Source organism: Dermacentor silvarum, unplaced genomic scaffold (assembly GCF_013339745.2).
Source record: "Dermacentor silvarum isolate Dsil-2018 unplaced genomic scaffold, BIME_Dsil_1.4 Seq7, whole genome shotgun sequence".
NCBI classification, from domain to species: domain Eukaryota; kingdom Metazoa; phylum Arthropoda; class Arachnida; order Ixodida; family Ixodidae; genus Dermacentor; species Dermacentor silvarum.
The window spans coordinates 1-72,089 of NW_023606647.1; the positions used below are offsets into that span (position 1 = coordinate 1).

The 72,089-nt window shown below is 49.3% G+C and overlaps 1 protein-coding gene and 1 non-coding gene across 2 annotated transcripts; both read left to right on the forward strand.

Annotated features, from left to right (window-relative positions):
• Positions 1-2,954: 2,954 nt before the first annotated feature.
• On the forward strand, positions 2,955-37,431 carry LOC119435429 (indolethylamine N-methyltransferase; the record flags this gene model as incomplete). The annotated part of the gene is made up of 5 exons (XM_049659833.1): positions 2,955-3,086; positions 22,656-22,859; positions 27,155-27,531; positions 33,454-33,645; positions 37,163-37,431. Coding segments are annotated over 5 exons (1,143 nt in total), but the record flags the coding sequence as incomplete, so codon positions are not given.
• LOC119435430 (U2 spliceosomal RNA) lies at positions 14,640-14,821 on the forward strand. Its single transcript, XR_005188840.1, has one exon. It is a non-coding gene; the product is annotated as a U2 spliceosomal RNA (small nuclear RNA).
• Positions 37,432-72,089: the final 34,658 nt, after the last annotated feature.

The following is a 72,089-nucleotide window of genomic DNA, read 5'->3' on the forward strand; positions in this document are numbered from 1 at the left end:
TCTAAATATAGTGGAAATTCGGTAGATACAGAAAATATTTTTCATTGATCATCTGCCTTTCCGCTTAGGATAGTACTGGCTCAATCGTCTAAGCTATTCGCACAAACACGTCATATACGACGTGTTTGTGCGAATAGCTTAGACGATTGAGCCAGTACTACCCTAAGCGGAAAGGATATATATATTAGACATACCCAGACGTGGGTTCGTGTCCCACCTGCGGCCAGTTTTTTCCTCCACCGACATTTTCATATATCTATAGTTTGCACATTTCAATTGAATAAACAATTCACCCTATGCTTTCCTTGTTTTGCTTGTCTGTGGCCCTCATGTGCTTGTGAATTACTAAACAAGCCGGGCCCCTCGGTTCCCCTTCTTCTCGTTCATTATATCATCATTATCATCAGGATCTTATTTTTTGTTTACTGTCCACTGCAAGACGAAAGCCTCTCTCAGCGACCCCCAATTACCCCTGTCTGGCGCCAGCTGATTATAAGCGTCTGCAAATGTCCTAATTTCATCACCTCACCTAATTTTCCGCCATCCTCGACTGCACGTCCCTTCCCTTGGTACCCATCCTACCCTACGCACAAAAGTCAATGGAACGCCTATGTATTTCGTCCCACACTTTGGTAAATATCTCGAAACTGATGTGATCCTGGAAATTCATTTCAAGTGGATGCGTCTTGCAAGCTCACCGGATACAATTCGTAAATTGCAATATGTCGTAATTAACTAAGGAGTTCAATTAGTCAATTTGTTAATTAGTGAATATGTGATTTCGATTTGTCGTGCCGTCATTTGTCGTGCCGTCATATGCCGTCATAATCTGGGATCACGTTACTAAAACTAACACTGCTAAATTAGAGAGAGTTCGAAAGAAAGCGGTACAGTTTATTTATAACTCATATGGCCGTTCATCTATCACTCATCAACTGAATCAAAGTGGTTCGCTTCCAGTCTCTCATAGAAACCGCATCTGTAGTTTAAAGTTCTTTTTTCAATTACTCAAATGGTCAATAGAATCTTAACACATCCAACATTATATCGTACTCCTCTATAAGACAAGACAACGGCACGATTTTACAGTCACACCATTAAACGCTTGAAATAACTCTATAAGTAGTCTTATTTCCCCAGAACGATTACAGATTGGAATATTCTTACTAATGATGCAGTATCACAAACGTCACTACAAATTTTTGGAAGCTATTTTTAATTTCTTAACATCGTTTGTACTACATTATATCCTTGTGTTGCATTTGTGTCTGATATTTTTTCATTTCTTTTCCTTGATCTTGACTTATGATTTATTTATGAATTTATTTGATTTCTTTTGGAATTATGTTTGCTGTTTCCAACGGCTCTTTACCTTTAAGGTCTTTTATAAGATCGCCGTATCAATAAATAAAATAAATAAAAAATAAGAATCCAAGAATTACCACAATACTTGTAACTCGTGTATTTGAATGAAGTAACTTACTTGTAGCACGCGCAAAGCAAAACCCCCAAAATGCACTGACATATATGTTTGCGCGCTGGAGTTTTGTACCGACAGGCAGACGACGCATTAATCACGCCGGACAAGATGCGGGACAAAACTCGCCAGCGCACCTCTAGTCGTACATGCATGCGTATTTTTTCTCGCAACAAGTTGCCGCATTTCTTGGTTATTTGGCAGTCGCAAATTAGCACCTCACCGCACGTCCGTCCGTTCGAGGATTCAAACGCGACACTCGGATCTCCTCACTTCTTGCGCCATCGGTGGGCGCTAGGCACACCGAGATAATGCATCGTAGTATGCGATGAAAGTGAGAACTTTTGTGACGCATTGTGGCCTGCACGTGGTCTCCCGGTGATCGCCGATGCAGCGCTTAGCGGTTGGCGCAAAAAAGCGCCGGTCGCTGCGATTGCCGCGTGTGAATCGCCGAGCACTGTACCAGAAGGAAGCCAACACTGCTCGCAATATTTGTTTTTGCACCGACACTACCGCTGTCAAACGTTATACTTCCAGCTGCATACGCAGTCGAAAGTTATATGGTTCCGGAATCACGGACGGCTTGTTTAGAAAGCCTTCCGCCGTTGCGGGCATTTACCGAAATCGTGAATAGGAACTGTGTGCATACGCAGCCTGAAGAGTTAGCCGCGAGCAAGAGCCCTTGACGTGCTGACTTCACAACTGTGTATGCCAAGATGCCGCATCAAAAGCAAAGTAATGATGAAAATTACGAAACCTAAAAGATGTTGCATACATCGTGAAACACGTACGATTGAACTTATTATGCAAGTTTGAATTATAGGCATAATTGGCTCAGTAAAACGAGTTGTAAAGTTGGTGGCTCGCTGTTTGCTCTCGGTGTCTGTACTCTGTATGTCGTTAGTGGGCTCACTTGTTTCATTGTTGTTGTTGTTTGTTTGCTTGTTTTTTGTTTTGTTTCTAATCTGGAATATTTCTTCAGGTGGCTTTCCAAGTATGCTGTACATAAAATAGAGTTGTTTTCGTATGTAACGTTCCTATTATTAAATGTTCCTGTAGATAGTACCGCATCGGGTTCACATTCTGCAAGCTTGGCCAGACTCACTGAATAAATTGAAATTCTTAATGCATTCTACAGCTGTACGCTTTTCGGATTCTGAAATGAAAGAAATGTAGTTACACTGATTTGGTAAGGGCTAGAAATGGCTAGAAACCCTCTTGTAAGGGCTAAAAACCACGACATCTGCGATTTTTTTTTCCGGTACAGCCGTGTGAATATTATCTAGCATTGTACTGGTCGAGCAGGCGCAAATAAGCTGCACAACTGAATCTCAGCTTTCATGCCTGCAGGCTGCGAAGAGTTTGTGTTTTTCGCAGTGCCTGTGGTGTCCAGACTTTTGCTCGTGAATGTACACTACGTGTTTAGCGCACAGATGTCGTCAGTGTGCACACGACACAGCGTCGCCCTCACCCGCAGGCCACGCCGCCACCCCTGACGCGCCCGCACGAGTCCGAGCCGAAGCTGGTCAAGACTCCCGACGCGCACATCTCGAACGGGGCCTCCAAGGAGGGCATCCCCGACTACGAGGACTCGCAGCACAGCGCACACGTGAGTCACAGCTGGCCTGCTGCTGTGTGCTTCGAGGATTTACGACGCCCGCGAGCCTTATATAATATCACTCGTTTAGGCTGACCACGCCGTAGGCTTCATCGGACTTGTACCGCCGATGCGCGCAAACAGAAGCGCTCGAACATTTGCTACCATCGCTGCGCCACATTCGCTGCAGTGCATCCAACGCTATTTGACGAGTGCCGCGCAGGCATTAGGCCTTTCTGTCGACAGCGCGGAAGGCCTCCTCTGGCCGCGTGGATCCACTCGCGTACCAAATAATGCACGTTGTAGCCTGGGCAACTTCGTTGGTCGCGAAGCTAGGATTGGCGGCGTGTCTAGTGTTCGCGAGGTATGAAGACCGCAAGGAAGCCGGCGAGGCGGTACTTGTTACTTTCCGCATTTCTACTCAGCGCGTCTAGTGTTCGCAGAGCAGCTTGTGCAAGCAGAGCTGTCAGCTCCGAGCAGCCTCTTTCTGCCTGTCTCCCTTCTCCTTCCCCACACTGCTGAGCGTTGTTAGGTGTCAGACATGCGCTATACAATTATACGGTGCGATCAGCAGGCTTTCCTCTTCTATGTCAACCAATCTCTCTCTCCGCAGAGGCTTTCCTAAAAGTATTACGAGGGTGTTGCGATCATTCAGCTGCTACGGGATTGAAGGATGGTGCATGGATTTGTCTAATCCGTGTGCTTGTTGCTCCAAACGTTGTTGTGGTGTTATTTATTTCAATTCACCTCTCAAGCTCGTTTTTCTGAATGCATGAAGTTTCTGTGCAAAATATGTACATTGCGAAGTGTTATCTTTGTACCGCAATGTTTGGCTGAAAATTATCAATTTGCAATGTCCCAAAGTCATTTGAAGCGAGAGTGACGAAGATTAGGCAAATCTATGTACTTTTCAAGACTTGGGACATTAATTGTGAACTAGCAAAAAAATTCGGCGGGTGAGAATCAAAAGCACGGAAAACACGACGCTAGCGCGAGTACACATCAAGATACGATACTAGTAGTATCGTGTTCTCTTGGCTTCTCGTCCTCGTCCTGGCAAGTGCAATACATCCAGTGCGCGCTAACGATTGTGTCTGTTATTACAACCCTACGCGCCGCAAAAAGAGTAACTTTCAAACCGAACGCCGTTTGCCCTTCTCCTCGCGGGCACCGCGCTCCCAGTCTGAGAGTCAACGCCAGACGCGCAAGAGTGCCTACGTACATGTCCGTGCTGTGACGTCACTCATAGTGACACGTGACTTGGAGAATTATTCCAGGCAACATCAGTTATTTGTTTAATCTGCCGCTTCTATAGTCGAATTAAAGCTTACAGAAATAATAAAACACACAAACTTAATGTCTGCGTGTTTTTCTTTTACATCGTACCGCAGCAAGAGAGGTGTACAGCCGTGGGCAAAATTATGCGGACCAGGGGTTGCGCGATAAAGCCAATTTTTGTGGTGATAGCTAATTTACGCCAGGTTTTCGCCTCTTCGCCGTCGCCGCACTTTGAGCCGTGGCCGCACTGTGACGTCACACCACGGGCCTCAATTCTCCGGCAACTCGCCTCGTCACGGCCACCGCTCCTGCCGTTGGGCGCTCGCTGCGCCCTCTGTATGACGTCACACCCCGCGCTCCGCAGCTGTTGTTTACCACATTCCACTCAAGTGTTGTAAAGCTTATATTGGACAGACCGGCAGGTGTCTCAATATTAGACTAAACGAACGTCAGCATTTGCTTAACAATCCCAATGCTTCTCATCTAGCCTCGCATTGTTTTACGTGCGACTGCAAACTATTGTTTGAGGACACAAAAGTCCTTTCTAGACACAAATGCCAAACTACACGAGAAATAATTCAGGCGTATTTCACATAAAGACTAGGAGAAACTTGTGTTAGCCAGGCATCAATATCATTGTTAGACAGTGAATTTCAATATTTGCTCTGCACGTGCGTCAGTGGGAAGTAGTGCTTTTTCTTGTTTGAATTTTTTCGGCTTCACCATTTTCTTATTTGTTTGATCTGGTAACTGTTATCCTTTAGACCATGTGATTTTCTATGCTATGGCATTTTCAATCACTCATATATGTTGTTCTTTCCAATAAAGATTTAGGTGTGAGCTGGCGCTTGTCCTGTCTTCTTCTGCCACTGTCCGTGTTCTTTCGTTCTTAAACCAAGAATATGTTACCGTACCAACTCGTTCATCCTTTTGAAAATTCCTTGCGGTAGCACACTTCTTAGACGGCACATAACTTCCAGCGTATATCCAAAATTTGCTTTGTGTCCTGGTGAGGGACCCTTTAACAATGTCTAAAATCTGGAAAATACACCAACTAGTCCAACTTCTCTAATTTTGTACTGTCCCTCATACAGCTTTTATCTACCGCTCCTCTGTTTGTTTGTTCAAATAGACGAAAATAAGTAAATTTATTGATTACTTGATTGATTTCCATGATTTCGGAACCGTTATACCTGCACCTCCCATACGCACTATAGACCTACACCAGGACGCTACGTCACAAAAATCTCTTTTCGTATAGACCTATGACACGGCGCTACGTCACGATGATGCGGTGGCGTTGTCGTCGGCAGTGACTTTCGCATGGTAGGCACTCCGCGGCCCAGCCGCCGTTTTACCTCTGCGGCCCAGCCGCTCCTCTGTTTGTTCAAATAGACGAAAATAAATAAAGTGACTGATTGCTAGATTGACTCCCATGATTTCGGAACCCATCATTTCCATGATTTCGGATTGCGGTATTTATTCTATTGTTTTGCAACGAACGAAACGCAGTATACCGACGAGCTGCGTTGCGTCGAAATACGCAAGAGGCTCAAGTTTTGATAGGTTCACTGTTGATGAAAACCATCGCAAGCATGGACTGGCGCGGTAAAAAGCGAAAGTTGGATTCTGATACTAGACCATCCATTATGCGCCAATCATTTCGTAACAGTTAAGATCCTTTGTTATTTCGCGAGGCGTGCATTAGCCAACGTATGATCTTAGGAGCGTTTATAGCGTGTCATTACAATTTCTTGCGCACTGTGGGAAAGCTAGATTAGGATTAGCCTTGAATTTAGCTCGATCGAGCACATGCACCTCAAGGCACGTCACATTCAAGTTTATTGTCATCTCAAAGAATTGAGCCACCTGCATTGTAGACATCCTATCACACGTTCACATACCCAGGCAGCACGATCACAACTGCGCTAATTTACCGTGTGTATGCCAGAAACGCGCCGAAACGTGTTAATAAAATTCTGCGCTCGAAATTAAATGTACAGAGTTGGTACAGAGTCGGAGCGATCGGACGGCCTCGGCCAACAGCTCAGATTGCTCGGGCCTACACAGTCGGCGTCGCAGTAGGGTCGGTACTTCGCTGCACCCATCACATAACCGAGGCGATCTTCTATCGGCGCTCACGCGACATTGAAGTCGGCTACAGTTTGCTTTTCACCTGACATGATACTTAATACAACAAAATTATGTCAAATGTGCGCGAGTTTCGTAAAGAAGCGTCCTGTACTAATCCACTGGCATGATCGCGAGCAAAGATCCGACGGCATTTCGTCTCGCAGAGGCAAAGCAAACACTGACCGGCTCAGCAAGGCGGCTCGGCTGTCTTGCATGTACTACGTTTCTTTTGTTGTTCTCACCGATGATGCCGATAAAACCAATTAATTTAAGCCCACGTTAATCGTGTTGTCAAAAAACTTCGAGTGCGCTTCTGCTTCGCCTTTAAGAGTAGAACGTGATAGCGTTATTGGACGCTGTTGACGCCGACACCGTATTTTCTGCGAGATGGGGCCTGATTAAAATTTTTAAAGGCTCGGTTTTCAACATTTTCATCATTGTTTCCTAGAACTAAAGTACAGCGAAACACCATCAGAATTGGAGGAGGCTTAAGCTTCGCCTTTAAGAGTGGAACGCGATAGCATTCAAAGATCCCTGGCTGCTTATCAGGCTTTTTTCTCGTGTATTCAAATTACACTCGGATGCTATCACGTCTGCAGGTTCTGGTTAAGTCGTACTTAACCGTTTTTCTGACTGATTTTACTTTGAGAAATTCAATTCTTGTTCACTAACACCTTGCACCACGTGAAGGACCCGCCAGGTCGGGGTGGTTCGGGACGATGTGGTTCGGCATGATTATTTCCGCCAGACGCCGGTGCTTAGGCCGACACCGACACCGACGCCGGATTTTCTGCGACACGGGGCCCTTAAGGCTGTCGCGTTCAAATGGCTCGCCCTACTGGCCCTGCGAAAGTGGATGTCCAGCGAAGCTGTTGAAAACCGCCTCTACAACTGCTGAGGGAATATTGTTTATGAATACGAGATCATATATTATATGGCCCAAAAGCGAAAAATTAGGCGTCAACATCCGATGGCACCAAAACACACGTGACCAAGTGGTGACGTCACGGTTGATAAGATGACGAAACGTGATTACGTCATCACCTCAAACATCGCTTGATGACGCCATCATCACACCAAAGGTCTAGGGTTGAAGTCACGTCAAACGTTACGTTACATGATAACGGCATCGTCACGTCACGATATCACATGATGACATCGTTGGATAGCGTCATTGTGCGAAACGTGACGTCAAGCGATGACGTATTCGTCAAGTGATGATTCCACGTGGTGACGTCATCTGATGCCTCTTGGAGAAGTCACTCACTGTGCGCTTCCCGCTTCCTTTGCACTGTCTCCAGGATCGGCCTACATTTTATTGCGATGGCAATTATATGGACACTTCAACCGGATTTCTGCCGTCGCCGTCGTCGTCGCCGTCACCGTGAGGTTCCCTATAGATAAAATCTTCGCCGCGCGCCGTATGCCCGAGCGGAAGCGTGCGGGGACGCGCGTTATCACGGAGAGCGAACGCACTCAATCACCCACGCGCAAGCAAGGAAGCGGGAAGCCAGGGCCGGAGGGAGCGCGGGGGGGCGGCGCACTTCTACGCTGCCAACAACCGCGCTCGTCGCTCGTCCGCACCGTCTCTTATCTCCACACGGCTCTGACCTTTATGCGCCGTGCATTCGCCGCTTAGTTTCCGTTGAAGCGATAGACCGCACGTACCTTCGCCCGCTGCACGGCGTATGCGCTAGCTGCCAGCGTTTTGACAGTCGTTGGCTGCAGTCATTCAGTGTGATCTATTCATGTTTGCTTGTGCGCGCTCACACCATGCTTGTTCATTCAGTTAGGAATAGTCGGGCCACATTTTCCAACGCACGCTACACATGCAACGCTGCCAAGATCGGCAGTGCAGCACTACAGGTGTGTCCCTTCGCACGCGCTGCCCACAGTAAGCGCTTCACATCAACACCACCGTTTCACACGCGCCTTCTCGTGGTCATCGAGTCTCTCTTCATGTCGGTCTACTTACGCCGCAGCACACCTGCTTAGTTAATCAGCTCATGTTTACTACAACTCATATTGCTACCAAAGCCGCTCACCTTACTTCGTATGACATTGCTGTGTTGCCATCGCATTCATTGCTTCGCCCTTAGGGCGAAACTGTGACATTTTTGTGTGTGTGTGTGAGCACCGCGCACGCGGTCACGAAAAATCCGGACCAACTAGAGGCTAACAGCTTCGCTGTATAAGAAAAGGAAAATCATGTGAATCATACGCACTGTGGGAATCTGTGTAAGCGACGCTTTGTATGCTGTCTGCTTTGATTGACGATCATTAGTGGTGATGTTGACGGCAAATGGTTAATTTTTTCAGGATTTAGTGCAATATACGATAGTGGTGAATTCATGTTAAACGTTACCTTGCGTGCACCAATGCTGTTTGTCTGCGTAATACACAGAACACACAGCGAGGCGTGTTTTGTTGACGTGTTGTTCTGCAGAATTATTCATAACCTCCGAGAAGGTTAGCATTGTCATTTCCTCAGACGGCACATCACATCGTGGTAGAAGTGGTAAACTTAATTGAATTATGGGGCTGTACGTGTCAAAACCACAGTCGGATTTAGGGGCACGCAGTAGTGGCGGACTCCGGATTAATTTTGACCCCCTAGGGTTCTTTAACATGCACCTAAAATGAAATGTTTATTAAATGCGAAGCATTTCTTGGCGAACATTTGCTACTTTGACAGTATCTATCTATCTATCTATCTATCTATCTATCTATCTATCTATCTAGCTGCCTACGTCTTAGTGCTCTCATGGTCATTTCGTTACCTTGGTATGTACCAAATTTGGTAGACTATGATAAGAGTATATGACGAACATAAATGACATGTCATGACATGAATGTCATGACATGCGTGTCGTGTAGGTCATGAAACAGTCACCTACGTCTTGGTGCTCTCATGGTCGTCTCGTTAACTTGGTAGGTACCAAAATTGCGCTAGTATGACAGGAGTGTATGGCGAACATAAGTGATGGGTCATGACTTAAATTGCATGACCTGCGTGTGATGTAGGTCATGATAATGACTCAGCGAAAAAAATTCAATGACTCAAAAGCCACTGGAGTGGGGTCGGACGTGGGCACTAAGTGAAGGACACACTAAAGGATGATGGTAGAAATTGTAGTCATGACCATGACTGAGCAAAAATGACAATGACTCAGCCAAAAAAGATTAACACTAAAAAACACGAATGAGTTCGGACATGGGCACTAAGTGAAGGAAACACTAAATGATGATGGTAGAAATCAGTCATGAGCTAGACTAAGCAGAAATGACAATGACTCAGCCAAAAAAGATTAACACTCAGAAACCACTGAAATGTGTGTGGACATAAATGATAGGTCATGGCATGAATGTCGTGACATGCGTGTCATGTAGGTGAAGAAACAGCGGCCTACGCCGCGGTGCTCCCCTGGTCGTTTTAACTTGGTAGGCTCCCCTCCCCGTACACTACTTCGCATAATTTCGATTCCCACAGGGCGTGGGATCTGCCGGCCTTTTTATTGCGATAGCAATTATATGGACACTCCAAAGAAGATTTCTGCCGTCGCCGTCGCCGTGAGGTTCCGTATGACGTCAATGGAGATGAAATCGTCGCCTCACACCGCCGAACGCTGTATGTGCGAGTGAAAGGGCGCGAGGGACGCGCGCTTTCACGGGGAGTGAACCCACGGCGGAGAACAAACGCGCGTCCTGCGCCGTGCTTCCTTAAGGGCTGCAGAAGTAGGTGTCTCTTTCCTCCTTTACAATCACCATATATGTAGAGCAAACGCGCCTTCTTCCGACGCGCGAAAGGCCGTGGGGGGGGGGGGAGAGGGAGGTGACGTTTAGCTGCGGCACCAAGTGCCTATTTCTATCAGAGGCTCCGGCAACAGTCAGCAACGCCGCACGCATTTTGTGCGAACGCGGGCAAAACGTCGACGGCGTCGACCTTAGTTCTGCGTGTTGCCGGTGCTGCTGCATGTCCAAGTTTATACAGCTGATAAAGCTACTATCATTACTACGCCTAGCTCTCTACAAATTTGCTATCGCAATTGATGCTTCGCCTTTCAGGTGAAACTGCGACCACTTTTTCCCCTTACAATTACGTAGTAGCCAGGGAGAGGGGCCGTAGGGCAGAAAGTTGCTTGATCCAGCTTGAATACCGCTCGGCGCCCGCTGATCACATGACAGCAGTTGGTGAACATGGCTGTCACAGTTATACGTTCTACTTCATTTCTAACGCATTTCAGACTACCACAAAATAGCAACGCCTACATAAAAGCGAGTAAACATTCATAACGATATAACAGTACATACATTATCGTTAAGTTATGAGAAAGAGTGCAAGCACTAACACATTTCCTGGCAGCGTTATTAGAAATCTATTTATTAATTGCAGAATAAAAAAGAAATGTCGCAGGAATTAGACAATTATTACTAGTAAAAAACAAATTGTACATATATTTATTATTATTCTAGCACTAAATGGGCTCAAGGAGGCGAAGAAAAAATGTTGCAGTGGCTTAGCTCGGCTATGCCAGGATATACGTAGCGTTAGCAAAGGTTCAGCTGATTATTCTTAGCTTTACTGGTTGTCTAGATTGTCAAGGATTAGCTTGATTGTCATGCTTACTGCTGCTCCAATGACACACACAAACGCCAGTCAGAAGCGCAGCGGCTCCAGCGCAGTGTCAGACGGCGACTGCACAGCGAGCGCGCGCCGGCGCCAGTGCATCTACCACGGCTACGACGTCACTCCTCTGGAATGCGCAGACCGGCGGCGGTGAGTCGCGCGCGGCGGCGGCGGAGTGCGCGAGAGGTGCCGGCTCCGGTAGCTCCGGTGCGCAAGCCGTGTGACATCACTGATCCTTGCGCATGCGCAGCACGGCTCTTGATGTGCCGCGCGAAACGGGCTTGGCTAGGCCAGTGTAGCTAACGCTACAAAAGAAGCAGATCTTTCTGTGATAATCCTTCAAGTAAAACATTATTCTCCTCAAGGATATTAAGACAGAGTGGCAAGGTGATACGTGGTGCGGCAAAAGGGTAAACCAGGAAACATGAGAACAATAAACAGCAGCCTTGTACATGCATAGTATTCTGAAAACGTATAGCGCAGTTATTTTAGGGCTTTAGACTTTGTGAAGTATTCTTCAGTATGTGTGTACCATGAAGAAAAACCCATAATTCTGAGTATTTTATTATTCTGTTTATTAGTTTTTCTCCATACTGACAAGCAGTAAGTGATGACTAGTAAAAAGAATGCATTGTAAATAAAATTTTTCCTTTGTGCTGGTAGCCCATGCCTGCGACGGCATAAATATTTCTTTCAGTTACTTTCTCGCACACATTTTTAATGTGTGCCTCCGAAGTAAGTGCCTCAGAAGAAACAACACCCGAGCACTTTATTGACGGTACAACTTCGATTATGTCGCTACGCATAACAAGTGCAAAATTACTGCGAATGCTTTTGTTTTAGAGCGCTTTCCTGCGTCGGCGTAACCGAGCGTAACCGAGACGCGAGGAGGAAAGCGGAGGAGGGGGTGCAGCGGAACCGTGAGGCGGACAGCGTGGGAAAGGGTATGGCTCAAGTGTGAGAAGAAAAGCGCGGCGATGGTGGCTAGGAGATGGCGCCAGAGTAGGGTGCGTCGTCTGGGAGGCCTGTCTGCGGCGGCTGCTCTGAATCGCGCCCACCCGTCACCCAATCGCTGCCTCTCGCGATCTCCAGATTAGCGAGGCCGTCGCGCCACACTTCGCTCCGCTTGCCACGTGCCGGACGAGACAGACTGTCCGCGCCAGCGGACAATGAAAACTTGTATAGAGCTGCACTCAAATTTCGCATTAGGAAGTATCGTAATCGTCGGTAAACTTTTTTACATTGCTTTTGTGTAAAGGGTTCACTTTTAAGCGATTTTGGTTGTCCACTGACGCTATTTCAGGAATTTATTGCCATGCATTCATAAGCATGACCAGTGCTGCCCGAAGCTAACATAGTTAGGTCATCTGCATACGCGATTAGATTAACTAATACAGGGTTGTAGAATGTCATTGATGTATAACAGGAGCATCAGGGGACCTGGTATGCTGCCTTGTGGTACACCGGATATGAGTGGTTTTATCGATGATGATGGAAAATTGGGAGCCATCATTTGTTCACGATAACTAAAATAGAACTTTATAAGGACCAAACCAGTTCCTCCGATGCCATAATGATTAAGTTTGTGTACTAATAAGTTATGGTTAAGCAGATCGAAAGCTTTGGAAAAGTCTACATAAATGCCAAGAACCAGTTGTTTTTGTTCTAAAGCGCTAATAAATATTTATTTTTGTTTATTGAGCGCCATTGCCATTCTCGGAGATCTTTTTTGCCTGAACCCAAACTGGTCATCGGATAGAAAAGAATGCTTATCAAAAAATCTGCTTTCTGACATAAATTATGTTTTCTATCCCTTTAGCTAAAACCAGAAGGATTGAAATTGGTCTACAATTGGGCATGTCTGACGAAGAGCCTTCATTATGTACAGCAACAGCCTTGGCAATTTGCATTTCGGCGGCAAGGTACCGGTGCACATTGCGGGTTATAAATGTGGGTTAACACAGGGGCCAAGAATTCAATGACGTATGTAAAATATTTTATTTGAAAACCATTTTTATCCTCAGATTTACTCAGGCGAAGATTTTTACATACATATTGTCATTACTGCCCTTTTTCAACTGCAAGACAGACACAGGGACTCTAGACCACCTGGTGTCTGATATGCGTAGTCGGAAGGTGACTCAGATGGACAGGAAAGGGTTCTAGTAACATTTGCAGAAAATTGATTGAACTCTTTGGAAAGCTGAGTACTACTTTGAACATGTCCGTCATAACATTGGTGTTATGTTTTCTTTTTTTTTCGAAAATTTAGAAGCTTATTTATTTCAGCCGAATGAACAGTTGATTTTCCAGTGGATGAATACAGGGAACGTCATTAAAAATATTCAAGCACTGCATTCGCAATTCTTGGTTTAATTGGTTCCGTAATACTTTGTTATAGAGCAAATTTTCGGCAGCTTCAGATTTTACAAACTGGGCGTACATTTTTTGTTTTGTCTTTATTTTTAGTAGGTCTCTGGGTAAAAAAAAAGGCCGTAACCTTGGTTACCAAACAACTCATCAGATGATCACAAAGAAAAATAACACGGACCAAATGTTCTTACAAAGTCGAGATCCAGATGATTTCACTAAGTTCAAGTCGTTTCGTAATGGACTAATTGCTTTATTGCGAAGAACCACAAACATGTTTAGTGGTGTCACTGACCAAAAAATTGTTTGGAGTGAGTTAAACTCACTATTAGGGCGCTCTTACTCTGCTAACCCTGACAGTATACTTCTAGAAGGCAGTATTGTAGTGGCATTGAACTTGCAGACAAATTGAATGACTATTTAACTAGTATCGTTGGGGACTAGCGCGCATGAGTCGGGCGCACTTGATGCTATGATTAACCACCTAAATAGCATATTTCTTCCTTCTTGTAGTAGTGCTGAAGTGCTGTTCATTTTTGAACAAATGAAAATGAGCGAAAGCGAAGACCCGTTCGGTCTTAAATTGAAACCTATTATCTATGTTATTGATGAAATCAACCTTGTACTAACTGACATATATAATCTATCTTTAAAATTGCGAATGATTTCCGCAGCAAATGAAGAAAGCAAAAGTTATCCTTAGGCATAAAGGAGGCTCCAAAAACGAAAGAATTGAGTGTCATTCCACTCTGCAAAGGTGGATGACCGGCAAAGCTGTGTATGTCGTGATTGACCGTTGCTCCGGTGAAACGTTCCAAGTTTGCGGAATCGGGGCCACATGGACGGTTCGCATTTCTTTCCGCCTCGCGGTCCTGGCGGGCAGTACGCTTACGCTTGGCGTCCGCTGCCCGCTCATCGTCGGCGGTCTCCTTCCGCCGCCGCCGCGCCCATTCCCTTTTCTGTTCACGCCGTCGTTCTTGTAGGCACAGTGTTCTTCTTCAGACCGTACAACACGCGGCCTACCTATTTCACAGTCAGAGCAGAACTGAGGAAATGAGCCTACGTAGAGCATGACGTCAGGAGACAGAAGACACTCACATTGGTTGGCACTAGTTTGAATACGCGGGATGGCGTATACGTGTATGTTGCGAACGTAGATATGGCCGACGTGGGTCAGAGTGTAGTATCTGTTATGATCAGCTTAATATCTGATACGGGTTGTATTTGAACTCAAAATATTAAACCTATTTTTGCAAATTTGCGTAATGCTTTAAGCCTGCTTCACCTCCGCCGGGGGTCAGCCCGGTATTGCACTATCGTCGGGATCGCCCCAGGGTTTTCGGTCTACAGACATCGATCCGCTTGAAACTAGCCGCATACAGCTTTGCTGTAAAACACGTTCAATGTACCAGAAAAAGTTCGCTAAACTGCCACTCGGAGGACATTGCACCGCCGTGAACATGGTCTCGTCCAGATTCAGCTGTTAGCATTCACAGTCAGGAGAAGACAGCGTGAAATTTTGTTTCAGTTACAGCAGTCCCGCTTTGAATTTGTATTTATATCCCACCTCCTCTGCGATTTGACCTATTTAGAGCGAAATTGGAATAATCGCTGAGCACAAAAATAGGGAAATCATTCTGGTACCATGTTTCACTAACATTATCAGATCAAAAGACAAGTTGAAAGAATCAAAAAGCATATGCATGTCATCAATATTGCTAGGAACAGAGCGACGACTTATGCGAAGTGTTCGAAGGCAATATTCATTTCAAAATTGATTCAGGTTCACACGGGTAGATAAGGAAGAGCAAGCCATAATGGCAGCAAACACCTTACGTTAGCTTACTATAACCACGTCACTGCCCGCGAAGTATTGATGACAGGGACTACCTTCACACTTTCGCGAGAACACGTGACCCCCTCGAACCACAAAAATATAGTTACTGCAAATTCCACTGAGCATCACGTTGTTCTTTTTTTATTTTTTTTTGCTCTTTTTCTGACAGCCTGTGCCAGCAAGCGCTTTCGATCCGGGCATACGTGGGTAGTTATATACATGGGTGTCGATGCTTCAAAACCAAGTTTATCACAAGACAGCTTCTTTCTTCTGGCCTTTTGCAAAACATGGCCTCGCTTTCGACGATGAATGAGCTGCGCTATGTTTTTGCTGGATATATAGATTGCCCGGCAAAGCTACTAGGTGGCACACGCTAATGTCAGACGGGTTAGATACTTTCAGCGATGTTTTTCCCTATTTTTTCCATAATTTTTGCCAAATCTTCGTTCGTGTTTACTGACATTCCCTTGGTTTTGAGGTTCATGTTACGGGAATACAGTTCACACTCTACCAGGAGAGCGTCATTCATCTTCATTGAGCATCCAAAGATTGCACCGTTCTTTAGCCTCTCATTCTCTGACCCTTCTGGAATTATTTTAACTCAGCAATTTCTTCCACCATTCAGCGTTTCTTCGTATCTGTCTCTAATAACTGACAGACTGGGTTTAAATCCCTGAGCTCGTTGCGGATGTCCCGGTCCAAGCATTCCCTAAAATACTTCGTCCATTTAAATTTCCGTCTTAGCTCTTCAATAGCAGAGGCCAGCACTTTGCTCATCTTGACATAACGAATGACGTTCACTATACAGAGGTATCACAACTACACTAGTACAGTATACAGTAATGGCAACAGCGACGTGGAAGACTTCCATTACGGCTGCCATGCAAAACACAACCACTGCTGCCGTGCAAACACCGTATTCTGAAGTGTCCGAGTATTTATAGTCGCTCTGAATCAGAGTACACGAGCGTTTCTTATTTAGCCCCGGCCGAAATGTGGCTGCCAACGGTCGTGATTGAACCCGCGACCTCGAGTAACGGTATAACCGCAAAGCTACCGCAGCGGGCAGAGGAGTGTTGATTTGACGTGCAGACGTTTCCGTAGTGACGCCTAGGCGCTACGGTGCTTTAGGGCGGATTTGCATCTGCACGCCCTACGTCAGGTTGTCAGCTCGGCAAGTTTGCATGGTGTTTATTTTATTGCGATAGCAATTATATGGACACTCAAAAGCAGATTTCTGCCGTCGGCGTCGCCGTCGCCGTGAGGTTCCGTATGACGTCAATGGAGATGAAATAGTCGCCGATGATGATGATGATGATAAGTGGTTCTTGAGGGAAAGGGAAAGGTTGGCGCTATCTTCTGCAGCCCTTGAGGGAGCACGGCTCAGCGCCAAGTCGCCGAGCGCCGAACGCTGTATGTGCGAGTGAAAGGGCGCGAGGGGCGCGCGCTTTCACGGGGAGTGAACGCACGGCGGAGAATAAACGCGCGTTCTGCGCCGTGCTCGCTTAAGGGCTGCAGAAGTAGGCGTCTCTTTCCCCCTTTACAATCACCATATATGTAGAGCAAACGCGCCTTCTTCCGACGCGCGAGAGGCCGTGGTGGAGGGGGGGGGGAGGGAAGGGATGCGACGTTTAGCTGCGGCACCAAGTGCCTATTTATATCAGAGGCTCCGGCAACAGTCACCAACGCCGCACGCATTTTGATGCGAACGCGGGCAAAACGCCGACGGCGTCGACAACAGTTCTGCGTGTAGCCGGTGCTGCTGCATGTCCAAGTTTAAACAGCTGATAAAGCTAATATCATTACTACGTATAGCTCTCTACAAATTTGCTATCGCAATTGATGCTTCGCCTTTCAGGTGAAACTGCGACAACATTTATTGCGATAGCAATTATGTGGACACTTCAACCGGATTTCTGCCGTCGCCGTCGCCGTGAGGTTCCCTATAGATAAAATCTTCGCCGCGCGCCGTATGCCCGAGCGGAAGCGTGCGGGGACGCGCGCTATCACGGAGACCGAACGCACTAAATCTCCCACGCGCAAGCAAGAAAGCGGGAAGCCACCGTAGGAGGGAGCGGGGGGGGGGGGGGGCGCATTTCTACTCTGCCAACAACCGCGCTCGTCGCTCGCCCCGCACCGTCTCTTATCTCCCCACGGCTCTGACCTTTATGCGCCGTGCATTCGCCGCTCAGTTTCCGTTGAACAGATAGACCGCACGTACCTTCGCCGCCGCCGCTTGCTGCCAGCGTTTTGACAGTCGTTGTCTGCAGTCATTCAGTGTGATCTATTCATGTTTGTTTGTGCGCGCTCACACCACGCTTGTTCATTCAGTTAGTAATAGTCGGGCCACATTTTCCAACGCACGCTACACATGCAATGCTGCCCGGATCGGCAGTGCAGCGCTACAGGTGTGTCCCCTTCGCACGCGCTGCCCACGGGCAGCGCTTCTCATCAACACCACCGTTTCAACACGCGCTTCTCGTGGTCAGCGAGTCTCTCTTCATGTCGGTCTACTTACGCCGCAGCACACCTGCTTACTTAATCAGCTCATGTTTACTACAATTCATATTGCTACCAAAGCCGCTCACCTTACTTCGTATGACATTGCTGTGTTGCTATCGCATTCATTGCTTCGCCCTTTAGGGCGAAACTGTGACATTTTTTTTCAGAAATAGCAGAAACGTACCGTGCGTAAACTTCCAGTTTGTCCTCAACTGCTGTGGTGTCTACGGGTAACGTTTCTTGCCTTCGTTCGTCGACTTTTCCCTCTGTTGGCAGAGTAGACGCCACCCCAACCCCTCCCTCCCGCGCTGCCTTCCCGCTTTGCTCCTTTCGCGTGGGAGATTGCGTCGCCAGTTCCCCTTGTGCTCGGTTCCAAGATACGCATTTGGTGCCGCAGCACAGCGTCGCCCCTCTCCCTCCCTCCCATACCCCCATAGCCTTTCGCGCGACGGAAGTCGTGTTTGCTCTCCGCCGTGCGTTCGCTCTCCGTGATAGCGCGCGTCCCCCGCGCGCCTTCACTCGCACATACGGCGCGCGGCGACGATTTTATCGTCCTCGGTCTTTAATGGAAACCTCACGGCGACGGCAGAAATCCGCTTGAAGTGTCCATATAATTGCTATCGCAATAAAATAGGCAACGGTTGAACATAGTGCATGCTAAAATTAATTATGCGGTTTTACGTGCCAAAACCACCATCTGAGTATGAGGCATGCCGTAGTGGGGGACTCCGGAATAATTTGGACCACCTGGGATTCTTTAACGTGCACATAAATCTAAGTACACGGGTGTCTTCTGCATTTCACTGCCATCAAAATGCGGCTGCCGTGGCGGGGATTCTATCCCGCGACCTCGTGCTCAGTATCCCAGCGTTGAAACCTATAGCTTTATATAAAGATGAGAGAGAGAGAGAGAATGCATAGAAAGGCAGGGAGTTTAATCAGGTGTAGTTCCGGTTGGGTACCCTGCACGGGGTAGCAAATATTCCGCAACTGCTTTGACTTCTACTCTGCTAGAGTCGAGCAGGCGAAAACACTCTGCACTTTTACGAGAGCGCTTGCGGATATATTTCCAAACTCCGCCGGCCTGTCGGAGGCGCTCTTACCGAGAATAAAATATGTGAGTCGTGATCCCGCTTATAGAGGTGTTTGCAGAGAGCTTCTCTGTGCACGCAATCTTTATGATTTAGGGCCGTGATAATTTTCAGAGAACCAGTGGGGATATTTAGAGTGTTTAGGTCTGTAATGGGGATTTATTTGCGCGCACTGCTCAAAACAAGCTCTTTAAACTGGTCTACTTGCCTATAACATTGGTTTTGACTATAACCAGTGAGAGTGACAGTCCAACAGGCTGCATTTGTTCTGTATATAATGATTCTAATGTGTGTATGTAATTGTGTTCCAATCAACTCCGGATGTATTAAAATTACCAAGAAGGATTACTCTGTGCTTGCTACGGGAAGATACTACCTTTTCAATACGAGAGATGACGTCGAATTTCTCATGTATGTTCGTGTAAACAAAGTAAGTTGTTGACTTTAAAAAACAATTGGTACATTTCGACTGGGGTGGGAATCGCACCCGGCCTCCAGTGTGCGCGACGAGCACGGTTCGCCGACGCACAGGCGGCTCTGGCTTTAAAGGTGTGCCTAGTGCGTGCGTCATTGGCCACGTGACGGCGCAGCAAATGGGGAGTAGATGACGCCACGTCATGAGTGTATAGGCGTACACGTGTTTGCAAACAACGGTAGGCACCGTCGATATATTGTAGGTCTTATAGCGCTGTCGCGTAGGCTCCGCCCACATTCGCCGCCACCGCTGGCACGCGTAGGATGGCGCACTTTTCTTGGGGAGGAGGGGGGTGCCGATATCTTTATTTAAGTATGGGGCACACGGTAGGGGAGGGGGGGGACTCCTGAACAATTGTGACTACCCGGGCTTCTTTAACGTGCACTCAATGCACGTTCTTTCATTTCGCCCGCATCGAAATACGGCCAAACGAGATGGTAGGCCTAGCTCGCTGACCTGCCGCAATGACGGCACCTGCCATCTGGCCGCAGCTCGTCATAGCACGCTCATTTTATTGCGATAGCAATTATATGGACACTTAAACCGGATTTCTGCCGTCGGCGTCGTCGTCGCCGCCGTCGCCGTGAGGTTCCCTATAGATAAAGTCTTCGCCGCGTGCCGTATGCCCGAGCGGAAGCGTGCGGGGACGCGCGCTATCACGGAGAGCGAACGCACTCAATCTCCCACGCGCAAGCAAGGAAGCGGGAAGCCAGCGCCGGAGGGAGCGGGGGGGGGGGGGGGGGGGCGCACTTCCACTTTGCCAACAACCGCGCTCGTCGCTCGCTCGCACCGTTTCTTATCTCCACACGGCTCTGACCTTTGTGCGCCGTGCATTCGCCGCTCAGTTTCCGTTGAAGCGATAGACCCACGTACCTTCGCCCGCTTCTGCGGCGTATGCACTTGCTGCCATCGTTTTGACGGTCGTTGTCTGCAGTCATTCAGTGTGATCTATTCATGTTTGTTTGTGCGCGCTCACTCCCCGCTTGTTCATTCAGTTAGTAATAGTCGGGCCACATTTTCCAACGCACGCTACACATGCAATGCTGCCCGGATCGGCAGTGCAGCGCTACAGGTGTGTCCCTTCGCACGCGCTGCCCACGGGAAGCGCTTCTCATCAACACCACCGTTTCACACGCGCCTTCTCGTGGTCATCGAGTCTCTCTTCATGTCGGTCTACTTACGCCGCAGCACACCTGCTTACTTATCAGCTCATGTTTACTACAATTCATATTGCTACCAAAGCCGCTCACCTTACTTCGTATGACATTGCTGTGTTGCTATCGCATTCATTGCTTCGCCCTTAGGGCGAAACTGTGCCATTTTTTTGACAACACCTTTACTGTGGGTTTAAATTAATTGGTTTTATCGGCATCATCGGTGAGAACAACAAAAGAAACGTAGTACATGCAAGACAGCCGAACCGCCTTGCTGAGCCGGTCAGTGTTTGCTTTGCATCTGCGAGACGAAATGCCATCGGATCTTTGCTCGCGATCATGCCAGTGGATTAGTACAGGACGCTTCTTTACAAAACTCGCGCAAATTCGACAAAATTTTGTTGTATTAAGTATCATGTCAGGTGAAAAGCAAACTAGCCGATTTCAATGTCGCGTGAGCCGCGATAGAAGCGATCGCCTCGGTTGTGTGATGGGTGAAGCGAAGTACCGACCCTACTGCGACGCCGACTGTGTAGGCCCGAGCAATCTGAGCTGTTGGCCGAGGCCGTCCCATCGCTCCGACTCTGTATCGACTTTGTACATTTTATTTCGAGCTCGGAATTTCATTAACGCGTTTCGGCGCGTTTCTGACGTCCACACGGCAATTAACGCAGTTGTGACCGTGCTGCCTGGGTATGTGAACGTGTGACAGGATGTCTACAATGCAGGTGGCTCAATTCTTTGAGGTGACAATAAACTGAATGTGACGTGCTTTGAGGTGCATGTGCTCGATCGAGCTAAATTCAAGGCTAATCCTGATCTAGCTTTCCCACAGTGCGACAAGAAATTGTAATGACACGCTATAAACGCCCCTAAGATCATACGTTGGCTAATGCACGGCTCGCGAAATAACAAAGAATCTAACTATTACGAAATGTTTGGCGCATACTGGATGATCTGGTATGAGAATCCAACTTTCGGTTTTTACCACGCCAAGCCCGTGCTTGCGACAGTTTTCATCAACAGTGAACCTATGAAAACTTGTGCCTCTTGCGTATTTCGACGCAACGCAGCTCGTCGCCATACTGCGTTTCCTTCGTTGGAAAACCATATAATAAAAAACCGCACACGTAGAACCCGCACACACCCCCGCGAAACCCAGCGGCTACTGAGGTATAACGGTGGCTCAGCCGCCGGAGTGCCTACCATACGAAAGTCACTACCGACGACAGCGCCACTGGCATCTTCGTACGCAGCGCGGGTGTCGTAGGCCTATACAGAAAGATATATCAAACTCTATGGGACGCCCTGGTAAACACCCGACCATTGAGGACGGAAGCTGACTACAGGGGACTGAAAAACGAGAGGATGCGCCACTCATGCATTAATTACGTATGCACGCGCAGACGCCCCCCCCCCTTCCCTCTGCTATGATGGAATTAACGCGTTCGTTATGCCGTACCGTGCATCGCACAAACATATTCAGCGAAATCTTCATGAAACGGGAACTGTCGAAGACATGTGCAGCATTATATTTCGGTCCCGCGTGGTGCGGAATGTGTATGTTCGGCAATGTGAATATGTACGCCTCCCTGCTCGTATTTCCGCACAGCATATATAAATAAATCGCGCATACTACATCAGCATAACCCCCACATACATTATTACCACGCATAACAGATTCCGCACCATGTCAACCGCCATATATCATGCTATAGCATTATATGGCGGTCCAAGAATTCGCGTATACTTATATCTTGTTCAGTTCCCGCTCAGAGAGATGTCGTTTAATTTTTATATCTCTATTCTAGAGGCTTGTCTCTCGACTAGACACTTAGGTACTTGTTCTTGTGTCCTTGCTTGCGGTCTAGAAGAGTATTGTACGTACTTGCCGCGATAGCGCAGTCGCTATGGCGCTGAGCTGCAGAGCTCGAGATCGCGGGTTTCCATCCCGGCCGCGGTGGCTGCATTTCGATGGAGGCGAAATGTGAAAACACTTGTGTGCTCAGATTTTCGTGCAAGTTAAAAAAAAAACAGGTGGTAAAAGTTATTCCGGAGTCTCCCACCACGGCGTGCCTCATAATCAGATCGTTGTTTTGCACGCAAAAACCCAGAATTACTTATTATTTGCGCGAGTTCTCAAAACAATACAATTCAGTCCATTGGAGACCACCTTCCTGATGGAGGCAATCACTTTCCCCATTTTCCCCCTCGTGGACAGAGCAGGGGCCAAGGTTACGACTCTTGGAAGAGTACGAGAGTTACTTCTCCAAAATCGTCATCTCCACAGCGAAGAGACCAGGGCGTCGGCCAGCGAGGTAAGCGGCGCGGGAACACCGCCGTACCATTATTCAATGGCGGCAGTGCGCCAGACAACGTAGCTCGGAAAAGTGCATTGAGTGTGTTCGCAGCAACTTATAGCCCTTAGCACCGACGCGCCCCCCCGACGCGCTCCCCGGGATCAGCCACCCCTGCTCTTGACCCGGCCTGCAGCTTTTTGCGTACGTTTACGCAAACGGTTGAAATGCTGGGCGGAAACTGTGCGCGGTAGTTCAAGCGGCTAAACAGCGGATAGCAAGGCAACACTATTACGCTATAAACACTAAACACTATCAGGTTACAAATAATATGTGACGCCTCGCCGGCTCAGAGTAGTTGAGGAAATCGATTTCTGTCGTAAAACAAGTATTGACAAATTGCCCTATGTGAACTACATGAACGAGATAATTGAAATAATGTTGTCGTAATACTACACTATACAAAATGTGCACAGATAAATTTAGGACTGCACTAAAACCAAATCAGAAAACTTTAGAAAAGGGCATTCAACAATCGATTGCATCTATGTCACTGATGCCGTAGTTGACAAGTATGGAGAATCCAGCCCCGTCTATGAGCTCCAATTGTTACGGAAAGACGTGTGATCCACCAGAAATGACAGTTGTCGTTGGAACATTAAGGTAAGGCGGAAGGCATTTCGATACAGTCGAACCCGGATATATCGAATCTGAAGGGAATCACAAAAAAAAAGTTGATATAGGTCATCCGATATATGAAATAATAGGCCCTGAGGCAAACAGCAGCTTACCGATTGGTGCGTTCGAGGGCCGCTAACTTACGGCACGCCACTCGAAAGAGAAAAGTAAGCACACTTTATTTACATGCAAAAAAATTCAGATTTTTTTTCTTCTTCGAAATGAAGTTGAAGATGCTCGTCTCGATCTTGTCAAGACTGTCGACGTGCGAAAGCCCTGTGCCTTCCATATCAACTCAACCCACACGAGGACGCGATAAAAGACGCAGTTTCTCCCGAAAGGCGAAGCATCGATTGCGATAGCAAATTATTAGAGAGTGAAACAACAGCAGTGGGCAAATTGACCTTCGCGCTGTCTCTCGTGTCGCTTCAACGCGAACTCAACGTCGAAAGCAAAGCGCATACGAAGCTACCTGCACTCGGCGCATGCACTTTGTACCCGTCGCAGATCGCTTTGAAGATGAGGGCCGTGAGGCGCGCACTTCGCCCACATCGTAGATCGCTTTCAAGATACGACGCGCGCGCGGCCCGCGCTGTGAGCAACAGCCGACGAAGCAGAACGCACCCCCTCCTCTCTCTCTCATCGTCACCTCGCCCCCGTGCCTCGCGCGCGAAGGAAGACCGCGCGCTTCCTTCCTGCCTTCCTGCCTCGCGTTCGCTACATTGAGCCGCGACTGTTGGCTCACCCTCGTACGCTTTCATTTGCACACACTGCGTACGGCGCGCGGCGACGATTTTATCGCCGTTCGTTTTTATACGGAACCTCACGGCGACGACGACAGGTGAAATGCGCTTGGAGTGTCCATATAATTACTATCGCAATAAAACCGGAAAGAAGGAATGTTGACGTTTGATGTAGCACACGGGCTAGCCGAACAGCTCGACGGCGCTCAACTGACAGCACACACGAGACGCGCAAGAAGCGCAAAAAAAAAGTCACAGGCCTGCGCGGCGCACGCAGCGCAGTCAAAGCGTAAGCTGCTGGAACGTAAAGCCCCTCAAGAGTAGCTCCAATTTGGGCGCCACGCACAAGGTCTTCGCGGCAGTCTGTTCGCCTCGTTTTGACGAGAACGATCTGAACTGTCCGCCCGGCGTCGACGGCGAGCTGCGGTTGTAATGCTCTCTGCACAGCAGTTTGCTGATTAAGGCCTTACAACTACAACTTACATGTCGGGCGCGCCGCGTTTGTAGGCACCTTAACTAGATGGCACCACCATACTGGCGGAGGCTCGGCAGCTCGGGAGCGCGTTGATTGCGCGCCTCGTCTGAATCCCATATCGTCGTCTGCCCCTGCGGGCGCCTTGTTTGCAGGCATCTTACTTAGAACGCGCCACCACACTCGCGGAGGCTCGAGTCGTCTCCCCTGCGTTTGCCTTGGGGTATTTTCCGCGGCCCGATAGCAAGCGCTTGCGTGGCTCAGTGTGAGAGTATCCGGCTTCCACGCAACGGGTGCGGGCTGGATCCCGGCGGGAATAGGGTACTTTTTTTGCGTTTTCCGGCGATAGCGGTTACGCGGCGGACGCCGGCGGTGGCATCATCGCGAACCGAAACGGCTATTGGAATGAGCCCATAACAGCTTACGCTGTAAATAGTTAGTGACGTTTCACTTCGTGAACGCGCGGGACGCACAAGTATGTGGATCTCCGCGATGCATCGCCGCTTTTCTCTTTCCCCCTTCGCTCAACGCCATCTAGACTTTCCTCTTGATTTTCCATGCGCTCAGTGCGCTCCTGTGTCCTTTCCCGGGTGCGCGATTCTCTTCTCCACCTCCAGGCGCCAGAATACCTCAAAGTGCACATAGTAGTACGCTTTGAGGTCTTCGGTGTGGCGCCGCTTTCGCTATAACGAATGTGCTGGTGAACGGGCGTTCTATATGCGTGTGCAACGCCATGCAACATTTGCATGGGATTTTCAAGGGGATTTTACAGCTGTTCGATCGATATACTCAATACTTCGATATATGTGTGTTCGATATATTCGGGTTCTACTTATTACATCTGCAGAAATTCCTCAGCTACTCTAAATCTTGACAAGAAATGGAAAAATACCTGGTAAAAAAAGGGTGTTAAGCTAGCAACTACAATCTAACCATTGTTTTCCGCAAAAATATTTGGTGCTAGACTACAAATGTTCAAAGGTACTGAAGAAGGAATATATCTCTGCAAGTCGTATTTTGCAGGTGAATCTTCTGAAATGAGTGAACAACTGGTAAAGCCTAGTACTACATCCCAAAAACAGTTTGCAATCTTTGTGGTGTATCATCGTCCTACAACAGTAAACGTCATCTGTCATGCGTGCCTTCATTTTTTTTAACTCTGCGTTTCTGGTACTTGCAGTTCACGGATGGCACATGCGTTGTCTTCGCGACACAACATTCTTGGCAGGGCAGTAGCGAGAACGCAGAGTTTTCAAGAAAAAGGAAGCGGAAGCAGGATAGATCCAAAATATTGTCGTGGGACAAAGATACGGCCCAATATGTTTAAACTGTTTTTAGTGCGCAGATTCTCGCGAGAATGCATACGTATCGACGAATACGCAAAACGTTCGCGTAAGACCAAGACAAAAAGAACAGTTTGGAGACTTAAATTTAAATTTACGTTAAATGTATTCCAAGATTACTATCAAAAATAATGTTCAATGGGGAGAGGAGTTCTTTGGTAAAGCCAATATGCCGAAGAGTTAGTGAGCAAGTATACCTGGTCCAATAGCCACTCGGGTAATGCGAAGAAGGTCTACAGAATAATTTAAAATATGCTGCAATCCCCGGCACCTCCACCAAATGTAGTGTGACGATTCATTACAATACACTACTTCTCACGCAATCGAGGTCGCACCGGTAGTCCACGAACACTGATCGCGCACACAGCGACAGATAGATGCAAGAGCGTTTCTTCGTCCTAGTCTTGACTACATTTAGAATGCATGTGATGGGCACCCTTAAGTCATGAAAGGCTTGAATGTATAGTGCTATTACTAACCTATGCTGCCGAACTTGGAGGTCAACGAAAGAACTTCAAGAAACGCGCAGAACGTGCCATATGCGCTAGAATAGATAATGGTGGCCGTATAGTTCGGCGACAAGACGACGTCAGTACGCATTGAGAGCTAACATTGGTAGATATTTTAGTTGATAATATTAAAGCGATAAGAGGAGCTAGGCAATTACGCGTCATTTTGGTTCAATAGATAATCGCATATTTATTAAAGTAAGAGTGTATATTGTTAACTTAAGTAGGTGCCAACAAAAGAGAAAAGTATTTGCGAGTGGCAGGGGATGGAGTGTGTGATGATATTAAAAAGGTTGCAGGCATAGGTTACGTTCTATTCATATAAAACAGGAGCATTTGCGGCTCTCTTCTCCTGCGTCGTTCTGTGGATTCAGGGCGGCCGATGTTATGACCTCTAGATGTAAAGTGTGCTCAGGGAATATTTGAGCACGTCCCGTAAATGAAATAGAACGGAAATCGCCCATTCTTGCTCTGCAATGTCGAACACAGCCCAGCGGAAGTTCTTTGTGCGCACAGCGCTGCCATTGCAGGGACAGAATCCATCCTCAAAGACGCTTTCAATCGCGCGCAGGACAACAAAGGTGGCGACGAGGACGAAGAGGCCGAGCGGCTGGTGCCTATCGACCGGCTGCGCGAGCTGCTGGACCCGGCCGTGCTGACAGGCTCGGTGTACCCGTCTCACGTGCGCGAACTGCGCCTGCTCAGCGAAGAGGCGCACCGCTGGCTGTCGCGACGCACCATCGGGGGACCACTGGGCCTGGACCTTGGCTGCGGAACCATGGTGCAGTTCCCGCTGCTGCTCGCCAACGGATACGTCGACACCCTGGTGGTCGCCCACTTCCTGGACCAGACGCGCTCCTTGCTCCAGACTTGGCTGCGGGACGACCGCGACAACGCGCTCAACCTGAACGGCATGCTCGGCGCCACCGCGCAGCTCACCGGCAAGAAGTAAGGGCCTCCTCGTCTGTCCTGCGCCTCGCGACCGGTACTCGCTCCGCGGTGGCCTATAGACCAGCGCCCGTATTCACAAAAAGCTCTTACGATAGAATCGTTTGTAAGAGAGATGCGAGCCAATGCCGTTGCTGGACATATCATTAGCGAGGGCGGATGACAAATGGTCTATAGACCAGCGCCCGTATTCGCAAAAAGCTCTTACGATAGAATCGTTCGTAAGAGAGAATGCGAGCCAATGCCGTTGCTGGATATATCCGTTAGCGAGGGCGGATGACAAATGGTCTATAGACCCCCGTCCGTATTCACAAAAAGCTCTTACGATAGAATTGTTCGTAAGAGAGAATACGAGCCAATCCCGTTGCACAAAAAAACGTATATTTACAAATATTTACAAGTAAAGCGGGTAGACAAGCGACCTCCTCGTCGAGCCATGGCTTGAATCAATAAACCATAGGCTGGTTGGCAGTCGAGAAATCGGGCGCAAGAGGGGCTGGTGACATTGCTTCTAGTTACGATGAACGATGCGTGGGAGTGTTCGAAGCCGGCGATTGTAAAGTCGGTGGTGGTTCTTCCCATGTTGATGATGCGGCAGTATTGTTCCCGCCTGGTGAATTTCCGGATGATACGGCGGGATTTTAGAGCGATATCTCTACTACTCCAGCTACAAACCGTAAATCTGACCTTCAAGTTCAGCGAATGTCAAACTGGGACTTAAGCCTGCCACTACCCGCGGAACGCTCGCTCAGCAATTCTGATGGTGCGCAGGGCGCGTTCGAAAAGCCGACCTCCGGTTGTTCTCACGCGATTGCCAAGGCGCGTCGATATCGAGGCCTAGACCAATCTAGGCCGATGTCGTGAGTCGAAACCGAACGTCGTCTTTTCGAACGCGTAAAAGAGGCGGCCCAGGTCACCGTCGTCATCGTGTTAAGAGTTAATTCAGGCACTCCAAAGCACGACCTTCAATGCAAGTCGAACCCTCGAGCTTATGTGGGAGTCGAACCCACCACCTTTGGCGTTAAGGCAAACTGATTAGGCAGAGTTAATTAATGCACTTGAACCCACGACTTTGTCGAAGTGCTCGAGTGCTGGTAGTTTCTTATGCGCTGTGCTTTCGATCCGCGTTGAAGCGAGACGCATCATGAAGGTGAATTCGCTCGCTGCTGCTGTCCCCAGCCATGGTGACGACTCACCCTGTCCCCTTTCTCTCCCACTTTCCCCTCCCTGTTGGCGCTGAGCCGTGCTCCCTCAAGGGCTGCAGAAGATAGCGTCAACCTTTCCCTTTCCACTCGAACCACTTACTACCGCGCCAAGTAGCGTCTGTGTCTTGTGGTGCATTTGTAGATGCGGTAGCTGCTGACGGCGCCGAGCAGCGTCCGTTCCTTTTCCCAAAGCAAGCACACTGTGCTATCGCTCCACAAACTTGGTTTAACCGCGTTCAACCACGGCAAATTTTGCTTGTTCTAATCGCACCTCTGGACTCCTTGAAGCCCTTGGATGCTGCGAGAGCAGCGGTTATGGAAACAAGTCCACAATAGAGATTAGCGAGAGGCGATTGGAAGATTGGTGGAAGAAAAGTAGGGAAACGACAAACAACGTACAATAACAAAGTTCCCAATGGGGGTTCAGAAAGTTCGGTGATAAAAATCCTTCGTGTTTTTTGGTGACAGGTAGGACATTAGGCAATACAGGGTGTTTCAGCTAACTTGGGTCAAGCATTAAAAAAAACACGGGCGCTACGCGTGTCGAATTGGCTCAGTATTGTTCTGAGCCATATGGGGCACGTCGTGATATTTTTTTAATCCGCTAGCCTGGGTAATTAAGAGAGATTGTTTAATTAACTTTTTAAATAGTAATTCTAGCGAAAATCGTCAATGCAAAAGTTGTAGCGCTTCTTCAGAAATTGTAGCACTTCTTGTGCGCATTGCTTGTCCTTCCACCTGTTGCGGCAGATTTTCACAGCCCAATTTCTCAGCCCTGCCTCGAACGTATTGCTCTCTCTCAATCGTTTAGTCCTTTCGTGCCTTTATTTTCTCTTGTACCTTCCTACATACATATGCATTGATATTGTAGTATCTATAGTCGGTATCTATGTTATGTTTGCTCATTTGTTTTTAAACAAATCATTTGTTGCTTAGCACACCCTGCTTTGGCTGTGTATTTGTAGCTCACCGTAGATGGCACAGTTTAATTGTTGTCTACGTAGATTTTTTATTACATTTGGCATTGCGGTGATTAGGCTTTTCATATGGCATTTTTTGCGTTTGTATGCCTACTCTAAGGACCATGATGTTCGGGTAATATTTACTAGTATCATCTCGTGCGTACTTCTTTTCTGTTTTTAGTTTGATGTATTGCGCGCTATTGCGTTGTGCGAATAATGTTTTTTGTTTCGTGATGCCTTTTTTTTTTCCTTGTTGAAATGCGCTTCTTTTACGTTGATGTAACCGTATTCCCGCCTTAGTCAATGCCTTCGTGAAGGCATGTAAGGCGCTCTTAAATAGGTATATTAAAACAATTAACATGCGGAAAGCGGCAAGTAATTTTGTCGTTGTTGTTTTAATCATTACAGTTTTAGTTACGGTAATGCCTTCTTGGGCTGCAACTACATATACTAGTAAACGAGTAAATAATTGCATAATTCATCATTTCACGCTTTGTGCACAATTTCTCGCTCGATCCAGCCTTGAAACTGATGCACGCAGCAGCTAATGCAGGCAGCAGAACATTCAGAGTTTCTGTAATCCGAAAAATAAAAAATAACTTGATATCTTACAAAGGGACCTTCTGACAGTGTCCACGTGGTGCGAGAGCGGGAGCATAAAATTAAATTGTGCCAAGTGCAATGTTGTTCGCTTCACTAACAAGAGGGCACCACTTGTTACAAATGGTAGTCCAGTCTTGGACTACCATTGCTCTGCTTGGGATCCCGAAACCAGCACATTCATTATTCAACTGAACGAATACAATAACACGCAGCCCCGTTCGTTACAGCCAACTATGATTTCACTCAGAGCTCATCACAAGTACATCACAAATTTTCTAAGGCGTCATTTCTGGAGAGGCCCCCATAAGGTAAGGGACACTTTATTTAAAAAACGTTTGTCCAGTCTTGGACTACCACTGTTCTGCTTGGGATCCAGAAACACACATCCATTCATCAACTGTAACCAAAACAAAGACGCACAGCCCGGTTCATTACCGCCAACTATGATTTCACTCAGAGCTCATCACAAATACGTGTTAATTTGGGATGGCCACTCCTCGGGAACCGACGGAAATATTTATGACAAACTTTTTTTTAAACGAAAGTATTTCGTGCCAGGGTCCACCATCAACTTCCTACGGATGTGACGCCGGCGCGAACGCGTGAAATGTGCTCCCTTTACAAAAGGTCCCTAGATAAAGCATTATCTTGACAGGGATGGCGCCGCCATATAGGAGCAGCGAAGTAGTGCATCATGACGCTAACGAGCGCCGACAGTGAGCGCCTAGGTAGTCTCACTGCAGCGGAGGCTACAAGGCAGTGTAGCCTGGTGTAGGCGGTGTAGGCCTTCTGCTGAGAGGACGACTAGGGTCGACGCAGTTTCCGCACATTGTCTTTCGCGTCGGATTATGACGCCTCGGCGCCTACCAAGTCCAGCTTCAACGTGCATCAGTAGTGCTTACACGCCACACACTGCTTCGCTTGCGATGACACCAGCTAAGAAAACTGCTGCGTTATGCGGCGCAGAAAGGCAGCGACATCGACCGGCAAATCTTGTTTTAGTCCTGCGAGAGACGCGCCTGCGTGAAGCAGAACGCCTTCGCGCGTTCGCGGCGCACGCTCCCAACTCTGCCACTCGCATTCCTGAAGCTGAGCACGTCGCCACTCAACTGGCTGCGCAAGACACTACGGACCAAAATGCTCGAACTTTCGCCGAAGCGACTCGGCAGCAGGACGCCGCTCGTCAACAGAACGCCGCGCGCCAGGCAAACCTGCAACATGGTCGCCGACTCGCAAATCGTGCTCCTTTAACTTCAGCGGACCATGAGTTCACGAATCGAATTACTAACAACACGTTCGTTTTCGCTTGTGTACGGTTTGCGAACGCCTGTGTTTTATGGTGAAATTGCACAGTGCTTTGGTGCGTACAATGCAGTGTCTCCGGGGGGTGTTTCCCGGTCGCGAGTCGTTCGGCAACTTTCGGTTGTGTGGCAATTGTCGATGATTTCTGTGCAGTGGTAGGGTGCCACAGATTGCTACTGGCAACTTAATTCTTCACGTACCATAAACATGCAACAGCTCCTGCGAAGACACGTTTCACTTTCGTGTTCTACCAATTCCTATGAAAGAGGGATCAACCATTTTATTGCGACAGCAATTATATGGACACTCCAAAGCAGATTTCTGCCGTCGGCGTCGCCGTCGTCGTCGCCGTCGCCGTTGCCGTGAGGTTCCGTATGACGTCAATGGAGATGAAATCGTCGCCGCGCGCCGCCGAACGCTGTATGTGCGAGTGAAAGGGGGCGAGGGACGCTCTCTTTCACGGGGAGTGAACCCACGGCTGAGAACAAACAGCGTTCTGCGCCGTGCGTCCTTAAGGGCTGCAGAAGTAGGCTTCTCTTTCCTCCTTTACAATCATCATATATGTAGAGCAAACGCGCCTTCTTCCGACGCGCGAAAGGCGGGGGGGGGGGGGCGGAGGGAAGGGAGGTGACTTTTAACTGCGGCACCAAGTGCCTATTTATATCAGAGGCTCCGGCAACAGTCAGCAACGCCGCACGCATTTTGTGCGAACGCGGGCAAAACGCCGACGGCATCGACATTAGTTCTGCGTGTTGCCGGTGCTGCTGCATGTCCAAGTTTATACAGCTGATAAAGCTACTATCATTACTCCGTATAGCTCTCTACAAATTTGCTATCGCAATTGATGCTTCGCCTTTCAGGTGAAACTGCGACCACTTTTTTTTTCTTAAATTAAAACAAGGCGAGACAGGAACCTACCTACCGGCCTTACCCACCTACCTACCTACAGCAATTTTACACGAATTCGGCAAAGAAACCTTCGTTAAAAAAGTGGGCTGCAATCCACGCTGTGAAGGTGGTTGGCCAGCCATTCTATGGTATCACCTGATCCTATAGACCAATGTGACGTAGCCTTGAATTGGGTCCTGCCGAGCCTGAGCATGACGCCGTTGTGCATATTGACGCTGCTGTTGCCGTCACCGCACATCGTGTTTACGCAGCTCTTCGGGAGTCCTAACTATGCGGGACCTTTCCATAGCGCAATCACAACACAAATGAAATCATTTTCTAGGCAGGTTCTTACATATGAAAGTGTAGTGACGTCACTCCCTGCTTCGTATGCTACAGTTGCCGCTTCCCGGCAACTGCAGCTTATGCAACCGTAACCTTTACCGGGAAACGCTTGAGGCGAACGCTATGCACAAAGGCGAGCTTTCTGATTAATTTTTTCCTCCACGGACGGCGCCGCCACTGCCGCAGATGCACGGAGGCGAGCGCCATCTGGTGGTGTTTAAAGAAATCTAGCAGCACACGCTGCGTGCGCCTTGCGCTGTGATTGGTTGAGCTTTCTGCCCACGGAGACTAAGAAATCCATGGATCTTAGTCATATACAGCTTCGCTGCAAAAAACGAGCAACACCTGTGCCGCCCTCTGCAGTCCAAGAGGGCGACCACGCTTTGGTGCTGATGGCGTGAACCTCGCCTGTTAATGTGGCTATACACCTCAGCTTGGTCCTTGTTTATTACGAAATCCTATATTTATTGTTTCGTCATATAACAGGAAATGGCGAGAATTTTTTCGACATCCGGGCGTTCGGCCCGAATACACACTCTGGTACTGCGGCGCGGGAGGGCGAACTGTGCGCAACCCCGGCAGAAGCCCCACACTTCAAAGAGGGCGCGTATTTGCAGGCCCGCTCAGCTCAAGGAACAGCTTCGTGGCCGCGTGTCGGACGTGGTGTCATGCGATCTGTTCAACCGCGAGAAGGGCAAGTTCCTGCCTGAGAAGCATGACCGTGAAGGCGTCTACGACGTTGTCGTCACCTCCATGCTGCTCGAGGCCGTCATCCAGGACCTGGACACCTACGCCAGGGTCATCAAGAGGCACAGTTCCTTCTTTCTATTTCTATCTCTCTCGAATGGACGCTGCATGCGAAATGTGGGTATGGCAATATAAGATGTGAATTATTGATCCAACCTGCCTGACCCCAGCTGCACGGCTGGCCCCTGGCCTAGGGTGTATACGGTATATGTGTAAGTCGGTAGCGGTACGCTAAATATACATAATGTGCAAGGCACCTGGCCTATGTATACGGATATGCTTCAGTAGCGGTACGCTAAATTAGGCCTACATAATTTACAGCCGCACAAATTTTTAACTAGCGTGCGTGAGCGGCGACTTTCTGTGCGCCAGCACCTTAAATTAGAAACAAACTTACAAATGACTATGCTATCTTCACGAGCTTTGTGAGCATAGTCAGATAACATAGTAATTTGTAAGTTTGTTCCTAATTTAAGGTGCTGTCGCACAGAAAGTCGCCACTCGCGCATGGTAGTTGGAGATTTGGACGGCTGTACATGTACAGCTGCATTCCGCTATCTAGGCTATCAAGGACATTCAAAATGTCATCGTATCATTTTCGTTTCAATAGAAAGGCAAATGGAAGCGATGTTGTGCGAGGCCCGCGTTTTTGGATTTGGCCGAGCCACGAATCTGCATTGATATCGCACTCGTACAGCAGTAACGTATGTCTGCAGCGAGCTCGTATGTTTTTCTGAGCACCACTGTCATGCTTTCCGTCTCCTCGTTCCCGCACACTGCTAACCCATATTCAGTGTCAGTCGCGTGCTAGACAGTTACGGTGAGGTCAGCCAGGTTTCCCTCGTCTCATTCTACCAATCTATGACTCTCTGTTCTTAATCATGGCATTAAACGATACCCCGCTATAAAGAAAATCGAAGTGACCGTAAGCTATCCTGTCGTGGTTCCAACGAGATGTCACTTTCAGTATGTTTCTCAACATCGATTGTTGGCACTAGCTTAGTCGTGATTGGAACACGTGAGTGGCGTAACGAGAAAAGTGGCTGGTTTGTGCTTTCGAACTTGAGACCAGACCTTCACTGCGATATGAATTATACGGACGCCTTGAGGTGCATTCACACCGGCCCCGCCACCGCCATTCCGTCCCACTATCGACGGCGCGTGCGCGGAAGGTTAGAGGGTCTACAGATTCACGGACGTTGTTCGAGATATTAATTATCGAACTTTGCGGAGAAATGCATTGGCGTTCCAGTTAGTATCTTAACAAAACGTCGCTTTATGCATTCAAGCGCAAAATTAACTGGAACGCCAATGCATTTCTCCGCAAAGTTCGGGAATTAATCTCTAAACTGATGTCATCCTGAGAATTAATTCTAAGTGGATCCGCCTTGCGAACTCCACGGGTACCATTTGTAAATTGCAATATGGGCCATGAGGTGATTAGTTAAAAACTTGATTAGTAAAATTTTGTTAATTAGTCGATTATGCATTTCAATTTTTTGTGCAAGTAATGTCCGCCTCTTCGAGTATACCAGCTCATTAACTAGAATTGGGGTATCTGCCACAGGCAACCTTAAATAAATTTTGAAAGTGTTCGCTGAAACACCCTGTGTATATATATATATATATATATATATATATATATATATATATATATATATGGTCACGTAGTAGTGACGGTGAAGAAAACAGTCGTAAAACTGTGTATGACGAAACTGATGCTTTATTGGGTGATCCTTTATTGCCCACAAAAGCAAGCTACACTCGAAGCACAACGATAGCGGCGAACAGTCGGCGATCGTCGAAATCTGATCAGCGGCGAAACGCATCGACTTTTATACATGAGTAATCGAAGGTTCCAGAGTAACCCCTAGTGCCCGCGTGTCCTCCAGAAAGTACTAGACAATTCACGTCGCTCATACAATCAGATTACATAAGCGTCGGTGACAACAGACAGCGGATAGGAGCATCGATAACGTTCGCGAAACTTGCTACACATCCAGGCGCGTCATGTGCCTAGCAATAATGTTTAACATTTGTAGCCGGTGAAAGATAAACAAGTACATGTGTCAATAGATAGATAGATAGATAGATAGATAGATAGATAGATAGATAGATAGATAGATAGATAGATAGATAGATAGATAGATAGATAGATAGATAGATAGATAGATAGATAGATAGATAGATAGATAGAACATTTCTAATATCGAAATGCGTTTGCAGTTGTTACACGAAAACACAGAACAGGACGGTGACAAGAAACATACAACATACAGCTCTATACCAACTGTTTAATGCAATTCGCCAATAATGTTACCTCGCAATTTCTAGACCGTGCCGGTATATAACCTCTTTCACCCCAGCTTGGATAACTGGCTAGTCCTTGGTCCATGACAAAGCATCGGGCTGCTTGTTCTGCTGAAGGAACCACGTTCGAAACTAGCCGTTGGACCAACTTTGGTCATTGGATATGTACACTGGATATGTGCCGCTCTTCAATGACAAAAAAAATCGCCACCCATTCCACTTCGTGAAGATCGTCGAGGACCGAATCCGTGCATTCGCGGCCGCTTGGCTGGCCCGAACGGCGCTACTTGCGGGGGATGGGACGCGTCGGCATCCACTGGCAACAGCGTTCTTAGCGCGTTCCTGGCGCTTTTTTTTTTTCTACGACGTTCCGAGACAAGAGTCCTTGACCAAAGCTCCGTATATACAACCAACGATAACGCGAACTCCTCTCTCACCCCACTCCTCCGTCGACCTACTTTTTTCCTACACCGCCATTGGTTGGCGCGCCTCACGCTCTCCCCCTTAAACGCGAGTATTCGACGGCGCGACTAACGTCAACCCCCCTCCCCGTTCTCCTTTTCATCTGCACCCTCTCACAGCATTCGCACAGGGGAAAGGGGGTCACTCCAACCCCTTCCCCCTGTTGAGCTCTTCTTTTCCTCTCCTCTCCCGCTAGGTCACTTGGCCCCTTTTTAGCAAACTCCGACAACGACGGCACATGGTCCGCATAAACAGCTTCGCTGTAAAAGAATGTTTCAAAATTTATCCGGTGCTGGCCGGTATCGAAACCGTGTTATACATACTCGGCCAAGAGCGGAATTCGCGGTGGCGCCGAGAGATGGCGCAGCACGCCCAGAGGGAAGTGCGGCTGCAGTTCACGCTTTACACGTGACCCGTTTCGGCGGTGAAATTACGATGTGTCTCTACATTGCTTTAGAAGTTTCTTTGAAACGCACAAAGACGACGACCAACAGGACAAGGCGCTTACTCGCATCTGAAATATTTATTAGGCAGACTTAACATATATACGTCAAAGTAATCGCGTATGTCGAACATAGCAAGGGAAACAAATCAAAGTGATGGCCGATAGTTATTCTAGCGAAAGTCGCTAATATAAAGCCGAATGTGCATGTGTGCTAGCTAGCAATAAAGAAAATAAATTCTTTATCCTGTCTTGCTACACCGTACGGCTTTTTTTATGAGGACAAGTAAGTACCTAGGACAAGTAAGCAAGGCCCTTCTTTTCACATCCTGTGCAACATCGGGTGTTTGCCCGCCGCGGTGCAGGGTCCACGGCCTGCTGCGTCGGCAGGGCCACCTGATGATGAGCGGTGTGCTGGGCATGACCTACTGGGACATGAAGGCGGGCAAGTTCAACTGCGTCACCCTCACCAAGGAGAACGTGGAGAAGGTGATGCGCGACGCCGGCTTCATGGACTTCGAGTGGACCATCGTGGACCGCGAGTACTTCCACTCGGTCAGCGACTACACAAAGTCCTTCCTGGTGCTCGCCCGCAAGCCCTAGACCTCCCACCCAGGACCACAATAAATCGCTCTCCTGGTATTCACCGTGCTCAGCTTGCTGTTTCTATGGCATGCGATGTAGTACAACTCCGCTGAGCGGTGGCCAGCAGTCATAGAAAGCCGTAAGAGGCAGAGCTCTGCACTTTCCGCGGATGCAGCTTTTGCCTTTGCCGAAGGAAGAAAAATGAAAACTTATAGATTAACCTAGCATGTCTGAAACGTTGCGTACAAGATGATTATTTTTCCCAGCTGCACCAATTCTTTTCCTTAAATTCTAAAGTAATAAAACTCACGATGACCTTACCCTTACCATCGTGTGGCCTGATTGGCAGCCTTTGATAGGCGGCAATTGGCGTAGTTATGTACGCGATTAAGGAGAGTTGTGTTAACATCTTTTATTGCAAAGCATTGTTCTTCGAGTCCAGCCACTTTCTGTCGGGTGTGCCTATATCGCTGTTTTCGTGGTCCGACTCTGGTGATAATTCAGTCTAAAATTATGTGCTACTGTTCAGAACAAAAGGAGGAGTGCCCGATCACCACGCGAAGGGGCAGGGGGAACGGGGTTCTATTAAAGTAGTCGCAGCTAGTAATCTTAACCGACGGATGCGTAGTCGCTTCGTTCCTTATATTATGGTGCCGAAGCTTGAGAAGGAGACTGCCGTCCGCACAACCGACCATCCACCGACTACATCGTCAGCGTGACGTCATTCGAAGGGCGCTACCCGTGTCATCGCCGCCGCAACCGAAGCCTTGTAAGAAACCGAACCAACGCCTACCGTCTTGCAAGTGCTCCTAAACGAAGTCGATGACAAAGACAATTGCCTCGCTGGTATCGACGCTAAAATCGAAGAGCTGCTGATCGACGACGACGAATACGAAGCCGAATTTACCGAGGCGACCGAATACCACGAGATTATCCGTCACGTCATCAGCCGTGTTCGTTTTTGCCTTCATTCCCGATCAATACCGACTGCCGCCAGCCCTTTGCGAGGACAGCAGGCAGTATAATCCAGTCTATCCACCCGGTAAGCAGGCGAATGTCAGCGCAAACGCCAGACCACTGACACCGCGCGTACAGCAACCGAATGTCCAGACCGAAACCATTCGCCGTGCAACGTGCGGGGAACAGACGGGGATCAGCTGAATGGTACAACCCACGTTGGACGACATTCCGTAAACACCTGCCCACTCGCCGAATCTGCCGTACCGTGTGCACAATGTAGTGCCCACAGTGCAGCAGATTCGGAGCCTATCGATAATCGGAATTACAAACAAGAAAATCGCTACCACTCCTGTTCCTCCCACCACCACCACCGCAGTAAGCAGAACGAACGCCACCGGCGAAGCAGTGGTCGGAACCACGAGCATCAATACAGCATATCGATGACATACTCGAGGCCTCCTATGACCATCAACAACAAAAGTAACATGAAGGACAACCGCCTCAAGAATGACTGCTTTGCCATTGAGAAGTACCATTACGTGCAGCCACCCTGGTTCAGGTCATCCCGGTACGAGCGCTATCGTATCGAGGACGTCACAAACCCGACCGGGTCATTTGCGACTGCACCGACATCTCATCGACCAGCAGAGCTACATCCCACCGACAATACCGGCAAGTTCACCACAGCCAGAAATGCCCGACCACTCTTAAGTTCGACGACTTCATCCAAGGTGGAGCGAATGCGTGCAACTTTCTCGGCACTGCTATGACCTGCCGCGAACCGCCACGCAGAAGTACCACCCGACGCCTTCGGGGCGTCTACATTCATAACGAGAACGACGACATGGAAGACCTGCTCATGATCCACAGATTCAAGAAGAAATATCAGCAATCTCCTCCGGTGCCTCTAGTTTCTCCAGTCATTCACGCGCCGTCAGATGACTCACGGGCTTTCGTTACAGCCTGGTGGGACGCCAGCAGCAACCGCCGCCGCCGCCGCCGCATGCGCGTCCGGCTGTTTCAGACGCAGACAGGCGACGAGCGTAGCTACGAGTCCGCCATTTCAACCGCCGCCAAGTCGAAAACTTTGTACGCACGAACAATTTTAAAAGTTCGTAAAGGTTTGTGACTCTACGGAGAGAAGAAAGGCGAAATACCGCAAGATAGTGCTGAAGTACGTTTTATGGCGATAGCGATTACATGTACACTCCAAGCGCATTTCTGCCGTCGCCGTCACCGTGAGGTTCCGCAGTGCGTTCGCTTTCACGGAGAGCGAACGCACGGCGGAGAGCAAGCGCGACTCTTCCGTCGTGCGAAAGGCCGCAGGGGGATGGGAGGGAGTGAGGGGAGGCGACGTTTAGCTAGAGTGTACGAGAGTACGGTTCCATTGTCAAGTACACTCTAGTTTAGCGGCGGCACCAAATGCGTATCTTGCGACCGGGCGCAAGGGTAACTGGCGACTCAATCTTCCACGCAAAGGGAGGAAAGCGGGAAGGAAGCGCGGGAGGGAGGAGGCGCGTCTTCTATACTCTGCCAGCAACTGCGTACTTTTACTTTGCGCAGCTGAGGGCTGTCGCGCGCACCGTATCTTGAAAGCGACCTCCACACGGCTCTTACCGGGCTTCTTCGATTTTCGGAGTTCTGAGCCGCTATTCTGGACATTCCGCCATTTTCTTCGAGGCGTGACGTAGGCGTGCCGCTTACAAAATGGCGCTGATAGCCCCAATTTTCTTTCGTAACGTGACGCAAATTTGGCGTTTCGCCTAAGAAACTGTAATGTAGGCATTGAACCTAGCGTTTTTTTATAAAGGAAAACAGTTTTCCTCCCCAGTAAAAATAAAGCAGCTAGCTCAAAGCGTACGATTATTCCATCCAAATTGTTTCTCGCTTCCGTCGTCTGCATGCTGTCGTCTGCTTTATTGGCTAGGATGCGTGTCCTCGGGAAAACGGAATGAGTCATCGTATATTGGCGCCCTCGCGCTTGCTTTCTAGCTTGAGCAACGCCTTCTATAGACGTTTTCACGAGGGCGCTCCCGACGGTCTGGCGTGGAGAGTATGTGTCAGTGTTGCCTGTTCGGTCTGGACTGTGAGCTTGCCTTGCGCTTGCATTGCGGAGTGGTAGCTTTCCTTCGATGTTTACGTTTATTTTTGTCACGAATGACTTAGGCTCGTAAATAATGGCATATACACTCATGAAAAGGCTACAGGCCCGCACTGTGCAGTTTACGGGTGCACAAACAACCAGCGGAAAATAACGATTTTGGGGACTAAGTGTGTCCACAACACAGCACTCCGCGCGACCACTGCCGCGATGTGGTATGCTCACGCTTCACCGGTTTCCTGCATCACCTAAGGACTTGGCATTTCAGTCTAATGTGCACCAATGCACACATCAGTAAAATAACGCATTTTGGTAAACTCTTTTCGGCCCATTTCCCAACAGGTTGCGAGAATTGTCAGCTCTTCGATGCAATATTTTCTCGTATGTAGTGGCAGAGGCTACATTTGTTATTCTTTCAAACACGACTTCATTCAAGTGCCTAGTAGGGGGTCACACGGCGCACCTTTGATTGTGATCGAGCCCGATATGGGTCAAATTCCTTGGTCGCGATTGGCTTCTTTGCTCAATCTGCGGAAGGGAGCCATGCAATCACGGTCGAACATTCAGATCCAGATCGGTCTCGATCGCTATCGAAAGTGTTTGTGTGCCACCGGTATAAGACAAATTGGAGCACTCTGTGAGAGAACTAGTCGGTAAATACACTTCGCAACGATCTGGAAAAATCGTGTCCTATGGAAGATGTATGCAGACCCTGTGTCAACCAAAACATTGTCTCTGCGTTCACACGCACCCTACGCGGCCCTGCCTATAAAGGTAATTAACTTCAACAGTGTGGTGCTGTGCTGCATCGAGCTCACCCATCTTTGAGCGTTGTCTATGTGCTTGGGCAGCAAGAGAATGCAAAAACTAACGTGTCAACCTCATCAGCGCGGCCTAGCTCCAGTGCTAGAGTTCGGGAACCGTAATGCGCTGTGCGTGGCGTAGAAACGCGCTAAATGAGCCCGCGCAAGTAAAAGCGTGAAAAAACGGTATTCGCATGGGTACGCGGACAATAGCATCATGCTTGCAAGAATAACAGTAACGAAAAAAATAAATTCGCACAGTCGATCAAGTGAAATACTTACGTGAGTGCAGAGACCGCTTCGCTGACCACTAAGCGTTTTTCACTCACGGTCAGTAGTGGTTTACAGTCATATGCATATGTATTTATTCGAGAATTGTTAAGACTCGACATTACTTTATTATGAACATAGCACAGTGAGACGGTGTAAGTGAAACAAGAGAAAGAGCAGAGATGGCCCTAACGCTGCAATATTATTGGCTTATTTCGCTTCAGAGATAGCGCACACGAACAATTCTTGCCGTACGCGATATCTTCAATACAAACTTCGCGCACAATCTACGTTAAAGTTCACCGTGAGCGAAGCTTGTTCCAAATTCAGGCATTCGAAAGAAAAGCCATTCCAGGTAAACAAACGTAAAAAATAGGTAAACAAATATATCTTTATAACAAGTCCTGTTATAATCCCTATTGGGATTGACAGTATGTATAAATAAATAAATAAATACTAAAAACAAAAATCTAGCACCTGGGCTGTATCAGTCGCGCTGGCATCTGTGATCACTGCCGCGCGTCGTTTCGCTGCAGGTACCGCGCTGCTCGATCTCCATGCGTTATGTTTTAACATTTGGTTATAAGCGCCCTGCACCGCACCAGATCCAATAAATTTTGTATGATTGAGCTGTTCAGATGCGTCGGAAGCGTATGGAGTAACCACCGCATATCTACCAATTAACCACTGACACGCGTCGTCGGGCCGCCGGCGCCTGGTTCTATAAGCATTGCCCGACAGCTACGTACGCGCCTGCTTTCGCTAAATGAGGCAACCCTCAATCGCGAAACGTAATGGTGATCAGATTCAATCGACGATACGGTCACATGTGCCCAGCAATAACAATGAAATATACCGCTGATTAGCACGCCAGGTCTCGACGAAGCAGATGCGGCTGCCGCCGCTACCGACGAAGAAACACCACATCCACTGGCTGGGCTTGCTGTTGCCATGGCAAACTACACTGAGCGCTCACGCGAGCACGAGAAACATGTAACAAGTCAAGCGGCACAAGTCAAGCGAAGCGGAAGAAAACAATCGAAATAATGCGCGGCGAAGATCACACAACCGAAGTGCGGCCGGCCTGCTCTCGCAAGGCGCACAGTCCAAAATGGCGGCGACGCTAGACGTCGCTCGTGTCGGCCAATGGCGCTGCTCAAACGTCGGTTTGTGAAAAGGTCTATAAAGACTTTATAGGAGGCGTTGGCTTGAGACAACATACGCGACCTACCAGTGATGATGAGCGCACGCTCTAGGCCGCGTTATCGCTATCTCGTGAAACGCAAGTGACTCAGCCCGACTCGTCTGGCTGAGAAGCGGCCGAATATCATCGATAGCGTTGCGTGCGCCCCAGGTATCCGCTTGCGCGACGCAAGCGCAGGCACTGCCATCTCTTGTTCACTCCGTTGCTTAATCGCACCACGAGAGGATAAAGTCCCTATATAAGAAAAGTACCGCCATCCTTTGATAAACGCCGCTTCCCTCTCTCCTGTATCTCCGATTGGACGATGATGGCGCACGCTTTTCACTTCTTTATATTTTCTTTTTTTCCACCTCAGGGCCATGTTGAAAGTCCTTTGCGCAGCCGCAGTCGCCGGCGGCGGCGGCGGCGCGCGCCCTGCCTGAAAGCTTTAACACTCTAGCTTCAACGTGGACTTTCTAGGTGCGCCACCGTCGACTTGGCTTTCGCAAGCAAAAAGTATAGAAAAAAGCAAGCGCTTTAGGAGAGGAGGCGGCGGAGGAAAGAGTAGATGGCGGTACTTTTCCTATATAGGCACCTTACGAGAGGAAACTTCAAGGCGCCGCCTTGCGTACATTTATTTTTATAAATTAAAAAGCCGCCGTTGTCATAGCCTTTGATGACGCGAAAAGTCATTTATATTGATTGCAATATAAACGCAATAGTGAAAAGTGCGAAATGTCGCAGAAAGTGTGCTAGTTTCAACCAATATTATTTCAAATAAACGTGTTTTTAATAAAAATAATCGTTCAAAACACAAGTGCCCACACCACCCGATAGCGATGCAAATGCTATGAGCACGCGTTGTCAATAAAAGATTTTAATGGCCCCAAATGACAGGGAAAATGCGGCGATACGCATGCCTCTGGACCGCCATTGCATATGGCCACTCATTACCATAATTCGCGCGGCTCGTCGCACCACAACATATGGCGGAAAATCTCTGCAATTGCGCTCCAGCGCAACGTCACGCAACATAAAATTGACGATTACGAAACGGCCATTCCTGTGACGCTCCTCACGATATATTCTTTCAGCCAATCAACACGCTGACATGCCGGTTATCTTTGCCATGCTTTGTCTTTTCGAAAGCAGTACTCAATAATATCACTCGTAATCCATTCCGTATTAGGATTTCTTTGCTGAATTGTTATGATTTTAGAAGACTTTACGCATATCATCCTGAAAGTTTCAACAAATTTGGCATATGAACTGGCTTGGTCTAAATGTAAAAGTGAAATCCAGTCTGTGTCCTTTATTTACATGTCAAATTTTGCGTTGTCTATAATTTGTTTATTTGTTCTTACATCGCAATCCTCTGTGTCATTTTCGGACATGACTACAAGTGCTGTAAAGTAATGATCTGCTAGTTTGACTTGAATTACGCCGCTTGCATAGCGCTGCTGTCTGAGCCGAGTGACAATATGATCAATGCAGGTTTTCGTTATTCTTGAACCCAAATATTCCTCTCTGGTGTATTCATTAATTATGTAGCGGCAGCAGCATCGGCGTTGCATGATAATTAGGTAGACGCTCGCGTCTGCACCAAGGTAGATATTGTCTGCACGAGGCACGAGCAGCTGGCACGCACCGGCACATGGTAGTGTTCCGAGACAGATTAAAAATGCCCCGCTAAGAGATCGTGTGTCGGTTTTTGTAGCGTTAGCTACACTGGCCTAGCCAAGCCCGTTTCACGCGGCACATCAAGAGCCGTGCTGCGCATGCGCAAGGATCAGTGATGTCACACGGCTTGCGCACCGGAGCCACCGGAGCCGGCACCTCTCGCGCACTGCGCCGCCGCCGCGCGCGACTCACCGCCGCCGGTCTGCGCATTCCAGAGGAGTGACGTCGTAGCCGTGGTAGACGCACTGGCGCCGGCGCGCGCTCGCTGTGCAGTTGCCGTCTGACACTGCGCTGGAGCCGCTGCGCTTCTCACTGGCGTTTGCCAATTTGGTATAGCCATGGAGAAGGAGAGCGCAAATGCTGCTCAACAGCGCAGAAGAACGGAGAAGCTTGACTCATCGGATCCCGAAATCAGCTGAACCTTTGCTAACGCTACGTATATCCTGGCATAGCCGAGCTAAGCCACTGCAACTTTTTCCTCTCCGCGAGAGCCCGCGACTTTACCCGTCTACGTGGTCGCTCGTCGCCACAGTTTGGTGACCTCGGATGTGATGCTGCCATACGCGCCTGTGGTAGAGACGACCATGGACCAGACCAACGCTACGAGAGCTCAAGGCCAGAACCCTTCCGACGAACGCGGTGAGCCCTCCTGTTTGGCCATCGCCGTCCGCCTCCCACAGTACTGGGACCAGCATCCCTCGGCGTGGTTTCTTCAGGCCGAATCGCAATTTCAAGTCGCTGGTATCCGCTCTCAAGCCTCAAAGGTTTATTACGCCGTTGCAGCGCTCTCGCCCGGCGCTATTAACGAAGTAGCAGATTTGTTGAACTCCCCATTGTCTACCGCCGCCTATGACGATCTCAAGGCACGGCCCTTGGATAAAAAAAACGCTTTTTTTTATCCAGCGGCCGTGCTCAAGGCAGCCCTGTTACAGCGCACAGCAGCTTCACAGCGTTCTCGCATCCAGCAGCTTCTGTCCGCTGAAGAACTCGGCGACCGACGCCCTAGTCAACTTCTTCGCCGAATGAGGCAGCTGCTCGGAGACAACGCGAGATCCATCGACGACACGCTGTTGCGCGAATTGTTTTTGCAACGACTCCCGGCTAACGTGCAGATGGTCCTGGCGACAGCCTCTACCATGGACCGTACCGGACTTGCCGTTTTGGCTGACAAAGTCATGGAAATAGCCACCCCAACCATCGCAGCCACGACACCGTCTCCGGGTGACATTACAACCGCGCTGCAAACCCTTTCCTGCTCTTCAGCAGTGCAATCTTCGCTCGACTCCTTGTGTGAGCGCGTCCCCCTATCCTCTACGACGCTGCGCCGTGCTCCCTTATGGGCTGCAGAATTAAGCGTCTCTTTCTTATGTATAATAAACACCTCCTGGAACGCATCATCTGGGCAGCAGAACGTCGCCGCACGTCATCTCGTCGCCCACGTAGTTCCAGTAAATCAAGACGCACAGGCACCTGCAATGAAACATCACCTACAACGTCTGGCGTTTGCTACTGCCACCACCGTTTTGGAAACGACGCTCGTAATTGTCGGCGTCCCTGCGCTTGGCAGGAAACAGGCCGGCCGACCTCTAACGGCGACGAGTTGTCCGGCCCAACACACAAGTCGCCTTTTCTACGTGACGGACCGAGTTACGGGCAATGGTTCCTAGTCGACACAGGAGCTGACGCCAGCATTTTCCCCGCCCACCAATCCGACCGAAAAGCGACACCTGTGTCGTTTTTGCAAGCCGTCAACGGCACCAGGATTCCAGTTTTCTCGTCACGCTCCGTCATGCTAAACCTTGGCCTTGGACGAGCGTTCCGCTGGATTTTCCTGGTTGCAGACGTCCGTCGTGCAGTCATTGGAGCAGACTTCTTGCCCAACTACGGACTCCTTGTCGACGTTCAACGACGCGGTCTCATCGACTCCGTGACCCAGCTATCCGTTCCCGGCTTCTCATCATCAGACACATCGCCGATCGCACCTATTTCTGCCATGTTGAACGAACCTTTCACCGCGCTCCTGCGCGAGTTTCCGACCTTGACGCGCCTGCCGGACTGGACTCAACCGGTGCAACATGACGTGTGCCATCACATCGTCACCTCCGGCCCACCAGTCTATTTCCGACCCCGGTGTTTGTCCCCGGAGAAACTCAAGATCGCTCACGCGTAGTTCAAACACATGCTGCAACTTGGCATCATCCGCCCTTCCTCCAGTAATTGGGCATCACCACTTCACATGGTGCCTAAGAAGATTGGAGACCGGCACCCATGCGGTGATTACCGGGCACTAGACAACGTTACAGTTCCTGATCGCTACCCTCTACCGAACATTCAGGACTTCACGGTAGCATTGCACGGTGCGACGATCTTTTAGGGGCGAAGCACCTTAGGGCCGAGCCTTGTCCCTCGTAGTCCGTAGCTCTGGCTGGCATGGAGACCGCTATGTATGTATGTATACGCATATATATATATATATATATATATATATATATATGTACGCCAAGCTCCGGCTTCCGCTTCCGTTCCCACTTCCGGTTCCGGAAGCCAGCTTCCGGCGTTTTTCTCTCTCGTCAGTAGCTAGGGGCGCTGCGGTACACAAGGGTGTTCGTTCCCGACGCGCGCTCTCTTTCTCTCTCGTCCGTAGCTAGGGGCGCTGCGGTGCACAAGGGCGTTCGTTCCCGACGGGCGCTCTCTTTCTCTCTCGTCCGTAGCTAGGGGCGCTGCGGTGCACAAGGGCGTTCGTTCCCGACGCGCGCTCTCTTTCTCGTCCGTAGCTAGGGGAGCTGTGGTGCACAAGGGCGTTCGTTCCCGACGCGCGCTCTCTTTCTCTCTCGTCCGTAGCTAGGGGCGCTGCGGTGCATAAGGGCGTTCGTTCCCGACGCGCACTCTCTTTCTCTCTCGTCCGTAGCTAGGGGCGCTGCGGTGCACAAGGGCGTTCGTTCCCGATGCGTGCTCTCTTTCTCTCTCGTCCGTAGCTATGGTTTACCCGAATGATCCCCCGGTGCTTCGCCCACTCATCATCATTCACTTCGTGGATATGCGGTGATTTTTTTTCTAAGATCGATCTTGTTCACGCCTATCATCAACTACCGGTCGCAGAAGACATTCCCAAGACCGCCATAACCACACCCTTCGGTCTTCTTGAATTTCTCCGCATGCTTTCGGCTTACGGAACGCGGGCCAGTCCTTTTAGCATTTCATCGATTCCGTCACCCGAGGCATGCCTTTCGTTTTTGCATACATTGACGACCTTCTCGTCGCAAGCTCTTCCGCAGAAGAACATCTTCACCACTTGCGGTTAGTGTTTTCACGCCTTGCCAGTAACGGAATTGCCATCAACGCCACCAAGAGTGAATTCGGTCAACCCGAACTTGAATTCCTCGGCCATATCGTCGACGCTAACGGCACTCGACAACTGCCGTCCAAGATTCGCGTCATCGAAGACCTTCCCCGACCGACCACACTCACCAAGCTTCGCCAATTTTTGGAATCGTCAATTTCTGCCTCCGATTCATCCCCGATTGCGCACGACTTATAGCTACGTTAGATGCTCTGCTGGAAACAACCGTAAACAAGCGTTTCAGTGGACTGAAGAGGCCACCGACGCTTTCATATGACAAGTCTACCCTCGCCGACGCCACGCTGCTTAGACACCCGACGCCAGACGCGCGCACTGCCATCATGACCGGCGCTTCAAACACCGCCGTTGGTGCCGTTCTGCAGCAATTCATCGACAATGCGTGGCACCCACTCGCCTTTTTCTCCAAGGAAACTGAAGCCTGCGCAGTCCCGCTACAGCGTGTTCGGTCGTGAATTACTCGCAGTTTACCTGCCTATCAGACATTTTCGCCATTTCCTAGAAGGCCGTGCATTTACTGTCTTGACAGACCACAAGCCCCTTGTGCACGCAATGAACCGTTCGGCGTCCTGTTATTCGCCCCTTGAGAGTCGACACCTTTCCTACATTTCCGAGTTTACAACAACGTTCCGACACATCAAGGGCACCGACAGCATTCCAGCCGACGTTCTGAGTCGTGTAAATGCCGTTTCCACGTTGACGTCGGGTGTCGTCGGGTGTCGGTTTTTCCTCTCCCGCGAGAGCCCGCGACTTTACCGGTCTACGTGGTCGCTCGTCGCCACAATTGCATTACCCAGTCCATATTCTGCTTGTAAATTAAGATGATCTGTCACCGCTTTCCTCGACACTTGCATTATGTCAATATTCAAATCCCCTACCAGTATAAGATGCTGCTCATTCATATACTTCTTCAACAGAGAGTTTAGCTCCTCTTGGAACAAATCTGTGTTTATGTTAGCAGGCCTGTATATCGCACATACTGTGTAGGTCACATCTGCTTTACTTAGGGTGACAACAATAACTTCTGTATAATCAAAAGCTACTTGGAGCATGTTAAAAACACAGTTACCTTTTACAAATACAGGAACTCCTCCTCCTCTTCGATTTTATCGGCATAAAGCAATCTGGGAATAACCCCTGAGTCTATGATCTGCCTTGTGCGCTTGCATTCAGATGAATCTCGTGTATCACAATTACGTCGATGTTAAAGAGTCTAGTGTGTAAATATGCGCATAATTGATCCCAATTCTTCTTTATGCTGCGCACATTTATGTGTACTAAGCCAAGTTCTTGTTTTATTTTGTTGTCAGCTAAGGTATTTGTAACATGAAGGTCCCAATCATGAAAAGATCCGAACGAGGGCATCTAGGACATTTTTGCAATATAATTCTCAGTGGTAATGCTTATCACATTCGCGCCTTCCGCCTTTTGAACTAGAATCTTGCCGTTTCGCGTCCAGACAAACTTATAGTCAGGCACTTTGCCAAGTTTTCTGCATTTCCAAAACAGTTTTCTTTTTGCGTTTTCGTAAAGTTTTCATTGACGAAAATTTTGTTTTCTCGAAGGACGTTTTTCTTTGAAAGCCACAAGTCTCGGGTTGCTTGTGGCTTTATCGCTCCTAATATTTATAGGAGCGATTTTGTCCTAACAAATACGCCTAACACTTCATTTGAGCGGTGGGAGGTACAGCTGACCGGCGATACCCTGGCGGGACAAGAAGCTCTCGTCCAGCAAGTACGTCGAGCAGCCATGGCCAGTGGAGTCCTGGATTGAGGACACCACCCACTCGTCCTCAAGATCAACGATCTCGATGGTCTAAACAAATGTTTCTCTCTCTCTCTCTGTCCTTCTGTTCTTTCAATCTGTGTACCAATTAGTGCTTTTAAAGCAAGGGGACATCAAGCTTGCCGCTAAGATCCACCAAGACCTGGTACAGATCCTGACCTTCTGCATGTGGAACACCATTCTTCTTCTTCTATCTGGGGTTTTACGTGCCAAAACCAGTTCCGATTATGAGGCACGCCGTAGTGGAGGACTCCGGATTAATTTTGACCACCTGGGGTTTCTTAACGTGCACTACAACGCAAGCACACGTGCGTTTTTGCATTTCGCCTCCATCGAAATGCGGCCGCCGCGGCCGGGATTCGATCCCGCGACCTCGTGATCAACAGCGCAACGCCTTAGCTGACTGAGCCACCCCGCGGGTATGTGGAACACCATGCATTTCTACATTTTTTCTTCTTGAGTACTGCTCAGCACTTTCGACACATTCTCTGAGATTTGAGATTTCATTGTCTTTCTTTTTTATATTTTGTTCCAGTCCTGTGGTTTTCTACAATTGAGCAATTTGTCTTTGCTGATCTTCGACCTCTGTCAGGAGCTCTTCAAACTTGGCTGCTAAAAAGGCTGTTGACTTTGCGATAGTCTCAGTTGTGGCGCACTGCTTGTCTACCTTTTTTCTTTTTCAAAGTTTTCAAGCCTACACAAGACTTCCACTACCTTCTTATTAAGTCGTCGATCGGCATAGCCAAAGAGCCCTGCCCTCTTGGCTCAGTTAATTTCTTTCGCGGGGGCGTTTCCCTGCCACTGATATCAGAATCACCGCACGTCATAATCTTACAAGAAACTTTGGGTAGCGAGACGACCCTGCCCGGCTACCGGGTCGCCTCGTCGAAATTCGAACAGGGTAAACGTGGAGTGGCGACCCTCGTCGCGAACAAATGCTCTTTCCAGGAACGAGATTTGAAATTAGGCAACGTGAAAGCGGAGGCAACCGCGATCGAAATCATACCGAACGGTTGGCTGAAAAACAGCGTATTCGTAGTGAACGTCTACAGCTCGCCCTCTGACCCCAGACAGTCGTTAGCATCGATAGTAACGAAGGCGACCTCAATGGCCAGGGGGGCCCCACTAATAGTGGCTGGAGATTTTAATGCGCCCCACGAAGCCTGCGGTTACGCAAGGCCAATGCCCAAGGGACAGCGGCTATTGCAGGCAGCCACTAAGTAAGTGCTCGTTAGAGCTGGTGACGGACCCCCGCTATCCGACTCGACTAGGCACGTCGGTGGCGCGGGACACGACGCCCGACCTGACCTTCGTCAAAAAGGTGCGAGGGGCTGAGTGGCGCAACCTGCACAAGAACCTCGGCAGCGACCACTACATACTGGCGGTGACGATCCCCATCAGGGCGGCATCACCGAGAGAATTTAAGGTCACCGACTGGGACGCCTTCCGCAAAATAAGGAAGGAAGACACAAGCGAATACGCGGACCTAGACAGCCTCTTTCGAATGCTCAAAGATCGCGTTAGCACCGCGACGAGGGTCGTCCAAACCGAACTGAACGTGGAAAGGATGGACGCGAGATTGGCACACCTATTAGAGGCAAAGAAGTCCATCACGGCCAGGTGGAAAACGCCGACTTAATCGCAGACTGCGAAAGAAAGTAGCTGCACTAAACAGGAAAGTCGAAGCGCACTCGATCGAGCTTTCCAAGCAACAGTGGAACGAGGTGTGCGCGTCGGTAGACGGACAGATGAGAGCCGGCGGCAAATGGAACCTCCTAAAGAAACTGTTAGACGACAGGCAATCCAAAGGCAATCAGAGATTGGCAATCGATAGGATTTTACACAAGGAAAAGGAGCAGGAGAAAACGGAGAGCGAGCTCCTAAAGGAGCTGGCAGAGATGTTGTTTGCCATTGGGCCCGTCGGGCGACGGCGACTATCTACAATACGCTGGCGCAGAGGTTTAAAAACTCGACGCGCCCTTCACGGAATCAGAAATTTGGGATGCCTTACAAGGGCCTCAACGGACGCTCGGCGACGGGCCCGGACGGGGTCTCGAACAAACTGTTGACAAACTTAGACGGAAAGTCGGTCGAGAATCTCACTGAAGAAATCAACAGAGCGTGGGAAACGGTACGAGTACCCGAGGTCTAGAAAGAGGCCTCGGTAATACTAATACCGAAACCCGGTAAATCACTTGCGCCGGAGAACATGCGGCCGATATCGCTAACCTCGTGCGTGGGCAAGACAGCGGAACATGCCACACATAACCGAGTATCGCGGTACATAGAGAAAGAGGGCCTGTCCCACACAACATGGTGGGCTTCAGACCGGGCCTCTACACACATGACGTAATGCTACTACTCAATGAAACATACAATCGACGGCATGACCAGAGACACCAGGGGCATACTGCCCTGGACCTAACGAAAGCGGTCGACACGGTCAAACACAGATTTTTACTGGAATCGATCTCGGTGATGGGGATCGGCCGAAAATTCCACTCTTCCATGAGCTCCTTCCTCAGAGACAGGAAGGCCACGATCAAAATAAGACAGGGCCACGTCCGATTGGTACACGCTGGGTGCGAAGGGCACACCACAAGGGGCGGTGCTCTCCCCATTATTATTCAATCTAGCAATGAAAGGGCTCTCGGACCGGCTGACGAGAGTGACCGATGTAAATCACGCCCTGTACGCAGACGACATTACGGTGTGGTGCACGGGAGGGTCCGACGCAGATGTCGAGCGGGCTCTCCAAGAGGCGCTGGACACAACGGAAGAGTGCCTGATGGGAAACGGGACTCCGCCTGTCACCCAGTAAATCGGAACTGTTGCTGTACAGGCCCTCGAAACAGGGCATGAGGAATTTGACGCCGATCGATCAAATCCCAATCAAATTGCATACGACCGACGGCCAGCCGATCCCCAGAGTGGACACTATGAGAATCCTGGGGCTGATAATTGAGGCTAAAGGCGGTAGCACGCAAACTGACATGAAACTCACGTCCAAAACGGAGAACATGCTCCAGCTGATCCTCAGGGTGACCAACCGCAGGGGAAGGCTCAGCGAGAGCAATCTCATCGGACTTTACCACGCCTTCCTCATGAGTCACGTAAATTAAGTAGCCTCGGCGCTAAAATGGACCAAGAGAGACGCGGCCAAGATAGAGACACTGATGCGCAAGAGCATCAAAAGGGTGCTAGGTCTTCCGATCACTACAAGCACAGAGCGGCTCGATCAGTTAGGGGTCCACAACACGCTAGCAGAAATCATCGAAGCACAGACCAAGGCACAGGTCCTGCAGCTGTCGACCACCAGGGCCGACAAACGCATCCTAGAAGAAGAAGGCATAAATGCAGGACGCAGAGTGCAACGCACGCAAGGTCGCGCTCAGCGCGGCGGTCAGGGGCACTTTCAAGTAGAACCACTTCCGAGTAAACGTCCACCCGCAATTCAACAGGGGCGCCGAAAGGCGAGGGCCCGAGCACTACTGAAATCGACCGCCAACTCCCCGGGACTGGCGGCATTTGTAGACGCGGCCCAGTATGGGCGCAGCGACCGGTACGCGGCCGTCTCGATACGCTGGGATGGGACGATAATTAACGCGGCATCGGTTCAAGGGGGTAACGTCCGAAGTGGCCGAACAGGTGGCAATAGCCATGGCAATGAGGGACCCCGAACGTCCTTACGTGTACACAGATTCGCGATCGGCGGCCAGAGCATTCGCCTCGGGCTCCATATCGCGGGAAGCGGCGGCCGTCCTCGGCCACGAGGGAGCCGCGGGTCATCACATCGTCAAATGGTTTCCGGCCCACATGGGGGCCGACGGGCACCCCGACTTTCCCACGCCAACGAGCTGGCGCACGACCGCGCGCGAGGACTCACGCACGCGGCGATCGTGGCGAAGCGAAGTGGCGAGGAGAGAGGGGAGCACCGAGACCCGCTGCTCACCTTCAACGAAATAACAACGCACTATCAGCTGTCGATGAGGCCTTCCCGCTCCCCCACGCTAAACTCAATAGACCACAGTCATCGATATTCAGAATGCTTCAGACAGCGTCATTCCCCTTGAGAGGCAGACTGAGACTTTATTCACCAGAGGTAGAGCCGCAATGTCCGGATTGTGGCGAATCATACTGCTCGCTAGCGCACATGCTCTGGCAATGCTCCGCGTTAAGCGGCACCATGTTCAGTAAAGAAGAAGACCGGGAGGACGCCCTCCGAAGCGACGACCACCAGACCCAGCTCAGGGCTGTCCAGAGGGCTCACGAAAGGGCGGAGGCTCACGGGCTTCCCGTCCCAACGTGGGTGCGGCCCGCGACCCCTGCCGACCACTAAACCAAGAGTGGGTGGGGAGGGGTTCCTCAGGACTCAATAAAGTTATTTCCTCCTCTTCCAGTGTCATCATATTTTCTTTCTCTTTTGCACGTGTCGCACTCCCAAGCCTTGACTTCACCCTTATCAATTTTCTTCAAACTCTTTTTGTAGACACCAGAACATTTACCGGTATGATACTTTTTACTGCATCGAATGCAAGTCAAATGTTCGTCGTTTTCAAGATTTTTCGAACATGTCAAACACTTCTGCGGCATAATTCTAGTCAAAAAATACTGCAGTCTGGTGGAGCAAAAAACACGGAACTACTCGACAAAAGGCCGCTTACCTATAAGCAAAGAAGACAGTTACTGTGTCCCTTGATGCTCCACCGGACTGCCGCCCGATTCATGGCCAATCCCCCGTATTCTTGACTTCCTTAGCGCAGCTCAGTTTGAGTATGAAGGGAAAAAGTTGCAGTGGCTTAGCTCGGCTATGCCAGGATATACGTAGCGTTAGCAAAGGTTTCAGCTGATTATTCTTAGCTTTCCTGGTTGTCTAGATTGTCAAGGATTAGCTTGAATGTCATGCTTACTGCTGCTCCAATGACACACACGCGGTATACGTATTATGTGGCACATGTATATTGCCTTCTTCTGTTCATACCTCCTACGCTCAACCGCTAATTGCCAGCAACTACTTCGGGATCCGATGAGTCAAGCTTCTCCGTTCTTCTGCGCTGTTGAGCAGCATTTGCGCTCTCCTTCTCCATGGCTATACCACACTGGCAAACGCCAGTCAGAAGCGCAGCGGCTCCAGCGCAGTGTCAGACGGCGACTGCACAGCGAGCGCGCGCCGGCGCCAGTGCGTCTACCACGGCTACGACGTCACTCCTCTGGAATGCGCAGACCGGCGGCGGTGAGTCGCGCGCGGCGGCGGCGCAGTGCGCGAGAGGTGCCGGCTCCAGTGGCTCCGGTGCGCAAGCCGTGTGACATCACTGTTCCTTGCGCATGCGCAGCACGGCTCTTGATGTGCCGCGCGAAACGGGCTTGGCTAGGCCAGTGTAGCTAACGCTACAAAAGGGGACAGGTTACAGGGTTTTTACCCTTCATACTCAAACTGAGCTGCGCTAAAGGAAGTCAAGAATACGATGCACCAACTCGCCCAATCTGCAGTACTTCTGAATTCCCCGTAGTGTGTTGTGCTATTTCTATAGGCACCAAACCAAACCAAACCAAACTGCGAGCTGGCATCAAAAGTGCTGTCCGCTTTATAGCCCGGGTCCGTGACGTCACCGCCGTAGCTTGCCGCAGCGAAGGTGTCCTACATTCATCAGGCGACGCTGCGTCGTTCTTGATCCATTGACAATCCCGCACTCAGCCGCCAGACAGGTAGGCAGGGAAGCGGAGCGCAGGCAGGTAGGCAGCAGGGCGGTAGGCGGCTGCACAGAGGCTATAAGCAAAGAGGACAGTTACTGTGTCCCTTAACGCTCCACCGGACTTCACATGTAGCTGCGATGAGCCACGTGCGATACATGTAGCTGTGATGAGCTCACACACTCTCTTTCTGCCTTCGCTTTAGTGCCGAGAGGCATGTGTTGTGCACAGCACTCAACCAAATGAACAACTGTCCACGGTCAGTGTTAGGCTCGAAACTCTGCACAAAAAGCTTCTTCGCGCTGCTTAGGATCCTAACGGTCTACAGTGTTATGATCGGCTTGGAACCTGCACCTGTCAAATGTGGGAATCAAGCTCGAGCGTCTTCCCATGACGAGATAATCCTCTTTCATCCCCGAGAGAGCCTCTGACCTCTCGGAGCAGAGCGAAACGCGAGCTACCAAGAAGGAGGACCCGAGGGAGAGGAGGTCGTCAACTGACCGCCCGACAATGTTCCGACACTTCCACAAGTCCCCGCAGGAGTCCTCGGCAAGGTTATGATCTTCCTGGAATCTGGCATGCCAAATATCCCCAATAACTCCCCAAATCGAAACGCAACGCACGAGCAGTGGGAGATGGTGCTGACCAGCTCGGCACTGGAGGATCAGCGAAAGCTTATCGCCAGAGCCGAAAGTGCTGCCACCGCCGCTGGGGCCCTGGACTGAAGGCTCCACCCACCACGGAGATCGACGCTTCTCCGTGCCTCATCAAAATAAAGTTTTCTCTCTCTCTCTCTCTATCTCTCTCCTGGAATCTGTATCTCTCCAAGTGGGAAGCAAGCCCCAGCGCTTTTCCCGTGACGAGATAATCCCTTTCATCCCCGAGAGAGCGTCTCACCTCTACGGAGCAGACGAAAACGGCGAGCTACCAAGAAGGAGGACCGAGGGAGAGGAGGTCGTCAACTTGACCACCGGAGGGAGGACTCCCCGAAGGGAAACAGCAGCACCACGAGGGGATTTAAGGCCGTCCTGGCCCCCGTGTTAATCAGAACCGCTCGAGACTCGGATAGAGTCAAAACTATGTACCAATGAAGTGAATACAATCTTTTCTATTTTTCATCATCACGATGCCCGCCTTCATCGTCGTCTCCTGATTCCTGCGGTGACGACCCACCTCACCCGGTCGAGATTATATCAGCTGGTTGGCAGCAATGGGATACTCCACCCTTCGTCCTGGCTTCAGCAGAATGGTGAGCGCTTGACTTTCTTTGGAATTTGCCAGGTTTTAGCTTTGTGTGTTTTCTAAAACGGTGAATTAGTTTCTGTACGTGCAGGCTCCTGTTGAAAGCTTCCTCACGTCACAGTAGAGTAAGAAAGTCCTCGTTCGGGATTGACCATGGATTTGGGCAAACGGAAAAAGCCAGAGTTGTTATTACTTTGTGAAGAGCTGGGAATTGAGGTCGGGAAAAGTCAGAGAAAGCCGCAGCTTGTTGAGGCGATTGAGAAGTGCGGGGCTCTTGAGGACGAAATTTCAGAAGCATGGGAAAAGATAGAGAAACGAGCTGAGAAAGCTGAGCAAAGCGCTGCAGAGGAAAGACAAAGAGCTGAGAAAGCTGAACAAAGGGAAGCTGCAGAAAGAAAGGAACGCGAAGAACAGAGAGCTGCAGAGAGAAAGGAACGCGAGGAACAGAGAGCTCACGAACTAAAGCTAAAAGAACTGGACGTGCAGCGGGATCTGGCCAGGCAATCAGCAAATAACCTCTCAATAGATGAAAGACGTTCAGGTGAAGTAGGAGTGAAGATAAGGGATCTCATGCCATCGTACAAGGTGAACGATGACATGGGTTTGTTTCTCGTTACTTGTGAACGAACCTGCGAGAGAAACGGGTTGGCACTAGAGAGTTGGCCACAACAGATTCTGACCGTTCTTCCTGGCGAAGCAACCGAAATAATTGCGAGGCTAACGAAGGACGAGTCAGAGGACTATCAGAAAGTAAAAGCTGCGCTGCTAAGGAAATATCGGCTCTCAGCGGAGGCTTTCCGCCGCCGTTTTCGGGAGGCAGTTAGGACACCGGGCGAGCCTTTTCAAGATTTCAGTTATAAGCTGAAAGCCAATTTAATTGAGTGGCTAAAAGGGGAAGATGCGTTCGGTTGTCACAACAAGGTTGTGAAGCTAATCTGCAAGGAGCAGTTCTATGGGTCCTTGAGCGAAGAGATGCGCTTGTGGATTCAAGATAGGTCGGGCGAAAAGGACTTAGAACGTGCTGCAGTACTAGCAGATGAATTCGCCGCACGTCGCGAATCCGAGAAAACGCGCGTCAGGCCATTAACGAAATTCAGCAAAGAGGAAAACAGGCGCCCTTTTCACAACGAGAAAGCGGGAAGTGGGACCAAAGACGTGCCGACCGATAATTTAGGCCAGAATAACAGCGCAGCGAAAGATGAAAAGAAAACAACAAAAGCGTTTGAGGCTAGAAAACCGGTCGTCTGTTTCCGTTGCCAGGAGCCTGGACACCTTGCGATCGGCTGTAGAAAGCCTAGGATTGTTTTTTCTTTCGTGAATGACGACAACTTAGCGCTCCTAGAACCCTACCTTCGCGACCTCAGAGTGAATGGAACGCCATGTAGGGTACTTAGGGACTCGGCTGCGACAATGGACATCGTCCACCCTGCGTATGTGCAACCTGAGGATTTTACCGGGGAACATGCGTGGATCCGGCAGGTAGTTGAGGAGGATAGTGTTTGTTTGCCCATAGCTAGCGTAAAGATCGAGGGGCCATTCGGAATATTGCTGACTGAAGCCGCAGTATCACAAAATCTGTCCAAGCAATACCCCTACTTATTTTCAAATCGCTCGGAGATGCTGTTAAAGAGGAAGGGACTCAGTTTTGGCGACCCTACGGTCCAAGCTCTTCCGCGTAACACGGCTCAGGAAATCGCGGCAGCAGAGAACGATTGCGCCACGAAAGTGGAAACACTGGCTCTTCCGGAGGCCGTTCCTTGCGGAGACAAGGCTTGTTTCAGCAGCCCTAAAAAGGTCAAGGAGGCGCTGAAAAACTCCCTTGTACTTCCGCATTTGAGCGACAGTCCTGAACCGCGCAAAGGAGAGGAGACTGACATGGTGGCCAAGCAGAGCAGGAACATGACACTCGGGGATTGCAGAGACACATTCAGTGGCCGCCTGGCAAGGCAAAAATTTTTCAGACAGCGCAAACGAGTGAAGTATTTAGCACAGCGCAAATTCGAGACAGACACACCGCAGCCCGTAAGCGAAGGGAACAGGCCACCATGCAGAACTTCAAAGGGCTCGTTATGGTGGTTGAGAAAACGGAGACGTTGCCAAAGGCGGCTGACAACAGAACAGGGCGCGTCTCCGCGAGTAGGAATGCGGCTGAAAGGGGCAACCTGGATGAGGTACGCGCGCAAGCACAGGGCCAGTCAAACAGTCAATGAGGGGGAATGCGACGCGAGAGCGAGGACAAAGGAAGAATGGCGATTCTCCTCGCGTTTACGGCCTCCCTCTCTGAGACGCAAAAGAAAGCTGCGGCCACACGAATTGACAGGTGACGGGAGGGGGCAGTGTATGCCTTGCACCCTTTATTGCCCATGGCGAGGTCCAATGACTTTGAGATTGCGACCTAGTCGAGTGCGCATTAGGAGGTAGTAATTGTCGAATTGGGCGCCTCCATAAGGTTCCCGTTTGTAAATTTGTAAATAGAGCACGTTGCATTTTCTTTTTCATTTGTTAGTTATTAAGACCTTATTTCTTTTAATTTCAAAGGTTCCGCGTTAATCTCGGTGATTCGTTGTGATGATTGTTATGCGCGCCAGTTACGCGAATAAAACTGCGAAGCAGGTTTTGCGACGGTGGTGGCTCGTGAACGCGCTGTTTTGTAGATGGGCATTGATATGGAGGTTTGTAGAAACAAACCATTTTGGGTAATTCAATGCTTACAGGGTAGGTGCGTTTATCGGCTACCAGTGCAGATAGAGTATGGCTTTTTGTTTTCTGGCTTTAAATGCCACTTTATAAATCAGCTTAATTAGGAGTTCAGGCGGTCATCAGAGCGCAGTACATTTTGCCTTAGAAGCGCTGGTACTGGCAGATACTATTGACCCAACGAGTAACTAACTCACTGCGCAGCATTTATCCGTCTGATCATTTTCAATGCACTCTCGGTCTCTGAATAAATGTGGCTTTCCCGGGCAGGAGAAACAAAAACGTTAGGTATTAGGTTCATTGAAAATGCACTTAAGTCTGGTTTTTTCCTTTTGTTAATTTTCGGGAAGCTCGAACGAGGGCTGCAGGTTTAATTCTGATAAGGTTTTGCGTGAAGAATGTGTGAACCTGGCAGTTCTCATGGTTAGTTGGGTGCTCTCCGTTTGTTGTGCCTTGGGCTTGGCGTGGTCTATTTCCAGAGGGTGTCGACCGGCCTGCCTTGGAACGAACGGCGAAACAAAGCAGAGGCACGGGGTCTACGGTCTCTTCGAGGTGCTTGGATGCTGCAACCCCTTCGAGACCTCCTGTGGCGGTGGACGGGCTGTTATGATCGGCTTGGAACTGCACCTGTCAAATGTGGGAATCAAGCTCGAGCGCCTTTCCCATGACGAGATAATCCTCTTTCATCCCCGAGAGAGCCTCTGACCTCTACGGAGCAGACGAAAACGGCGAGCTACCAAGAAGGAGGACCCGAGGGAGAGGAGGTCGTCAACTTGACCGCCCGACAAAGTTCCGACACTTCCACAAGTTCCCCGCAGGAGTCATCGGCAGGTTGTGATCTTCCTGGAATCTGTATCTCTCCAATGTGGGAAGCAAGCCCCAGCGCTTTTCCCGTGACGAGATAATCCCTTTCATCCCCGAGAGAGCGTCTCACCTCTACGGAGCAGACGAAAACGGCGAGCTACCAAGAAGGAGGACCCGAGGGAGAGGAGGTCGTCAACTTGACCACCGGAGAGAGGACTTCCCCGAAAGGAACATCGGCCACCACCAGGGGATTTAAGGCCGTCCTGGCCCCCGTGTTAATCAGAACCGCTCGAGACTCGGATAGAGTCAAAACCATGTACCAATGAAGTGAATACAATCTTTTCTATTTTTCATCATCGCGATGCCCGCCTTCATCGTGGTCTCCTGATTCCTGCGGTGACGACCCACCTCACCCGGTCGAGATTATATCAACAGGCCTTCTTGGTGGAATTTAAAACCACCGCCCGCTAACCGCTCTGTGGTTTACGCCCTTTACTTTGTGCTCGTCTCTTTCTCTCTCTCTCCTTCCACTCTCTGGCTCTTTTATTGCGATAGCAATTATATGGACACTTCCACCGGATTTCTGCCGTCGGCGTCGCCGTCGCCGTCGTCGTCGCCGTCGCCGTGAGGTTCCGTATAGATAAAATCTTCGCCGCGCGCCGTATGCCCGAGCGGAAGCGTGCGGGGACGCACGCTGTCACGGAGAGCGAACGCACTCAATCTTCCACGCGCAAGCAAGGAAGCGGGAAGCGAGCGCCGGAGGGAGCGGGGGGGGGGGCGCATTTCTACTCTGCCAACAACCGCGCTCGTCGCTCGCTCGCACCGTCTCTTATCTCCACACGGCTCTGACCTTTAGACGCTGTGCATTCGCCGCTCAGTTTCCGTTGAAGCGATAGACCGCACGTACCTTCGCCGCCGCAGCTTGCTGCCAGCGTTTTCACAGTCGTTGTCTGCAGTCATTCAGTGTGATCTATTCATGTTTGTTTGTGCGCGCTCACACCACAGTTAGTAATAGTCGGGCCACATTTTCCAACGCACGCTACACATGCAATGCTGCCCGGATCGGCAGTGCAGCGCTACAGGTGTGTCCCTTCGCACGCGCTGCCCACGGGCAGCGCTTCTCATCAACACCACCGTTTCACACGCGCCTTCTCGTGGTCATCGAGTCTCTCTTCATGTCGGTCTACTGACGCCGCAGCACACCTGCTTACTTAATCAGCTCATGTTTACTACAATTCATATTGCTACCAAAGCCACTCACCTTACTTCGTATGGCATTGCTGTGTTGCTATCGCATTCATTGCTTCGCCCTTAGGGCGAAACTGTGACATTTTTTAATCCCCTTACACCTTCCCCCCGTGCAGGGTAGTCAACCATAACTACCTTTTGTTGTCCTCCCATGCATCATTTCTCTCTCTCTCTCTTACTTGCCTGCTTTTTCCTCAAAATAATTGCGCTGATCCCATACGGGGGACACAATGCAAGATTATTTCGTACTTTGCTTTAATCGAATGAATAATAATAAGGGAGATTACAGGCAACAACGCCCTGAAGAGGTAAAGCCACAAGTGTTTTTTTATTCTGCTGCAAAAAATACAATTTGACACTACTTGTTAGGATGTTAAAACTTGAAAAATATACATTGTGTTTTTATTGCGATAGCAATTATATGGACACTCCAGGCATTTCTGCCGTCGCCGTGAGGTGCCGCATAAAGTCTAAGGGCGATCAAATCGTTGCCGCGTGCCGCATGCAGCATGTGCGAGTGAAAGCGTGTGAGAGTGAGCCGGCGATCGCGGCTCAATGTTGCGCACACAAGAAGCGCGCCGTCTGCCGTTGCGCGCAAGGCTCCGGATAGAGGGTAGGGGGCGTTCTACTCCGGCCAGCCGCATGCCCCCGGCCGGGCCGCTGTATCTTGAAAGTCATCGGCGACGGGGACAGAGGCCGCCATGCGCTGTGTTTTCGCGGCTTAGTTCGCGTTGATGCGAGTCAATTCACTCGCTGCTGCTGCCCCGCTCTTTGACTCCACCGTTTTGACAGCGAGTTTCCGCGGTCATCGAGTGAGATGTGTTCGTGTTTGCTTGCGCGCTGCAGGTGACACCATGTTTGTTAATTTAGTTAGTATGCCTATGTTTAGAAGTTTATACGGCCGATAAAACTGATCTTACTCAGTTTTATCAAGTTTTTTTTACTTTTTTTTTTACTAGTTTACTATCGCAATCGATGCTTCACCTTTCGGGCGAAAGTGCGCCCTTTTATGTCTCGTTATAGGAACAAGAGGAAACGAAACGCGCACAAGACTACGATACAGAGACCTTGTCCTACTTGCACAGTATGTCCATAACATTGTGGTTACGGAACACAAGATCTAATAGTGAAATGGAAGTGCCTAGTGCGCACGTTGACACATGAACAACCTGTAAGTCATACGTGAGTATAATGTCAAACATTATGTTAACGTGTTTAAAATAATTATTGCCGGCGTCCAGACAATCCCAGTCCACTCCAGGTAGGTCCATATCGACGATTAGTAAACATTTCTTGTTCTCTAATTTAGTCATGTATTTCTTCAGTTTGCTGAGGTTTACTGTAGTGACCTCTGCTGGTCTGTACAACCCAACCGCAATAAAACTATGGCTCCAACATCTTACACGGTTACATACACTTTCTACTTCATCTACGTCTTGTAAGAGCCGTAACGGTTCGCTGAAGAACTGTTATATGAACGATAACAACAATTATCTACTAATCAAAGCATACCTTGCATTACGTAGACGTCAACTGGAGTCGAGTCTGCCTAATTTCTACCTCATACTAACATCGACATCACGCCACCTTCTTTCTGTATCTATTGATTGCAAACATTTTGATAGCGCAGTTTCAGACTTTTTACCTTGCACAGCAATGTTCGATTAAATTATAGGAAGCAAGATTAAATCAATTTATCCTTCGGTTTCTATCTTATGATTGCCCATTATACTAACTAGATATGCAGACAAAATATGCAAGTTAACCAGAGCAAGCATGGTGGCCTTACAAGATAGAGTGTGTTAGCAGCGCCAGTAACGAGTCGGCTCCATTGGCAGTGTCATGGGTGCACGTCTCACTTGTTTCCCTTTCCAGGCCCTCACTAAAAAGGCAGCAGACTTGTGCGGCACAACGCAATTTCCAGCTAAGCTGCTTATTTCGAGCAGTTGCAATAAGAATTTTAGCTGCCTGTAATTAAATCACGCACTTTAAAACGTGGCCCGTGTATGAATGGGCCATTTCAAACCTTGCTCCCATATAACGCTCTCGAGCACTTCTGGAGAAATTTTCACAAAGGCAGCTTTTCATTCACACAAATTTTACGCCAGAAAATTGGCCTCAATGTCCCCTCCGTTTTTTATTGCGATAGCAATTATATGGACACTCAAAAGCAGATTTCTGCCGTCGCCGTCGCCGTCGCCGTGAGGTTCCGTATGACGTCATTTGGAGAAGAAATTGTCGCCGCGCGCCGAACGCTGTATGTGCGAGTGAAAGGGCGCGAGGGGCGCGTCTTTCACGGGGAGTGAACGCGCGGCGGAAAACAAACGCGCGTTCTGCGCCGTGCTCGCTTAAGGGCTGCAGAAGTAGGCGTCTCTTTTATTGCGATAGCAATTATATCGACACTCAAAAGCAGATTTCTGCCGTCGGCGTCGCCGTCGCCGTGAGGTTCCGTATGACGTCAATGGAGATGAAATCGTCGCCGCGCACCGCCGAACGCTGTATGTGCGAGTGAAAGAGCGCGAGGGACGCGCGCTTTCACGGGCAGTGAACGCACGGCGGAGAACAAACGCGCGTTCTGCGCTGCGCTCCTTTAAGGGCTGCAGAAGTAGGCGTCTCTTTCCTCCTCTACAATCACCATATATGTAGAGTAAACGTACCTTCTTCCGACCCGCGAAAGGTGGGGGAGATGGGGGGGGGGGGAGGGAACGTTAGCTGCGGCACCAAGGCTATTTTATCAGAGGCCGGCAACAGTCACCAACGCCGCACGCATTTGAGCGAACGCGGGCAAAACGCCGGCGGCGTCGACAACAGTTCTGCGTGTTGCCGGTGCTGCTGCATGTCCAAGTTTATACAGGATAAAGCTGCTATCATTACTCCGTATAGCTCTCTTCAAATTTGCTATCGCAATTGATGCTTCGCCTTTCAGGTGAAACTGCGACAACACAATCACCATATATGTAGAGCAAACGCGCCTTCTTCAGACGCGCGAGAGGCCGTGGGGGAGGGGGAGGGAAGGGGCGACGTTTAGCTGCGGCAACGTGCCTATTTATATCAGAGGCTCCAGCAACAGTCACCAACGCCGCACGCATTTTGAGCTAACGCGGGCAAAACGCCGATGGCGTCGACAACAGTTCTGCGTGTTGTTGCTACCAAAGCCGCTCACCTTACTTCGTATGACATTGCTGTGTTGCTATCGCATTCATTGCTTCGCTCTTAGGGCGAAACTGTGACATTTTTCTCCTTTACAATCACCATATATGTAGAGCAAACGCACCTTCTTCCGACGCGCGAGAAGCCGTGGGGGAGGGGGAGGGAAGGAGGCGACGTTTAGCTGCGGCACCAAGTGCCTATTTATATCACAGGCTCCGGCAACAGTCACCAACGCCGCACGCATTTTGAGCGAACGCGGGCAAAACGCCGATGGCGTCGACAACAGTTCTGCGTGTTGCCGATGCTGCTGCATGTCCAAGTTTCTACAGCTGATAAAGCTAATATCATTACTCCGTATAGCTCTCTACAAGTTTGCTATCGCAATTGATGCTTCGCCTTTCAGGTGAAACTGCGACCACTTTTTTTTTTCTATCGAGCGAAAAGCCGTGGAGGGAGGGAGGGAGGGGAGGCGACGTTTAGCTGCGGCACCAAATGCGTATTTATATCAAAACGTTGCGAGGCGAAAAGGTGGGTAAGATTTCCGACGCTGCTCGACGAGTGTCCCATTCTGATCTTGCCGAAAACCTCCGAGCCGCCCCCAGAGGCACCGGCAACAGTCACCAACGCCGCGCGCGTTCGGCGCGAGCGCGGGCAAAACACCGACGCCGTCGACAACAGTTCTGTGCGTTGCTGGTGCTGCTGCATGTCCAAGTTTATACAGCTGATAAAACCACTATCCTTACTCCGTATAGCTTTCTACTAATTTGCTATCGCAATTGATGCTTTGCCTTTCGGGCGAAACTGCGAGATTTTTTTTTCCTAGACAATGTATATTTTCTTTTTTTTTACATACCACGACTATATGCGCAGCGAACGTGGCGTTCTTGCAGAGTCGTTCCTAGACAAAGTGGCCGCCAATAACATGAGCTTCAGAAGAGAAATTAACAAAACGTTATTAACTTTTTTATGAATGCCTTAGAGGCAAATGGTCAATTTTAATGCACCTTCATTTTTTTTTTCAATGTTGAAAGTAGCACCTAATTTGAGATATTTCTAATCTAATTTCAACGTGTAAATGTCCAGGCAATATCTAAACCGAGAGCGCCGGGAGCGCGAAAAAGGTGGCCCCGCTATCATATCAGACACAAACCCCCGTGACGACAAGCGCGAGGAAATTTGAAACTCAACGTCTCGTCCAGACGCGAAAGCTACTGATACGGCGCGCTTTGCCTGGAAAGCATGTGAGGCTGTGTGCCGGGTCAGGATTTGCCGCGACATGTCATCATTCAAACTTCGCGCAACACTACGGGTCGTTGCTGCCTGACGCGCAGCGGAAAGCGCTCGGTTTCGATATTGCCTCGATTGATCTTTGGAATTTGATTTTATATATCTCGAATTAGGTGTGATTCTGGAGATTTTTAAAATATGAGTATGCATTAGAATGCGACCGCCTCCAAATGTGCCATTTAGACAACTGCCCACCAATACACTACATATAAAAAAGTTAATTATTGAATTTTGTTCATTTGTCTTCTGACACTCATGTTATTAGAGGCAAACTATGTCTTCCTCACCTAGGAACTCGTCTGTAAAAAACGCGAGCTCCTTACTTCTGTATACAAAATCTGCATGGTCGAAAAAAGAAAAAAAAACGAGCTCTCACACACGCACACCTTTTTTTTTATTTGGCACGCAAGGGAAAGTGGTAAGAAATCATACAGAAAGCATTTGATTTACTGGAATTGGAGGAATCGAATCAACGACCTCAGCCACTTCAGGAGAGGGAATGGCCCAACTATCACCATTCCGAGGAGTTAGAAGTAGTGGAATTACACACATCTCCACTCTCCGGGATGAAGTGGGAATGGAATGGAGGGCTCGACTCCGCCACTCTGGTACCCGCACAACATCACCAGCACGAACAAGACGTTTCACGTAGTCCACTGCGTCTACGTCCCCAATACAGCCAATCTGATATTTTTTTATAAATTCGCAGTTTGTTACAAGTGCAACGTTACACACGGCGTCATCCTTACGCGAGTGGTGCAGCTATGACCAACTGAGGTTTTGCACTGCGCGCGGAAATCATGCCACAACACAACGAACATACTCTGTGGTCTGCAACGGCCGCTAGCGCTCGGGATTCTTGTCTCGAAGTACGCGAAGAATTCGGTTGCATTTGTAGTTCCGAGACGGAAGCTTTAAAGGGGCCCTAAACAATTTTTTTATCGAAGTGGAGAAAGGCATTTGAAGTGAAAATACGCTATTTCAGCAATATTTTGCCGAAAAAAAGTACTTCAATGCGTTCAGCAGAAGCGCGGAATCAAACATGGTCTCCGCTGTACTACCGTTCCTTTTTCAATGCCTTGCACTGCGAAGGCTACGTAGGAGTGGGGCTTACCCGCAACGCTCCGCCTTCTTAAGGCGCGTAGTTCAAATTTAATTTTGGATGTTAACGTCGACGCCACGGCTTCCGATTTTGGTGCCTACGACGCGCTAAGCGTATATAAGCCAAACGCGGTTGTCCTCAGCGAGCCGCAGTGTGGTTAGCAAGTGGACTCGTGGCGGCACTCCCGGTGGTCACGGTATCTACGCTACGTAGCCGACCGCAGCTACCAATAGCGGCCTCGTATAGAAATACGCTTTATTGCGAAATAAAGCGTCCAGAAAAGAGTGAGGAACATGCCTTCTGTTGCAAAGAGAGCGTTTGAGAGAAAGGTCACTTTGGGCTCCGCTTGCGAGCTCCACGCACCGCGTACGAAAGCAAAACTTGGCTGAGATGTTCCCAGCAGCGTATGCTACCGCGGGATGTTATTTCACCAAGCTCGAGGGGTGGTTCAGGGCCCCTTTAAGATATACATGGTGTTTCAGCGAACACTTTCATAAATTATTTAAAGTTGCCTGTGACAGATAGCCCAATTCTAGTTAATGAGCTAGTCTACACGAATAGGCGGACATTACTTGCACAAGAAATTGAACTGCATAATCGACTAATTAACAAAAAAATACTAATTAAGTTTATAACTAATTACCTGATGGCCCATATTGCAATTTACAAATTGTAGCCGTGGAGTTCGCAAGGCGGCTTGGAATTAATTCTCAGGATGACACCAGTTTCGAGATATTAATTCCCGAACTTTGCGGAGAAATGCATTGGCGTTCCAGTTAATTTTGTTTCAATGCATAAACCGACGTTTTGTTAAGAAATGTGACGTGAAATTCTACTGCATCCTTAAAGACAACAGGTGAGCATTTTGCAGTTTACTACCCGGTTTTTATTTGTGATAGTAATTTTGCGCCGTCGTACATGGCTGTCCATAGGTGAGGCAGGAGCTACCTGATTTGAAAACACCACAACGATGTACTAAATCGTTATGCCACAAGCAGCGAACATAAAGATCCTGATAAATAAAGTACCACCTGTGCGTATCGCAAGGAACACGTGTGTAGGTGTGCGCTTTGTACTTATTTCTAGCTAATTGGTCGCCATCGTTTAAAAATACGTTTCTGAGAATTAAGGTTGATATATCACAACTAGTACTCTGCCGCGACGCGAAACGAGCTCAGTCATGCGCGGATCCAGGGGGGATGTCCGGATGTCCTGACCCCCCCCCCCCCCTCAGATTTCCGCATCGCCCCCTCGCTGACAGGGAGACAGCCCTGTCGCAAAAAAATATGGCCACCAGCATTCTTCAAAAGTATTTTTCGCGAGTATCAGTGATATCAGGAATGTGGAACTAAAGCTAGCTCGCTCACTAGCTTAGTTGTATTCCTTCGGGGTGTGGTGTTGCGAAGTTGCCGTAGTTATTTTTTCTCATGAACACCTCGACCTCCTGGCGCCGTCGGTGCCTTACTCGTCCCGTCGGTGGCGTCGAATGAACGAGGGGACGTCCCTTTTGCCAAGCACGCCGATGTCCGCGCGAGTGCCTTCGCGCCAGATCAACTTAGTTGCCCCTGGGGGTCTTCGTTTGCCTCATTGGCTGTCATCGGTTCCGCGACCAACCTGCTTGATGAAAGGGATCACTTCCTGAAGTGTTCATATACAGGGTTTGTCCGAAAAGTCAGTGTCAGTGATTATATTGTGAAGCGACTATACGTCGCAGCGCGCTAAGACCAGTTGGGATTGGTGTAGGGGGAAGTTAGCTTACGCACGCGCGGTCGCTCAGTCGTCTGCGACCATCTGGAGAGTAAAGACAAGTTTTTACAGCGTAAGCTGTTATGGGCTCATTCCAATAGCCGTTTCGGGTCGCGATGATGCCGCCGGCGATGGAACGCGTCGGTTTGCACGCGCGACGGAGTCCCCAGTAGGCCGCGTCGGGCGCGTTGCAGTGAGAGTGAATGTGACAGCCGTAGTTGCATTGTCCGCCGCTTGGCTGGGCCGAATGGCGCTAGCCATCGGCGATGGAACGCGTCGGCTTGCACGCGCGACGGCGTGCCAAGCGCGTTCCTGACGCATTCACTCAAATTACTAGGTAGTACTGTCGAAACGCTCCTCTAGCTTACGCTGTGACTATGCTGCGTGTGCCGCGCAGGCCTGGCATTTTTTCAACTCATTTTCATTTACCGTGCAAGCCGTAATGCAGCGCTCGTTGGAACAAAGGACCGCCATCGAGTTTTGTGTGAAACTCGGCAAGTCTGCAGAGGAAACTTTTCTTATTATAAAGACAGCTTTTGGTGATAATTGTTTGTCACAACGTCAAGTTTACCGGGGGCACAAGGTCTTTTTAGAAGGTTGTGAAGAGGTCAGCGATGAAGCCCGCGCTGTACCGCCATCAACGACCATCACCGACGAAAATGTGACGCGCGTGAGAGATCTTTTGTACTCAGACCCTCGTTTGAGTGTCCCTTTAGTGGCACAAACAGTAAACATTCCAAAAGGTACCGTTCACAAGATTTTAACGAATAATTTTCAGATGCGAAAAGTGTGCGCGAAGATCTTGCGCAATATGTCAATGGACGACCAACAATCAAACCGCGTTGAAACGTGCCAGGAGGTTTGGAACTTGTGCGAAAGTGACCCCCACGTTTTGCACAATGTCATCACAGGTGGCAAGGCTTGGATGTTTGAATACGATCCCGAAACAAAAAGGTCAAGTGCCAAGTGGCACAGCTCAGCGTCCCCTCACCCCAAGAAGGCCAGAATTAGCAAGTCAAAGGTCAAGACCATGCTGATTGCGTTCTCTGACATCAGTGGCCTTGTCCACCATGAGTTTGTACCCCATGGCACAACCGTGAACGCCAAATTCTACGTGAAAGTGCTCAAGCGACTCAAACGAAGGATTCATCGCACCCGGCCTGATATCGGGGGCGACTGGAAACTGCACCATGACAACGCACCATGCAGCCTGCACCGCCTTCCTCGTAACCCACTTCCCGGCCGATTGAAAGATGCCAACGGTTACCCAGCCGCCCTACAGTCCTGGCGTGGCTCTCCCAGGCTTCTTCTTCTTTCTGCGCTTGAAAATTCTCATGAAAGGACATCATTTCGCGACAGTATGGCAAAGTCGAAGAGGCTTGCACCAAGGCTATAAAGGACATTCCTAAGGAGGCCTACCGTCAGTGACGCCTTCGATGGTTGGAAATCTCGCTAGAAGCAATGTAACGACGCAGGAGGAGCCTATTTTGAAACATTTTATTGTGTTGTGCCGAGCTGATCAATTGTTTCTTTTTAATCGACTCACTGACATTACTTTTCGGACAAACCCTGTATAAATAATAACAACTAACAGCTAAACTAAGAACTACGCATGGGAAACTTTTTTTTAACTGTAGCACTCATTGTGATCACAGTTACACGTTGACAATATCCAGTACGAGCGCAGTACGCTACAAGTTTTTCATTGTAACTTCGCAGTTTTATTGTCGTAAATGAAACATAGGAGGCTCAAAGCCGCCGGATCCGTTTATCTGAGTAAGCGTTCTCGCGGAGCGGGGCGAAGCCTCGAGCAGCGGCTGCGAAGTGGCGGAGCGTGACGGCCAACGCCAGCGCGCGGGCCTAGGATGGCGTCGCGTGGTTAGAGAAACGGGAGCAGATGCGCGCCTTGTGTAAAAGGATGGCGTCGCGTGGGAAACAAACATGGAGGTAAAAATACTTCCTCCATGGAAACAAAACATGAAGACGCTGGCTCACACTCTCGGCTACTACGCCGCATCGTTCTTCTTGTAGGTGACGTCGTGAGTCTTCATACGGGGTGATTCGCATATCGTAAACAACCAGCGTAGTGGATGCCGCGTTGGAGCTCCAAAACAAACGAAGGTGTCTCAGCCGAACACATAGAATCTCCTTAAAGAAAGCAAGGTGTCCCAACCGAACTCCAATATAAACACGAGCTCATTTATAACGAACCTGCAACAGATCATCCCAAATACAGGCTAGATATACCAGCTGTTCAAAATTAAGCTTTATGGTTTTCTTAAAATTAGGCACTGGGAGGCACGTGAAGACCACTGCGCAAATAAGTCATGTGGCCAGGGGGGCACAAAGTGAGATCATAATTATCGCTTTCAGCAGCCGAATTGACTAAAATTGAATAATTAACTTTTTATTGACTGCCGTAATAAACACGACTGTCTCTAAGTTTTCAACACAAACATACCCACTTACTGCAGTCGACAAAAAACAATTGTTCAATTTTAGTTAATTGGGCTGCTCATAGCGATAATTATCATCTCACTTTGTGCCCCACTGGCCACATAACTTATTTGCACAGGTGGTCTTCGTGTGCCTCCCAGTGCCTAATTTTAAGAAAACCATAAAGCTTAGTTTTGAACACCCGGTATTATCAGGCACAGCCGCCAAGCACATGGCTGTATTGGGTAACGTCCTTTTCCTATAAGCTCTGAGAAACCGATATCTGGTTTCGCTACAGGTCTTCTTCCTCTTTCTGGGGTTTTACGTGCCAAAACCAGTTCTGATTATGAGGCACGCCATAGTGGAAGACTCCGGATTAATTTTGACCACCTGGGGTTCTTTAACGCGCACTACAACGCAAGCACATGGGCGTTTTTGTATTTCGCCTCCATCGAAATGCGGCCGCCGCGAATCCCACGATCTCGTGCTTAGCAGCGCAACGCTGTCTGAGCCACCACGGTGGGCTACAGGTGTTGCTCCAGCCGTATAAAACGCAGGTTTATCTTGAGCAGAAACGGTGAATTTCGGTAAATAAGAAAGGCTACTATTATCATCATCATTGACAGAAGCTAACCCCCCCCCCCCCCCTCAGAAAAAGCCTGGATCCGCCCCTGAGCTCAGTTTTGTATGTTCCAACTGCGATGTTATAATTTATGATCTTCACTTTGCTTCAGGATGGAAGCGTTTTTCAACTACGCTGGAAGGACGGACCTAATGGGTTTGCCCAGAGATAAGGTCAACAACCGCAGGATATGCTCGGCGCACTTCACGAAGGTGGATTTCATGGACCGAGCGACAAGAAGGCCGGAAGAAGCTATTCCGCGCATTGGCCTATAGAGCAATTTCAATAAATGTTTTTTGCATGTGCGTACATGAAACGCCATCCGCGTTTTGTTGCATTCTATGTATAGTGTGTTGCACTGTCTGCTCCAATTCTGGTTTTCGCAAACGAACAGAAAAAAGTGAGTCTAAAGAACTGTTGTGTTGTAAGTGAAATTATTTTTTAATATAATTTGGGCACATGCTTGCTTGATCGTAATAATGAACGGGATTGCGTGCATGAAAACGCAAAAAGAACTCACTGCGCACAAGCACGAATGCACG